General features: G+C 37.3%; 12 protein-coding genes across 13 annotated transcripts in view; 5 read left to right on the top strand and 7 right to left on the bottom strand.

The window, feature by feature from the left end:
- Window positions 1–2355: 2355 nt before the first annotated feature.
- Window positions 2356–4554, bottom strand: LOC130748397 (protein PLASTID TRANSCRIPTIONALLY ACTIVE 14-like). Of its 2 annotated transcripts, none has more exons than XM_057601621.1 (6): window positions 4422–4554; window positions 4051–4176; window positions 3729–3857; window positions 3438–3564; window positions 2814–2903; window positions 2356–2720 (listed from the first exon to the last, which is right to left on the bottom strand). In XM_057601621.1, the coding sequence occupies exons 1-4, from the start codon at window positions 4470–4472 to the stop codon at window positions 3442–3444; spliced, it is 429 nt and encodes a 142-aa protein (XP_057457604.1). In that variant the 5' UTR covers window positions 4473–4554; the 3' UTR covers window positions 2356–2720; window positions 2814–2903; window positions 3438–3441. The 2 variants fall into 2 exon arrangements, with proteins under 2 accessions (XP_057457604.1, XP_057457605.1); XM_057601622.1 differs by having other exon boundaries at window positions 3441–3564.
- Window positions 4555–5553: 999 nt separating this feature from the next.
- LOC130742728 (protein FAR1-RELATED SEQUENCE 5-like) lies at window positions 5554–8503 on the top strand. Its single transcript, XM_057594828.1, has 2 exons — window positions 5554–5965; window positions 6126–8503. The coding sequence occupies exon 2, from the start codon at window positions 6137–6139 to the stop codon at window positions 8501–8503; it is 2367 nt and encodes a 788-aa protein (XP_057450811.1). The 5' UTR covers window positions 5554–5965; window positions 6126–6136.
- A 7029-nt stretch (window positions 8504–15532) lies between these two features.
- On the top strand, window positions 15533–17632 carry LOC130742724 (uncharacterized). The gene is made up of 9 exons (XM_057594825.1): window positions 15533–15565; window positions 15661–16116; window positions 16227–16333; window positions 16445–16628; window positions 16718–16807; window positions 16894–17031; window positions 17131–17255; window positions 17338–17404; window positions 17495–17632. The coding sequence occupies exons 1-9, from the start codon at window positions 15533–15535 to the stop codon at window positions 17630–17632; spliced, it is 1338 nt and encodes a 445-aa protein (XP_057450808.1).
- A 4832-nt stretch (window positions 17633–22464) lies between these two features.
- On the top strand, window positions 22465–22803 carry LOC130742716 (VQ motif-containing protein 10-like). Its single transcript, XM_057594820.1, has one exon. The coding sequence runs from the start codon at window positions 22465–22467 to the stop codon at window positions 22801–22803; it is 339 nt and encodes a 112-aa protein (XP_057450803.1).
- Window positions 22804–25987: 3184 nt separating this feature from the next.
- LOC130742710 (agamous-like MADS-box protein AGL29) lies at window positions 25988–26536 on the bottom strand. Its single transcript, XM_057594810.1, has one exon. The coding sequence runs from the start codon at window positions 26534–26536 to the stop codon at window positions 25988–25990; it is 549 nt and encodes a 182-aa protein (XP_057450793.1).
- A 3549-nt stretch (window positions 26537–30085) lies between these two features.
- On the bottom strand, window positions 30086–36435 carry LOC130747862 (polyadenylate-binding protein-interacting protein 9-like). The gene is made up of 10 exons (XM_057600912.1): window positions 35700–36435; window positions 34790–34900; window positions 34633–34677; window positions 33866–33938; window positions 33627–33739; window positions 33450–33509; window positions 32818–32865; window positions 32286–32354; window positions 30505–30566; window positions 30086–30420 (listed from the first exon to the last, which is right to left on the bottom strand). The coding sequence occupies exons 1-10, from the start codon at window positions 35997–35999 to the stop codon at window positions 30360–30362; spliced, it is 942 nt and encodes a 313-aa protein (XP_057456895.1). The 5' UTR covers window positions 36000–36435; the 3' UTR covers window positions 30086–30359.
- A 1937-nt stretch (window positions 36436–38372) lies between these two features.
- On the bottom strand, window positions 38373–40230 carry LOC130749281 (uncharacterized). The gene is made up of 6 exons (XM_057602610.1): window positions 40033–40230; window positions 39869–39953; window positions 39724–39777; window positions 38835–38915; window positions 38699–38736; window positions 38373–38572 (listed from the first exon to the last, which is right to left on the bottom strand). Exons 1-4 carry the CDS (start codon window positions 40194–40196, stop codon window positions 38835–38837), a joined length of 384 nt encoding a protein of 127 aa, XP_057458593.1. The 5' UTR covers window positions 40197–40230; the 3' UTR covers window positions 38373–38572; window positions 38699–38736.
- A 759-nt stretch (window positions 40231–40989) lies between these two features.
- LOC130742709 (cell division control protein 2 homolog 1-like) lies at window positions 40990–41972 on the bottom strand. The gene is made up of 5 exons (XM_057594809.1): window positions 41932–41972; window positions 41537–41800; window positions 41328–41454; window positions 41067–41240; window positions 40990–41001 (listed from the first exon to the last, which is right to left on the bottom strand). Exons 1-5 carry the CDS (start codon window positions 41970–41972, stop codon window positions 40990–40992), a joined length of 618 nt encoding a protein of 205 aa, XP_057450792.1.
- Window positions 41973–43711: 1739 nt separating this feature from the next.
- On the bottom strand, window positions 43712–48068 carry LOC130742706 (cell division control protein 2 homolog). Its single transcript, XM_057594807.1, has 8 exons — window positions 48028–48068; window positions 47624–47884; window positions 47402–47525; window positions 47143–47313; window positions 46182–46345; window positions 46011–46095; window positions 45848–45901; window positions 43712–43786 (listed from the first exon to the last, which is right to left on the bottom strand). Exons 1-8 carry the CDS (start codon window positions 48066–48068, stop codon window positions 43712–43714), a joined length of 975 nt encoding a protein of 324 aa, XP_057450790.1.
- LOC130749646 (uncharacterized) lies at window positions 44422–45397 on the top strand. Its single transcript, XM_057603017.1, has 2 exons — window positions 44422–44580; window positions 44684–45397. The coding sequence occupies exons 1-2, from the start codon at window positions 44466–44468 to the stop codon at window positions 45256–45258; spliced, it is 690 nt and encodes a 229-aa protein (XP_057459000.1). The 5' UTR covers window positions 44422–44465; the 3' UTR covers window positions 45259–45397.
- Window positions 48069–49730: 1662 nt separating the features above from the next.
- On the bottom strand, window positions 49731–53581 carry LOC130748241 (cold-responsive protein kinase 1-like). The gene is made up of 7 exons (XM_057601422.1): window positions 53424–53581; window positions 52449–52601; window positions 52227–52339; window positions 51896–52106; window positions 51508–51745; window positions 50745–50895; window positions 49731–50322 (listed from the first exon to the last, which is right to left on the bottom strand). The coding sequence occupies exons 2-7, from the start codon at window positions 52519–52521 to the stop codon at window positions 49939–49941; spliced, it is 1170 nt and encodes a 389-aa protein (XP_057457405.1). The 5' UTR covers window positions 52522–52601; window positions 53424–53581; the 3' UTR covers window positions 49731–49938.
- A 6735-nt stretch (window positions 53582–60316) lies between these two features.
- Window positions 60317–68493, top strand: part of LOC130745456 (DNA repair protein recA homolog 1, chloroplastic) — a 15978-nt gene continuing 7801 nt past the window's right edge. Inside the window, exons 1-9 of the mRNA XM_057597732.1 lie at window positions 60317–60633; window positions 61883–61974; window positions 62131–62206; window positions 62784–62846; window positions 62965–63094; window positions 63212–63297; window positions 63390–63515; window positions 63683–63787; window positions 63983–64039. Coding sequence (XP_057453715.1) covers window positions 60367–60633; window positions 61883–61974; window positions 62131–62206; window positions 62784–62846; window positions 62965–63094; window positions 63212–63297; window positions 63390–63515; window positions 63683–63787; window positions 63983–64039 — 1002 coding nt within the window. The 5' untranslated portion in view covers window positions 60317–60366. The remainder of the gene's footprint in view (window positions 60634–61882; window positions 61975–62130; window positions 62207–62783; window positions 62847–62964; window positions 63095–63211; window positions 63298–63389; window positions 63516–63682; window positions 63788–63982; window positions 64040–68493) is intronic.

The raw sequence follows: 68493 nt of genomic DNA, 5'->3' as shown, positions 1-68493 counted from the left end.
TTTATTTATTTTGAGCATTCTTTCTTTCACATATTTTTGGATTTTCAATCTCAACTTTAAAAACAAATAATACTATGCACTACATAAAATTGTTGTCAAACAAACAACTTTTTCAGAATTTAAACTTGTGTCTTCTTTACGATGAGATTTTAAGTTCTAAAGTAGTTCGGAACTTTAACTTCCAAATTAAGTAGTAAAAAACATGAGGTGTTAATTCTAGTAACAATGACTTCGGAACTTTAACTTTCAAAATACTTAGGAAAAGGGCAATTATGTATTTGCCCACTTTAAAGTGGGGTGGCAAATTCAACCCCATAATGAGTGCTACTAAGTACATAGGGGTTATCATTGGTTGTCTCTAAATGATTCTCTTGTGATGTTAGAGACCTAGTCTTTGGATTGGAAGCTAAAACTCCCGAAGATTTTTTTTTTTTTATCAACAAAAGATGTATATAATAGAATAGGAGTACTAGGTGTACCTCCAAACCAAATATAATAAGTACAAAAAGATAAACAACTAGACTGTGAAAAGCACAAAATGTAGGAACTGAAAGTTTTGCAAGCACATGCCTACTCTCACATATCCTTACAAAAAAGAAGCCTACACAGGATAGTCAAAATTGAGTTTTTTGTTTGGGAAATTTGGGATGATTCCTTGGCTATAGGGGTTGTATAATGTATTGGCTGGTCGCAATGTTCTTCCTTCCAGTGTTTGCAAGATTTGAGGTGAGCAGGTTGAAAGGGTGCTTAGAGATTGTAGTGTTTCCAGAAGATCATCATTGTTGGTTCCCATAGTTAGAGTAGATCATTTGTTGGTACTCTGGGTCTGGGTCATGCTGGGTGTGGTGGTTTAGTCTGAGTTATTGGGTGTTTCTGGTCACTTGCATGGGTCATACAAATATCCTGAAGCAAAAACTGTTTTCTATTTGGGCTGGGCTGTCCTTTGTTTGTGTTCGGATGTGGGTTACTAGGTGAATATTATAACATGTATGTTAAAAATCAAATATACAAAAATTAGTGCGCATATTTGATATTGTTTCTTACTAAAACCGAAGAAATTAATGTGTATGCATCGTCAGTGTAACATTGTTTATACAATCACCAAATAGAATTCCGACAAATCAAAAAATATATTATGGTTTTAATTAAAACTTGAACTAAATTAATTATTCCACTTATGAAACATGCTATAATGTGTTATAATGTGTTATGGATCAATTTTTTTTGGTACATCGGAAAGATAAATTGCACCCGCCAAGAATCAATCCTTGTTGAAATCCACATAATCTGCTAAATTAAAATTTCAACTAATTTGAACTAAATTAAATAACCCAACACAACATGCTTTTTTGGGATCAAATAAATTGAAATCTCATCTCAATTACATATAGTAAAATCTTAAAATAAAAGAGTCCATCAAATTGCGATGGTGTAGTTCAGTACAACTAAAACAAAGGTCAAATGGCCAAATAACTTAACCACATAATCTGCTAATAGTTAAAGCATTCACTTTTTTCAATTTAGACATTCTTAAAATGAGAAAAACCTTTGGTTCTGTTATCATTTTAGCCCATGTAGAAATTTCTGCGGCAGTGACATCACTCTTAGTCATGGAAAGACCAAGGCAACCATGAGAACAATCAGAGGTATCCTCCTTCCAAAAAAAAAAGTGTACACCTACACGCCATAGTATAGAATAAACTAAGAAACAAACAATTCAATACAAAGATTGATCGCTACAAAGAAGGTTTAACCTTTACTTACTAAAAAAGACTGTGTTTTGCTCACACAATCAGCACAACTAAGATTAGGAAAATCTAATCTAAAGTAAAATGTCCTGGCTCCCACTAAAAGTGCTAAGTGCTAAATGCTAACGAAAGCAACACAAATACACCACAAGTTACAGTTATCTAACTTGCAAAAGCACAAACACACGGGGAGGGTGGCAGGACATCCCTCCATCATTTATCATTTTCATGATTTATATTCCACTGTGATCTATAATTTAACCCTATTTCATTAGACAAGCATTTTACTTGAAATAGTTCAACATAACTCAACATCTTTAAGCACAAGGTTTTTATGCTCACTTCAATTATCGTAATCCGAGTACCCACAAGCCACTTTGCCACTACAAAAATTCAATTAATTAGTATTTATGAACTTAAAATGCAGAAATTTATTTTAAAAATAGATATTCAGCTTGGCCTTGGAGTGACCCAGTATAGATGCCATGTTCTAGTTTCTAACGTCAATCATTCAAGTTTCATTCACTACTGTCAAAAATAAAATTAATAGAACATATATTCTATACACAACCTAATGAAAAACACCATTCCCACAAATTGAAAGCAATTTCACACACAAAACAATTGAACAACTTTATCCTATCAAAAGTTTCCCAAAAAGTAAATTGTACTGCAAATTCATCCATTAACTTTTCACTGACCAGGTAAGCAACAAAAAGAAAATCAACACGATAAAACCCAAAAAAGTTTACAAACCTACATGAGACCAACCAAAAGATAAGAAAAAGCAACCTTAATTTGCCCTTACGGTGGACCTTGATCACATGGGGTAAAACCCTTGGATGAATAGTATCATTGGAGATAACCTTTGCAGTAGTTATAGATACATCGTGATTGTGCAATACCTACTGCCCAAATGAACCTCTGAGGATCACAAGCAAGACGCTTTCTTTTAAGGGGTGCACCACTAGGCTGACAAGATTAACACAATTTGTTAGTAACACAAAATAAGGTATTTTCATAATGGAAAGCTAACAAATTCAACAAGAACACTTTGATTTTTACCCAGTTTTTCTCCCAGAATTCTAAGGCTCGTTGTTGGTGACTTCTCAAAGTAGAAGCAAAATTAGGATCCTGCAGCTCCAAAAGTTCCTCCTGGATATACAAATCAACACCATATGTCACAAAGTTTTTTTTTTTTTGAAAAGGCAATCACAATAGATATAATAGAAGATTCTTGGCAACAACGCTCTCCCAAGTAAGCATAACACGAGTTAAAACAGCAAAACAAATAGAGTCAAAGAAGTAGCCACGAGACTCACAACAAGCAACACATACACAAGATGACAACAAAAAGAAAGCTAAAGAAAGCTAAAAGAGTAACAAAAACAGAAGACAACAATCATCAGACAACAAAGATGTGATCCAAGCCAGGCACAAATCTTCAAGTAGGCAACACGCATCAGCCCCTCAAAGCCAGCAACATTTATCCACTTCCACAGACATCAAAGTCATCAAAGTGCAAGACAAATTCTGCATAATTAAACCAGAACACAACCAAGGTTCTTGCATCTCATGACATATACCATATCTCTCAGTTAACCATAGATTAAGAATTCTTGAAGAGGTCAGCAGCAAGGAATTTTCAAAAGTGAAATAAGCAAAGAGTTATTAGTCAGATTTACTAACCACCTCAGACTACAGAATTATAGCGCCACACGCACCAAACCTTCAAAGATAATAGCCAGTACCAACCCTTGGTGTTCATACTCAAAGAAGGACTAAAATCACAGCCTTGTGATTGCTGTAGAAGCACCTGAATCAGCAGAAAAAGACCAGATGTCACAAAGTTTATTCCAAAAAATTACAGTAATTGCAAAAAGGATTGCATAATGCCCTTCCTTAATATTACAAAGGATTCCAAGCCAACTTAAGAGAGCTCATATGAATTTTGCGGCTCAACTGGAAATTATTACGCACCTCTGTAGCTATAAATAAGCTAGTGCTCTCATCTGCGCTCAGTAAGAAGTCACCATATAACTGCCAAAAGTTTTCCTGGCAGTCAAATGCATATAAGAGGAGGCATGCTAACCTTAAGTCCAAATTTGTCTGCCACAAAGATTAACACAATTACATTAGGCAGATGACTATAAAAAGGTTGTTTACTTTTTTAGTACATACTATTGTTACAAAAAGGGGTGACAATTTGATAACTTGTGTACTTATCATGAAAAAAAAAAAAATAAGCATATCAATTATATCTTATTATGAACTAATGGCTTTAGAGGAGAATTCCAATTACCTCTGGATTTGCCGGGTTGATAATATCAAATATTGGATGACCAATGGGAATTATATCAGGGAAAAACATCCACGGTAGCTTCTTGCTTATGGTTAGCATCAATTCAAGAGGAATTTCCATTATAACCTGTCCAAGTACATCATTAGGATAAAAAACCATCAACAGAAGGGCGTGCTGTTGTGCAAAAGAAGGGTTTCACCTTCCAAGTTCCAACACAACTCATATCTGATGACAAGTAACAAAATTGCAGCAAAAAGGCCTTCCTTTACACTATACATCTAACACTAATTCTAGCCGTTTTAATTGAAAACAAAATATCATGTTCTTCGTGGGAAAAAAAGTTGTGCTTGGAGTGAGGTAAGAAAAAGAACCTCAATGATTGGAGTATCAAGAACCCTCTCAGGGACATACTTCTCCAACATACCCTTGGTTATCTAAAATGAAAGACGAAAGCAGATTAACAGATAATAGTAAATCAAATTTTGAAATTCACAGCTAGCAAAGAAATAGCACCAACAATTGGAAATATTCACAATTTATTAGGGAACACTTGGTATGTCTCTCTTTGATGTCTTTTATTTATTATTATAGATTCTTTTTTTTTTGGTTATTCATTTTGTTTTTATTACACATTTTCATTTGTATTTTTGTGCATCGAGGACTATGCACATGTTAAGAGTGGGGTGGGTTCATTGTATTCCTCATTATATCTCCAACACTTAAGCACTTTAACTACATATGTAATCTCTTGAATACTATCATTCTTAAGTTGATGAAATTGAATTGATTCCTGAAAATCTTATGCTTTTGTGTGCATGTTGTTAACAATAGTGATACAAAGAAAGAAAGGAGAGGGGGAAAGAGAGAACGTGAAACGACTAGGGTTACATTGTGAATATTCAGGTTACAATAGATAGCAACATAACAACTATAATTATGGAGAAGTCATATTGTGTCACGTAGGGGAATCCAGTGAAGCAATGACACGTGGTGGGAAGGGACCGAGAATCATTCTAGAAGTAGAACGCTTATGTGATTCCATAGCAGAAAAGTTTTGAGAAGTATTTTGAATTATAATCCATATATAGATACTCATTGAGTAAGTGTACAAATACATAAAATATTTTTCATTCAAATATAAGAACGATTATGAATATTTTTAATTGTGCATATGAAAGCGAAGGTCTATGAACCGGCATCGCTAAAGATATTTAATTATAAGCTCATAAGGTCAACGCCAATTTACCAATTATGCAACGAAATTCATGAACAATTAATCAGTTCATACGCCAATTATTTCTTCACATACCTCAGCGTATTATACTTTCATATCTATAAAAAAAAGTAAGACCACGTTCAAAGCCACTACACCACAAACACAAATATAATCCTCATGTGCTAAGTCAAGGATGTTTCCTTTGAAATGAACAAGAAGGAAATGTTCCAATGATACAAAAGGGCGGATTCTACCATACCCCCAATGTATGGTACACAACTGACGAGTTATGACGTGTACCAATGGGGGATCGACACCTGGTACCGTATTTAAATATTTGTTTCAATTTTTAACATTTTCCAAAAATATAAGAAAAAGACATATTTATTATTCATTATTATTATATCCAAGTTGAGTTAAGGTTAGTGAACCCATGTGGGTCCCCCTGTGGTTAACACATTTCGAGGCTTTGAATTTCTGAGAGGGAAATTGAAGTGGGTTGTCACCTTTGGAGGGAGCAGAACAAAGAGTGCACGGCGGTGAAGGCGATTATGGCAGTGAAGGCGACAACGGCGGCGAAGGCTCCACTGTAAGCAGCGAAGGCTTGTTGGTTAGCTCCTGAAGCTATTTGAAGTGTTTGTTTGTGAGTTTCTTTCGGAATTCGACATTTAGGGTTCTAAGCTCTTGTTTTGTGTTACTGTAAGTCCTTCTCCTCTTTATTTAGTTTTTGTGTGTGTTTCTTTCGATTTATGGGTTTTTCAAGTTTAGGCCTTTCTCAAATGGTGAATTTAGGTTGTGTTTGTTGTGTTGATTTAGTATAGCTTCGATTTTTTGGATCTGAAAATGTACCATTCTGAAGTTGGTTAGGTAATGGAAAGTAATGTACAATCCGGTGAAAATGGAGAGGAAGAAGCCCATGTCAGTTTAGGTAACAATGGGCATGAATTATCTGAGGAAAATGGTGGTTCTACTGGAGTGGAGGATGAGGACGATGATGGTGCTGTGTATGAGAAGAGCATATTAGATTTGACAGAAGATGATATAATGGGTATGGAATTTGATTCTGAAGAGGATGCGATTAAGTTCTACGAAAGATATGGTCAGTGTTATGGTTTTGGTGTAAGGAAAGACAATGTCTATCGTTCTGCTAAGGGTTACATTGTTACTCGTCAACTGGTATGCAGCAAAGAGGGGGTGAGGCATAGAAAATACGTGCAGCGGAGGGACCGGGTTAGAGTTTCAAAGGGAATTACCAGGGTGTCATGTCCAGCTCGCTTCCGTGTTCGCTTTGAAAGCAACTCAGGTAAGTGGAAAGTTGCTTACTTTGTCAAGAATCACAACCATGTTCTGGCACCTGTGGATAAAGTCCACTTGATTTCTTCCTTTCGGCACCTCAATGATTCTGACAAGGCTCAGATTAATAGCCTTAAGCTACATGGGGTGAGGACTTGCAACATAATGGGCTTGATGCTGGGGCAGAAAGGTAGTCATGAGGCATTGGGTTTTACGAAGAAGGATCTGTTCAATCACATTGATAAGGAGAAGCGGATAAGGGTAGGAAACGGAGATGCAGTTGCTGCTTTGTCATATTTTCAGGCTAAGGCTGAGGGTGATCCAATGTTTTTCTCCAAGTATACTAAAACTGAAGATGAAAATCTCAAAGACTTATTTTGGAGTGATGGAGTGAGCAGAGTGGATTACCATGCTTTTGGCGATGTAATTGCCTTTGACAGCACCTATAAGAGGAACAAGTATAATAAGCCTCTTGTGATTTTCTGTGGCTACAATCATCATGGGCAGACAACAGTTTTTGCTTGTGCTTTGGTTACGGATGAGTCGATCGAGACTTATAAGTGGGTTTTGGAGACATTTGCTGAGTGTATGTTTCAGAAGCACCCGAAAGGTGTTGTTACAGATGGTGATTTAGCAATGAAAGAAGCAATAAGTTGTGTCTTTCCTAATGCCCGTCACAGGTTGTGTGGTTGGCATATTCAACAAAAAGCGCTACAGAAACTTAAGAATTCAGACTTTTTGGATGATTTTAAAGTTCTGATTTATGGCAACTTCAATCCGGATAGATTTGACCAAGTTTGGGCTAAGGTTATGGAGAAGTATGGATTTGGTGATGATGAGTGGTTGACAATAATGTATGGGATGAAAGAAATGTGGGCAACTGCATTTATGAGGGACAAATTCTTTGCAGGCATAAGAACCACGTCAATGTGTGAAGGGATCAATTCATTCATCAAGAGCTATGTTCAATGTAAAAACAGTTTGATTGATTTCATTCATAATTTTGAGAGGGCTGTGAAGGAGTACCGACACAATGAGTTAGTTGCTGATTTTAACACAATGTATACAGAACCTTTGCCCACTACTTCCCTTGGTTATATTGAGCGAGGTTTCTCCCATAAATTGACAAGGAGCATGTTCAATGAAGTTAAAACTCAGATTCAATATGTGGGTGGCTTAAATATTATCCAAAGGACTGAGGTCAATGATGTGGTGATGGTGAAGATGAACAAGGCTTTGTATGAAAGGCGTGAGTATGTGGTGTTATATGACAAGAATTCTTCAAAGTTTGTGTGTGATTGTGGTCACTTTGAGTATTATGGAATTCCTTGTTCTCACATGATATGTGCAATGAGAAATGAGAGACTGGCTGAAGTTCCTGATAGTCTTATTTGTAAACGGTGGTCAAGGACGGCTAAGGTGGACTACATGAATCAGATTAATGACACTGTTACTGGCAATGATTCAAAGAAATTGGCGATGTTAAGGAGGGGTGTGCTTTCTGCTGCTTGCAACATACTAAGTGAAATAGCTTGTGAGAATGTGAATGATTTCTCTCAAGTCTTGCAGGACATATATAAGTTGGCTGACAGTGTTCAAAGGCGTAGGGTGGGAAACAAAACCATCCGCACTGGACCATTCTTGATTGGTGATCCCGCTGTGGTGATCACAAAGGGGCGCAAGAAGAAAGGTGGGAAAAAGACAAGGTTATGCTCAAGATGCAGAATGCCTGGTCATACAATTCGCACATGCCCGGAAATGCGTGTAGGTCAAGGAGTTGGTTCCCACGACACTGCTATGAGTGATTCATCTGTGGAGCTTGATGATGTTAGTATACATTTGGAGTTCTTAAACTATAATATTTTATTCTACTTGTTTCAGTTTAGTAGTGATTTAAAATTAATTTGTGTGTGTAGGTTGATGAGGTATTGCCATATAATGTAACTATGCATGGAGTCTCCTCACTTGAAGTTGCTGGAAAAGGCAAAGGCAAGGTATTATCCTTGTGGGCCATCTTTGTGTCATTCATTTTTGATCAGTACATGTCCATGAGCATTTTAGATTTAACTTTGTTTTACAGGATCAGGGTGTTAACGAAGCTTGTTCTCAAGATTTGAATTATCCTTTTATGACTCCTTTGACCCAGGAGTATTTTCATCCTGGAATGAACATCATGGATGGGTTCACTTTGCCATCATACCCTGGGATTCGCATATGTGAACCTGGATCTTCTACACAAGTCCCAACTGTAAGTGTGAATGTGTTCTTGAAAGGGATTAAATTTTGTCTGCCAAGATTATGTTTTCAGATTTTGTAACCAATGTTGGCAAAATCTATAGCAAAATCGCAAAATCCTAAGATTTTACGATTTTGCAGCACTGTTCCGATTCAAATTGCATGCAAAATCTTTTTTTGGTGGAATCCCGTAGAATCTTAGATTTTAATCGTAAAATCGTAAAATCCTATTGAATCTTACGATTCTAGTATTTTTTTAATTTTTGAAGCTGATTCCTAAAATTGGGGAAACTAGAGAGTTTTTTTACTTTGTGGAAAAAACAACCCACCACCCAGCATTTAGGGGATTTCAAAATTGAAGCTCTAATTGATTGTAGTTGCCAAATTTGAATGGTTAATTGACAAGAATTAATAACTGATTGTATATTTTGAAAAATCAACTCATGTGACCGTTTTCATGCCTCTAATTGCCTATTTAATTCACTCATAGTAGAGTGAATTGAATCACGCATTCATGCTCTGTTTTCTGTAGTCTCTATCTAGGTCTCTTCTTCTTATGTTTTCTCTTCATTCTTCAACATCTTTGTTTTCCTTCATTCTTAGTACTCTTATGATTTTGGATTGAGATTATGACTTATATGGATGTTAATCTAATGAATTTTTATTCCAATTTTTGTTAAATGATGTGACTTACAAGATATCAATGCTATTTTTTTGTTTTTCTATTCATGGTAGAATCTTACGATTCAATTTACGATTATACGATTATCCGATTTTGAACCCCCTCTCCGATTCTACGTAGAATCTAGTTTTTCACAACATTGTTTGTAACTAAACTATTGTTGTGACACAGTTTGTGGGTTGCTTAAATGAAGTTGAGCGGAAGGCCAAGGCTGCACCCATTTATGTTAGCGATAGCAGTGGAGAAAATTGATGTTGTTGGGGATGATGATGCGGAGGAGTAGATGGTGAAGACACTTTGATTGACTGTAGTTTAGGTTGTGGTAGTTTTTGGATTGATTAATGGAAATGTTGATACCTAATAGCATACACTTTAATTAATTTGCACTGTGTTCTGTTGGTGCCAGCCACATGTGTTGTTATTCAATGCATTTAACTTAGGTGCCTTTAACTTAACTTATACTTATTAACTACGCTATTAACTGGAATAAAAATTTATTTGAAAAAAAAATACACACAATGACTCAATGGGATTCGAACCCGGGTCATGGGACTTAAAAGACATTGCATTTACCACCAGGGCCAGCCACATTTGTTGCTATTCAATGCATTTAAATTATACTTATTAACTTAGCAATTAACTGGAATAAAAACTGATTTGAAAAAAAAATACACACAATGACTCAATGGGATTCGAACCCATGACTTAAAAGACATTGCATTTACCACCAGGGCCAGCCACATTTGTCGTTATACAATGCATTTAAATTAATACTTATTAACTTAGCAATTAACTGGAATAAAAATTGATTTGAAAACAAAATACACACAATGACTCAATGGGATTCGAACCCATGTCATGAGACTTAAAAGACATTGCATTTACCACTAGGGCCAGCCACATTTATCGTTATACAATGCATTTAAATTAATACTTATTAACTTAGCAATTAACTGGAATAAGAATCGAGTGTGCATCCGTGAGTTCTTATACTTAGGTCAAGAGCGGCGTGCATCCCTAATCTCACTCTCTTAGGGCTACCTTCCACCAAGGCTAACCTTTAGTGACTGATTAGGGTACCCGATGGGGTAGGTGGACCGAATCGAGTGTGCATCCGTGAGTTCTTATACTTAGGTCAAGAGCGGCGTGCATCCCTAATCTCACTCTCTTAGGGCTACCTTCCACCAAGGCTAACCTTTAGTGACTGATTAGGGTACCCGATGGGGTAGGTGGACCGAATCTAGTGTGCATCCGTGAGTTCTTATACTTAGGTCAAGAGCGGCGTGCATCCCTAATCTCACTCTCTTAGGGCTACCTTCCACCAAGGCTAACCTTTAGTGACTGATTAGGGTTCCCGATGGGGTAGGTGGACCGAATCGAGTGTGCATCTGTGAGTTCTTATACTTAGGTCAAGAGCGGCGTGCATCCCTAATCTCACTCTCTTAGGGCTACCTTCCACCAAGGCTAACCTTTAGTGACTGATTAGGGTACCCGATGGGGTAGGTGGACCGAATCGAGTGTGCATCCGTGAGTTCTTATACTTAGGTCAAGAGCGGCGTGCATCCCTAATCTCACTCTCTTAGGGCTACCTTCCACCAAGGCTAACCTTTAGTGACTGATTAGGGTTCCCGATGGCGTAGGTGGACCGAATCGAGTGTGCATCCGTGAGTTCTTATACTTAGGTCAAGAGCGGCGTGCATCCCTAATCTCACTCTCTTAGGGCTACCTTCCACCAAGGCTAACCTTTAGTGACTGATTAGGGTACCCGATGGCGTAGGTGGACCGAATCGAGTGTGCATCCGTGAGTTCTTATACGTAGGTCAAGAGCGGCGTGCATCCCTAATCTCACTCTCTTAGGGCTAACCTTTAGTGACTGATTAGGGTACCCGATGGCGTAGGTGGACCGAATCGAGTGTGCATCCGTGAGTTCTTATACTTAGGTCAAGAGCGGCGTGCATCCCTAATCTCACTCTCTTAGGGCTACCTTCCACCAAGGCTAACCTTTAGTGACTGATTAGGGTTCCCGATGGGGTAGGTGGACCGAATCGAGTGTGCATCCGTGAGTTCTTATACTTAGGTCAAGAGCGGCGTGCATCCCTAATCTCACTCTCTTAGGGCTACCTTCCACCAAGGCTAACCTTTAGTGACTGATTAGGGTTCCCGATGGCGTAGGTGGACCGAATCGAGTGTGCATCCGTGAGTTCTTATACTTAGGTCGAGAGGGGCGTGCATCCCTAATCTCACTCTCTTAGGGCTACCTTCCACCAAGGCTAACCTTTAGTGACTGATTAGGGTTCCCGATGGCGTAGGTGGACCGAATCGAGTGTGCATCCGTGAGTTCTTATACTTAGGTCAAGAGCGGCGTGCATCCCTAATCTCACTCTCTTAGGGCTACCTTCCACCAAGGCTAACCTTTAGTGACTGATTAGGGTTCCCGATGGCGTAGGTGGACCGAATCGAGTGTGCATCCGTGAGTTCTTATACTTAGGTCGAGAGGGGCGTGCATCCCCAATCTCACTCTCTTAGGGCTACCTTCCACCAAGGCTAACCTTTAGTGACTGATTAGGGTTCCCGATGGCGTAGGTGGACCGAATCGAGTGTGCATCCGTGAGTTCTTATACTTAGGTCAAGAGCGGCGTGCATCCCTAATCTCACTCTCTTAGGGCTACCTTCCACCAAGGCTAACCTTTAGTGACTGATTAGGGTTCCCGATGGCGTAGGTGGACCGAATCGAGTGTGCATCCGTGAGTTCTTATACTTAGGTCGAGAGGGGCGTGCATCCCTAATCTCACTCTCTTAGGGCTACCTTCCACCAAGGCTAACCTTTAGTGACTGATTAGGGTACCCGATGGCGTAGGTGGACCGAATCGAGTGTGCATCCGTGAGTTCTTATACTTAGGTCAAGAGCGGCGTGCATCCCTAATCTCACTCTCTTAGGGCTAACCTTTAGTGACTGATTAGGGTACCCGATGGCGTAGGTGGACCGAATCGAGTGTGCATCCGTGAGTTCTTATACTTAGGTCAAGAGCGGCGTGCATCCCTAATCTCACTCTCTTAGGGCTACCTTCCACCAAGGCTAACCTTTAGTGACTGATTAGGGTTCCCGATGGGGTAGGTGGACCGAATCGAGTGTGCATCCGTGAGTTCTTATACTTAGGTCAAGAGCGGCGTGCATCCCTAATCTCACTCTCTTAGGGCTACCTTCCACCAAGGCTAACCTTTAGTGACTGATTAGGGTTCCCGATGGCGTAGGTGGACCGAATCGAGTGTGCATCCGTGAGTTCTTATACTTAGGTCGAGAGGGGCGTGCATCCCTAATCTCACTCTCTTAGGGCTACCTTCCACCAAGGCTAACCTTTAGTGACTGATTAGGGTTCCCGATGGCGTAGGTGGACCGAATAGAGTGTGCATCCGTGAGTTCTTATACTTAGGTCAAGAGCGGCGTGCATCCCTAATCTCACTCTCTTAGGGCTACCTTCCACCAAGGCTAACCTTTAGTGACTGATTAGGGTTCCCGATGGCGTAGGTGGACCGAATCGAGTGTGCATCCGTGAGTTCTTATACTTAGGTCGAGAGGGGCGTGCATCCCTAATCTCACTCTCTTAGGGCTACCTTCCACCAAGGCTAACCTTTAGTGACTGATTAGGGTTCCCGATGGCGTAGGTGGACCGAATCGAGTGTGCATCCGTGAGTTCTTATACTTAGGTCAAGAGCGGCGTGCATCCCTAATCTCACTCTCTTAGGGCTACCTTCCACCAAGGCTAACCTTTAGTGACTGATTAGGGTTCCCGATGGCGTAGGTGGACCGAATCGAGTGTGCATCTGTGAGTTCTTATACTTAGGTCGAGAGGGGCGTGCATCCCTAATCTCACTCTCTTAGGGCTACCTTCCACCAAGGCTAACCTTTAGTGACTGATTAGGGTACCCGATGGCGTAGGTGGACCGAATCGAGTGTGCATCCGTGAGTTCTTATACTTAGGTCAAGAGCGGCGTGCATCCCTAATCTCACTCTCTTAGGGCTACCTTCCACCAAGGCTAACCTTTAGTGACTGATTAGGGTTCCCGATGGCGTAGGTGGACCGAATCGAGTGTGCATTCATTTATTTTTTTAAAATTTGAACTAATTTACATATTCAATTCATTTATTTTATGGGTATTGAAAATTCAGTGCATTAATATTTTACTAGTTTACAAATTTTGTATTTTTTTTATTTTTAAAAATCAAAAGTTGTATTTACGTTTTATGCATTATACTTTCAAAATACTCTTTAGTATTTAGTATTAATATCGAAATTTTTTAATATATTTAAGTGGGTTTTTAAATCAAATAATTGAGGCAGAGATTTTTTATATAATCAAGTGGGATTTTAAACCATTTAAGTGATGCACAGATTTTGCAGCCCTAATTAAGTGGGTTTTTAAATCAATTTTGGAAGAAATCACATTTTGAAGACAAAAATTATTTAAAAAAGAAAAGTGTAAAGGTCATGATGAGCTGTTCAAACGTGACCCTCGAATCACGAGTATACCCCTATTATTTCACGCAGGTGGGCGATTTCGCCCCTATTAAATGGCCTATTATAACGAGTATGCCCCTACTTTTTTGTCCCAGAATATCCATTATGCCCCTATATCAACACCGGAAATGACCAGTTTGCCCCTACTTTTGGCTAAAAATGTCAGATTCAATGTGTTGGAACGCGGGAAGTCATGAGTGCAACAGGCGGCATAGGGTACAATCAAATCAATCAGAAGAAGAAGTGGAAAGGTTTGTGGAGTTGGAGTTTATTTTCAATTTTCAATAGCAATTTACACTTGACCCACTTCATTTTAGTGAGAAATCATCAGCGAAGCCGTCGTTTGGCCTCAACCATGCCAGCTAGCGTGATGAGGCTATATAAAGCTTCTCTAGACTCGAGTCTAGACGTTTTGACACCCAATCCTCACCGCAAAACCCACCGGAAAACCCACCACCACAAAACCCATCATCGCCGGCGAAGACATGACTGGAAGAGGAAAAACCCCTCGGAGAATGACCACGAGGAAGAGAAGGACTCGAGATGTTGACTCGATCACCTCTCCTTTGAAGTCTCGCACCCACCCAACCCTTTCCATCCATTCTGTCAGGCCAAGGAAGATACCGTCCATCATCACCATATCTTCCAGGTTTGTTCGCTACTAAGGTGGTTTTGTTTTCTTTGAAATACATCGTCATGTGATAGTGGATTCTAACTTGTATTTTTTTTTTCTTTTTGCATGACATGGTTCGTGAAGCCGTCATGAGGTGAAAGGAAAAGGTATCGACCATGATGAACACCCACTGCTTAGGCCTGAGGTCTGTACAGGGAAGGAAAGCCCCAATGAAAAGGTATGTTCAAGTTTAGATTTGTAGGATTTCTGTTGTTATGGTTTTTTAGGGTTTCGGTTGAGGTTTTTGGCACAAATATTTTCCTTATTTCTGATTCTGATTTTGTCATAAACCAACAAATCTACGACAAATCTGCCATATCTTTTCATTATCTTCTTCCACTGAAGTTGACAAATGTATTTTACTATTAAGTCAAATGCGAAGTCAAAATGGTTTTTTTTTTATTCAAGGTCAAAAGGGGGGTTTATTTAGGGTTTTGAAAGTGATTGTTGGTATAGAAGGAAACTCCCATGTGAAAGTGATTTTGTAGGGTTTCGGGTTTGTTTGTTTGTTTTTTCCTATAAAGTGATTGTTGGTATAAAAGGAAAAGGAAAAGGAAGGCCTAAAAGGAAACTCCCATGTGTGTGCAGTATCTGACTTTGGTTTAAAAGGACCCTACCTGGCTTATTTGTTCTTTATCATGTGATGTGTCTTGTTTGTCATTTACTTGTGAAGAAGATTCTTCTTCCTGACTTTTCTGTCTTCGCATTTTTTGTCATATACAAATGACTTCCTTTTCACAGTACTTGGAAACCTTTATGGCACCAACCTCTATTACCTTACCATGTGTTTAGTGTTTAATTTAATTATTTGTCCTTTGCTGACAACTTCAAAAAAACCTTCTGTGATAAAGAGTGAGTGAGAGAGAATGAAAGTGGTGGCATTTCTTTCTCATAATGATGTCTGACTGTGACTCTCATTTCAATTTTAACTTTTCTCATTATTTATGCCCACCTTGCAATAACTTTTCTCATTATTTCTGACAACCCTGTGCAGGATGTTCTAAATACAGTGACTGGATTGAAGGAAGATGTCAACAAGCTCATGCATGCTGTTGGGTTCTTAGCAAATGCTTGGTGCAGCCAAAACACCATAAGTTCTCATACAGCCACACCAGAGAAACCAATTTCAGTAGGAACTGAATATGTTATCACCCCAAAGTACTCTCTCCGAACTGCAGCTACTGAAGAAATCCTTCACAAATTCTTGAAGACCAACCCAACAAATGAGAAAGCTAAACCCACAGATGTAAGTGGACTGGTGAAGAAGCTGTTCTCTCCATCTGAGTTTCAAACCATACACCCTGTTCCACTGGGCACCAAGACAGCTACCCCTTCCTTTAAGCCAAATGACATGGATCCCACCAAGACAGCAACTCCTTCATCAAAACCAAATGACAACACTCCTTTGTGCACTCCAGTCCCTCCAATTGATCCATTATATATTCCCTCTGTAAGTTCTTTATGACTCTCTCCATATGTGAATGACTATTATTTATTTTAATTTTAGCATTTTAGCAGACATTGACTACTTTATTTGTAATTTATTTGTGTTTGAATCAGTGGCTGCTTAGCTTGTTTGGACCTGCTGTGACAGAGTCCCTAAGCTACATGGAGGCTGCTGTGGCTTGCTATATCTTTAAGAGGTGTACTGCTGGAAGTGCAGACAGGTAGATAGTAGATTAGTTTAATAATTTTTCTTATACAATATATATCTACAATATATATCTTTTAGTATTTTATTTTTAATAATTATTAATCTTTATTATTGTTAAACACAGCAAGGAGACAATCATCAAACCAATCCTGAATAATGTTGATGGTACTCGCCGCATTATGCAATTCCTGAAGCCCAAAAAGAGTGTTGACCAAGAAATCATAAACTTGACTGCCTGCATGTTGACATACACTGAAAGAGCCTTCAACAAGAATCAAACCACTTGGTTCTTGCCTACTTACTTCTCAGTAAGTTTTCCCTCTGTAGTAGAAATATGTTAGTTAGTTAATGTTATATTATTCCATGCATTAATTGTCTGCCTTTTCTTATTTGACAGCAATACATCCTTGGTTGGACAACCCATCCCCGGAGCATGACTATCCATCAGCAAAGAAGCTTCATGGGAAAGATAGAAGTCTTGACAAAAGTTTGTTACCTATGACTTCTATCTACCTATGTCAATGTAAATAAAACTCTAACTATCAATGTATGCATTTTTTGACATTATGTTAGGTGTTTGTGCCGATGAATGACAACAACGAGCACTGGTACTTGATTGTGTTTGACTTTGAGAATCAAGAAGTAGTCCTATTAGACTCGTTCCCTCAATCTGATAGGCTACAGTATAGGATAACAGATGCAAAGCTAGTTGTAAGTCTTCACATCTATTTTTTTTTTGTCTTATCCGCTGTGGTTCAGCTACATGTGTTTATCATTAAAGCTACACTAATTCACTCTGCATTCATTCAGGAACTCTACATGGAGGTCATGCTCAGGGACAGCACATTCTACCAGCTTGAAACAACTCCAAGGCCACGTTGCTCCCAGTTTAGGGTTGTCATACCCCAGGGATTACCAGCGCAAAGAGCTAATTCGTAAGTGCCTCTCACTTCTAACTTTTTGTTTCATTTTAACCACTTCTAACTTTTTGTATCACTTTCATGATGAATTTTGTAGAAATGATTGTGGCATTTGGGTCGCATCTTGGATGAAGGACAGTAGAAGATGTGGTTACAATCTTCAGGTTTCTTACTTTTCTGAAACTTTAACAATTGTGCTCTGAGACTTTATGAACTGGGTACAGAACTGTGATCAATGTATGTATTTTTTGCAGGTTAACAATGGGACTCGTTTGACACTGGCATTGCAGCTTGCTCTCCACCCGTTCAACGAAATGCAGGATGTGTTGATAAGGAAGTCCTTTGACAATTATGGGACCCTGGTGAAGTCCATGTTCACTAGGAAGAATTGAACCTGCCTTTGCAAAGCTTAGCATGTTTTGAGGATGGGGAGAAAGCTGCGGTTTAGCTTTTGTGCATGTTGTTTGGAATTCTGTCTAAAATGCCCGCCCCCATGATTTTGTGCATGTTTAATTATTAATCTTGCTCTTGGACAACGTTGGCCTGTGTGCCATTATTTTCTGATCTGATCTTTGCTTGGATGTTGGAATCCTTTAACTTTATTTTCGGACAAATCTGATCTTGATCTTGCCATTTGGTTTTGGTGTCTATTTGATTTTACTTAATTAGATGCATTAATCCACTAATGATCTCGCAATGAGTTGTTTTTGGCTCATGCATATACATTTCATTCGTATACATTTCATGTTTCATGTTTCCATACTAAACTTCATGATAGAATAATCATGCGTATACATAATCATACTTACTTCACTTCTTTTTTCAAAAAAAAAAACATAACATTTCATGTTTCATGTTTCCATACTAAACTTCATGATAGCATAAATTATGGTTCTGGGCCAAATGTAGATCATTACATAAAGACATATAAGCTACGTAGAAACATGGAACCAAAAGCTATTGCAACAAAACATATAAGTTTCAAGTCTTAAATACGTACTACATTTCAGACACTTAAACTTAACCCATTTTGCTTGCAAAAGCTATTGCAACAATCACAAGCACAATACAAACCAAAACAAACACCCAAGTGCCCCTAATAACCTGCTCATAAGCTTCCTCCCTCCTCCTTGCATCAGCTAGCAAAACTTTAAAAGTGGCTTCCTCAATCTGAGCAGCAGTGGTCTCCTTGTTACTTTGTGAATTACTCACAGTAGAATGGTTCATTTGAGGTACTTCATCCACAGCTTGAGTAGGACCTTCAGCCCAATCAAAATAATTGCACCCCTACACATTGAACTTAAACTAAGATCAAGAATTAGGAATAACACAGTATATTTCACACCAATTAGTTTAGGTTTAGTTTATTTACCCCAGTAGGGCATTGATAAAAAGTGCGCCCATAGTTGAACTTAGTCCATGACGTCTTAAGGGTCGGATAAACACCACACTTGCAACGTCTTCCATCATTAACAAAATTTCCAGATCTAGGGGAAGTAAATGATTGGGAGGCCATTTCTTAAACTACAAAACAAATACTAAGCATAAGCATAAGCAGTAAAATATAAAACTTATTTTAAGCGCAGTGCAATAGAAAACATCATTTGTCCTCAACATGAAATCATGGCCACACAACTACTAATCTAATTGCCATTGGCACCATTGCCATTATGGCGCTCAATCCTAACATGCAGAATGTTATTGGACCCATTAACAGTTCTGAAAAACAGCCGGTCGTGTTCGGCTAAAGAGTTGTCAGTGACAAACTTGTAAAACCCATCGCCAAGATGGCAATCAGTAATTCTTCCATTCCTCTTCCTCCAACAGAGCTTGCAAATGTACCACTCTTCATCCCCTTCATTCTTCAATAAAACAGATTGCCAGTTCTCTCTAAGGTGGCCACGGACATATGACCGTGGCAATGCCTGAAAAAAATAAAGTAAAAAGTTGCATTAGAGAGACATATACATATACTACAAGCATCTATCTAAAAAATACAAACATCGATGCTTACCACAGTCTGACCACCACCAGCAAGAGAACTAGTCACATTCTTCTCAAAGGTCTGAATTCCATTTTGAGGTTGGCCAGGTGCAGCAACTTCTTCCGCAGCCACAACCTCTTCAGCAGCCACAACCTCTTCCTCAGCCATAACCTCCTCCTCATGAACAAGCTCTTCCTCAGCCACAACCACATCCTCTTCATCATTGTCAGAACTCAAGTATATAACCTCTGGGGTTGGGGGTTTTGGAGAAGGGGAATGGGTTGGTGTTTTGTTCTTCCCTTTTTCACTATGATTTGGATACGGGAAATGCTTTTTATTTTCATCATAAATTTCAACTTTGAACCTATTCCCCCCTTCATGTATGAAAACCATATCATGATCTTTTTGAAGACCATAAAATGAAACCAATATAGGAATAGCCTCAAAAAGAATCCCTCCAGACGGCCCCACCAAAACTTTCAACTTCAAACAGTTTCCCATAGGATCAGTCAGCTGCACCTCATTCTTAATTTCGTTTTTCTTACTTTCATAAAAAACCTTTGGCAATCTCATGTTAAAATCTCCCAGAATTATAGGGATTGAAAACTTTGGGGCATTTCTACGAGAGGAAGAACCACAGGGATCCATTGCTTCACAATAAAAAAATTTAGGTAGATTAAATCACCTAAAAAATTATGAATCAAAAAATTATCCACAAGCATATGTCATACACATTACCATTGAGCCACATATGTCATAACTGTAAACAACATCTACAACAGAGAAAAACCTCAACCAAAAAACAACAGAGAAAACTCAAAGAGATTACCAACCACAAACCCTATCCCAGATCAAACCCCATATCAACAAAGATTGGATTAACCCAATAATCGAAAAACAAAACCTCAAACACTAAACCCATGGCCAAACACCGCAACAATATCAACATGCAACACAAAATCCCTAAAATCCCTAACATCAACACTCAGAACACAGAAAATAACTAACCTTGTGACAGTCGTCAGATAATGAAAGAGAAGCGACAAAAGGATCGTGCTTTACCACCCTTCACGAACAAGACACGAACACGCACCAAAGCATGTAAACAAAACAAAAAACCAAACGATTAAAACGACAAGTAAATGGAAACCGACATCAGAGACAAAACGGAAAACTTAAACTGAAACTGAAAAACGTAACGACAAAGGAGGAAGAGAGGGGAAAGGGAAAGAGTGAGACAAAACACTAAGCGGTACCTTGAAGTTCAGAGGAGAAAGGACCGGCGGAGTTGCACTGAGCTTGGTCTTTGTTTGGGAATAGTAAAGCTTCTCCGGGAAGATAAAGCTGATGCAAGGGAAGATAATTTTGGGAAGGTGAAAAGTGGAGTAGTCATTCAACTCTGACTACCTGCCACCTTGGGTTAACTTCGGTTAACTAAGGTTAACTTTAATTTCTTTTTCCCTTTTTCGGTTATTAAAAATTGAAATAACTTAAAATAAATTCCTTGCCACCTGCACCTTTCTAATTGGTCCACGTCATACCCTAACTTATTTCTGTATCATACCTGAGTAAACGTTGAGGTATCCTAGTATGCACCATACAAAAGTGATAGCGAACTAAGTCAATGCTGGTACCCACAAGCAATAAATAAAGCTGAAATTTGGAGGTTATGAAATATCTAACCGGGTAAATTCTGTGGTGCCCTGAAATTCTTTTGGATACGGTACCCCAACTAAATGAAATTGTGAAATTGAAGGGCAAAGAAAGAGAGAAGATTAGACATTTTAACTTTTGTTGGAATCTTAGACATCATGTCCGTTGTTCCAGCTCTTTTTAAGTCAGAATTTAGTGGTGGAAGTGGAAATGTATGCGATGTAAGAACAAGAGAGTTATTAATCATAATAAGGGTGAGATATGGAAATTGGTGTCTGGCGAACAACAAGATAATGAAATAATCTACTAAAATGCTCATGAATGATGGGGCTAGAGGCTTTTAGAAGTTAAAAAAATTGGAGATAAAGTGGTTTTACATCATTTAAGGTACCGTACTCTCATTTAAATTAAGGTACCACAGCAAGCACCATCTAACCGTATGAAATCGAGTCGTTAAATGTATCCAAAATCGATCTTAATTACTTTGACAAAATTGCTTGTCCTTTTGATGCAGGTGTTTTATCTAGTCCTATGGCATCCAAAAGCTACTAGTCCTATGGCATCCAGAAGCTAGCAGGCTTTGATTTCAAGTATATATATATATATAAGATTAACTATTAGTCATGACACAAACTATTGATTTTAAAAAGAAAAATAAATGTTTGTTGGACATTCGGCAACAATTCACCACCGAGTGACAAATGCGGATTCTCAAGAACCAAAAAAAATAAATATAACTATTGATATATAATGACCAAATCTGTAACTCGATCTCGATGGTTCATTCTATAAAACCCTCAAAATACAGAAGGGGCTAATAATTAACACTCACTTTATCATTATATTTTTAACATCTCTTCTTGGTAAGTGAATAAATAACACATGGTTCTTAAAGGTTGGGACCAAAAACTGGATTATTCCTAACTATTATAAATCACTAGAAGATGAAGATGAAAGATGAATTACCTTTTTGGGTTTGGTTGTTAGAGGATTAAGGTGATAATGAAAAAAAGAAAGATTTTTAGTAGGGTTGATTGTGTTTTAATTTATTTTTTTAAATTAAAAAAATTCACCGAGACTCATTAATTGACGTGGCAAGGTCACATCAGCTCCCGGAGCTCTGATGTTAACCCAATCGGTCGGGAGGAAAAATTGGGAACCAATCTCCATTTATGCAGACGAGAAACTAAAGTCATATTTATGACAAAGGTCAGGGGTCAAAAACTGGATTAAGCAAAAAGAAAAAACTCTGTCTCTAACACTACATTTGAATTTTCCTTACACACTGTGCACTAAAGGGTTAACTTGACCGCATCTTAATCTTAGTTTCCGTTACATTCGGACTCATTCCCCTCCATTCACACATAGAAACAGCAACGGTCAACTCAAGTCATCTATATACGTACTCTACCAATCAATCACCTTTTTCAAACTTCAAACCCAACATGCACCACCACTTGACACATCCACGCATATAAATAAATGGAAAAAATGGCAACAAAAATAACCACAAAGTAAGCTTCTAATTCTCTCTCACGTGATTCAGCTTCTTCTCTAGCTTAATTTTGCATTGAAGTGAACATTACGATGGCGAGTTGTACTGGTGGCGGTTACAGCAGCAGGAAGCCTGTGAGGATTGTGATTATCAGCACACAGTATGTGGAAACTGATGCGACGAGTTTTAAGTCGGTGGTGCAGAAACTTACTGGTAGGGATTCTGATTCTGATTCTGATTCTGATGATCATCAAGTTCATGTGGGTCATGCTGCTATGGAAGCTCGAAAAGCTAAGAGGAAATGGGATGATAGTCAAAGTGGACACAACAGAAGCTCCTTTTTGATAAGAGATTCTTCGTTCAAGGAGTTTGACAGGTTGCTTGGAGAGATGCAACAACTAATTACCGATGACGTACATTTGGTGATATGATTAACTTATCTTGTACTATGTTTTATGACATGCTCTTGCATTTAATTTTATTAGTCTAGTTTCAGGGTATATGCACCTAATACATGGATTATTATTTGAGTGATTATACATGGACATACACATTTCTGATGATTAGCTAGCTTCGGTCACTTTTTTTACCGTCACATAACTCTGTGTGTAAACGTCGTCGTCAGAAATGATATGTTCACTGATTATTTTCCTTATTAATTATTTGTTTGCATACGAACCTAGTTCCTACTATATACTTTTTAACTAAGAGCTCGTTTGGTACACCGTATTAAACATTATAATAAAAAATTATACAACACACTATATATGGACTTTTCCATTGTTTGATGGTCTATAACTGTCAATACGGGTCAGCCCGACCCCTATAGGTTGTCATGTCACGGGTTGGGTTAGGCCAACTCGTATTTTGACGAGTTATAAAAATATGAACCTGACCCGACTAGTTGCGGGCTAGCTCGCGGGTTGGGTGGAATAAATAAATTAAAAAAATTAATAAATGGTAAAATTGGATTTAAAAATTTGAAAATGTTATAAGAATATCCTTATAAAAATCGGTATTAACATATATAGGCAAGATGCTTGTAACTATTGCATGTCATGAAACATGTTTACAATTTTTATCAATAGTAGGTTTGAGTTAGCAATTCAAGAGACTTATTCTAAAACATTGTGCATTTATCAAATCCACTAGTCCAAGATCATAAAAATATTGCATCATTCATTTTGGGCATATCTAAATTAAGTTCAAACTCAAAATCTAACATAGTTTGACAAATCCACATCCAAATGTTGCAAAAAAAGTATTTTAAAAAAATCTAACCCGTGGGTTGATTCGCTTAACCCACGGGTTAAACGAGCCCGGTTATACTAACCCGAGGTCTCTACGTCATGAAATTTAACCAACCCAACCTGCCTACAAGCCGAGTTGGGTAGGCGGGTTGGATTGGGCTAGCCTGCAGGTTGCAACTCATATTGACAATTATAGGTGGTAACATTGTATGTATAAGCTTATTCATCAATCCACTCTTATGTATTAAAACAATAGATTATTTAATCTACCCTATAGATGATGGATAAGACATGATAAGATGTGATGTATAAGCTTCCTGAAAATATTTAATCAACCAATGCCACCGTCGCCCCCACTGTGTCGCTTCTAGAGCCACCATCGTCGCTGCTGCTATTGTTACCGCCATTGTTTTCACGATCACCACTGCTTCCACCACCCGAACTACCACTGCCACGACTGACAACACCGCCACCACAATACTATCTACCTATGCGAGCTCCATTCTTCACCTCCACCACCCTCTACAGTCATTAGAGATGGCAGGAAAACCCACACCTGCGGGGCCCGACCCGAACCCAAACCGAAATTTCAGGCGAAACCCGATTTCTTCGGGTTTGGGTTTGGGTTTGGATTTCACCCGAATTTTAAAACATGTTTGGGTTCGAGTGTGGGATTGATTAAACTCGCACCCGCACTCAAACTCAAACCCAAAGCCTTATGCATGTATCAGCCCTTATATATATTATTAAAGTTACTAAGTAGGGTTTTTTTTAACATAAAAAATTCATGAATTATGTTGTTTATCAGCTTATGTTCATGAATTATATTTTTTCCTTTGTATTGGAAAGATGATGAGGTTTAATCAGCTCATGTTCATGTTGTTCTTTTATGTACTTGTTGTTTCCGGGTTGAGATTTCAGGTTTTTTTTGCGGGTTCGGTACTCACATCGGGTTTTGGGTTTGAGTTTAAGTTTTGCACCCAAATTGGGTTTGGGTTCGGGTGTTAAGTTCTGGTGTGGGAATGGTCAAACCCGTACCCACGGGGCTCATTGCCAACCCTGACTATCATCGCCACCACCACTACCACTACCTACCGCAACAACCAACCATCTTCGTCACCACTACCACTACTGCAACAACCACATCCCTCCATCGCCACTACCACTCAACATCGCCACTGCCACCTCTACATCCACCGCCACGACTCCCACCGTCCATCATTATTATTGTCGTCGTCACCACCACCCCCCATCTTCACCATCTTCACCACCCATTTATCCCATCATCATTTTTATACTATCTATTATTATTCAATATTTTACGAAACATTAGATAATATTAACTTAAATGATATGATAAGTTATACAGTGTATGACCAAACATTGTATAATATTAAATTTTTATCAAGTCTAATCCTATCTCGCGTAATACATTTTGACATTATACTATACATCATACCAAACAGACCCTAATATTTATTTATTGATACAAAATAGAAGTTAATTATATGGAATTTTCTTTGTTTCAATCAACGATGCTATGAAAATTATTTTGTTCACATTTCTCCCTCGTGAGTTATCACGTGATGATAACCCGATCAATTGGAAGAACCCATCTTTTAAGACCATTAAACGCCCACACTTAAGGGCTTGGAGGGCGTCTCTCCCTTCTTTTTAAAACATTCATTTTTTTAAAACACATGTATCCTCTTTGAGTTAATCATGTTGGATCTGTTTGAGGTGAAGGCTTAAGGTCTCTTAAGGAGTGCGTCTTCAAAGAATTGAACTCTCGACCTTGGAGATTCAAATCACTTTAACCACTGCGACCGACACCCTTTGGGTAAAGTTATAGTGAGATCGAGGATGATACCCAGTCCAAGGCAGGGAAAAAGCTGGTGGGCTCAATGAGCATGCACTTATAAAAGACTTACATTATTTACCTCACCCTAAGAGGATTAGGAGGGCTGCAGGGGGTTTACTTGTTATTTTTCTTCACAATCAACATAATTTGTAATTAACATTAGCTAACTCAATTAATTGAATTCGTGTTCAAAAAAAAAATTATTTGAATTCAATCGGTTTTAATTTTCAAAATTTTAAATGCTAAAAGATTATCAAAGAAGAAAATTGTTAAGTTGTTAAAGATATGTAGTGAGAGTCTCCAACATAAACGTCAGTACTGCAAATTTTCTTGTCCCAGATAAAAAAAAATGTTAGTTTGTTTAACATTAACATGTATTATATGAAATATCAAAATAATTTTATTTCTTCTTAAACGTCAGAAATTTCACATTACAAAACACATAATTCACCACTGACTATTTTCTCTCCCATATATCATGTAGTACAAACATCAATTCTTACTCTATTTCTTCTTTTCATCTTTGTTTTCCACAGTCATTCCTTCCACTTTTCCTTCCGAAAGAAGGACCATAAGTTCTGCTATCTCAAACTCAGTGAGACGCTTTTCCACCATACCTTGGAGCTCTCCATAACAATCATTCAAGTCTTGATACTCAGAGCGTATAGTCACTTGCTGTTCTTTCAGGGTCTCAGCAAGCACCTTAGCCTTCTTTTCTTCCTCACGAATCTGGGCCATCACATCAGCAAGTTCTAGATTCTGTTGGTCCATGTCAAAAACGTCAGCAGAGGGGTTGCTAGTGCTACCACCTTGGGCATCATCATCAGAATTGGGCTCTATTTGAAGATACTTGGCCGCAACAGCATCCACACTTGGGTGCCCATAGGAGTAAGGCTTGTTCCCGGGGGAGAATACAACAACAGCAATTTCTGTTCCACACATGATGGATAACTCATTTGTTTTCTTGAATAAGCCGGTTCGACGCTTGGAGAATGTGACCTGCCTCGTGTTGGGGTCTTTCACAAGCTCCATCTTAATCTTCTTTCGACCCATGGTACCTTCACCTGATAACAAAAGATCAAAAGATTAGAAAAGAAGGGTTTATTGTAAAATGAACTCAGATCAACTCATAGGTGGTATGTGTTATCCTCAAACCCCTATTTATAGCTAAAGAGATTCATTGTTTCTTACACATGCTATTGCTTTCCTTTAAGGATATGGATGACTGATATGAAAGGATAAGATAAAACTAACTTTTACTAATTATTAATGGACATATTATTTAAACATTAATGATGGTTTTACTAATTAATTACACATACTAACTTTTACTTTATTTATATTGTACTCATGTTGAGAGGGGATATTTCTCAACTTTTATATATATATATATATATATATATATATATATATATATATTTCATTTTCGAATTTTTTTATCCATATCCAAAAAAATTATTTAATATATGTATATAGATATATAGCTAAAGAGATTCATTGTTTTGCTTTCTTTAATGGATATGGATGATTGATATGAAAGAATTAGATAAAACTAACTTTTACTAATTATTAATGGACATTTATTTAAATATTAATGATGGTTTTACTAATTAATTGCACATACTAACTTTTACTTTATATATACTTTTTAATTAAATATTAATGAGGGGTTATATTATTTAATAAATTACTATATTATTTCACTATATAATACTAGTTGATATAATAAATTAAACAATATAACCCATCATTAATATTTAATTAATATATTAGTGACAATACAAATTAATCATTAATGTCTATTTATATTATTAATTGTATTGTAACCAAAAAAAAATTATTAATTGTATTAAATATTAATTTTGAATCTATTATACATATAATTAAATATTAAAGTCAGCTATAAATTAACCATCAATTAGAAAAAAAACATACATTAATGACAATACCAATTTATTATAAATGTCTCTTTATATTATTAATTATAATAAATATTAATTATAAAACCTCTCATGCATATAGTTAAAATATTAATTATTAAAACTATATAAAATGTTAATTATCAATAAATATTATTTATATATAAAAACTATACTAAGTACTAAAATTGAAATAGTTAATAACACAATGTTATTTTTTTTTTTGTTACAAGGAGGGAAAAACCCCAAAAACAATAAAGCCTAACTAGCCAGCATCAAAGCTAGAGCTCGAACCAATGTCTCTAGCAAAGAATAGAGTGGCATTCACCAAATGGGAAACTATCGTTATACAATTATATTTTCTTTAATTATATTTTATAATGAAGCTTTATTATTTATTAGTCTATTTTTTAATTATAATAATTGATATTAATTGAAAAAATATAGTTATAAAGTATTATAAAAAATCTTAAACGCACCGGTATTATATGCAAGTAAAATTCATTAGAGCCCTATCTTATTAAAAATAGTAATATTTTATCGATAAATATTTTATGTTATTAGTCGCATTAAATATTAGTTATCAATATTTCAATTTCTTATAAAAATAAATATATGTCACATTTTAGATATTATAAAAATCGTACAATACACGGGTATTATATTAGAGTATAATGAAATTCATTAGAGATTTGTGTTGATAGAAATAGTAATAATTATTTTATAACTGTTTTATATTATTAATTGTATTGAAATTCATTAGGCTTGAAGTTGAATTCTCAGAAATTGGTGACAATTGGTGTAAATGTCCCTCTTGAATTGAAAGTGCGGGCAGCAGAGATTTTGAATTTTAGTAGGGGAAGCTTGCCCACTGTTTATTTGGGGATGCCTCTTGGTGGTTGTCCACAAAAATCTTCTTTTTGGAATCCAGTTGTGGAAAAATGGCCATGAAGTTGCGATCCTGGAATTCAAAATACTTATCCCTGAGTGGCCAGTTAGTTTTAATAAAATCAGTTTTGAATGAATCCCATTGTATCATACGATAGTTTTCAAGGCACCAAAAGGTGTAGTAAAGGATATGGAGAGGGTGATGAGGAGTTTTTTGTGGGGCGTGGCTGGGTCACGGAAGATTGCATGGGTTGCTTGGGAGGATATTTGTAAGGGTATACGGTTTGGAGATTTAGGTCTAGGATCCTTGGAATGGAAAAACAAAGCTCTATTGCTTCTATTGCTCAAGTGGTTTTGGAGGTTCGGAAGGGAGAAGGAAGCGCTATGGAATGTGGCGTTTAGAAGAAAATTCTTTGATTGGGAGATGCAGGCAGCTATTTCAGAGTTTTTCACGGCTGATTGAGCCTTTGATTCCAAACAATCAGCCCGACGTATTGTACTAGAAGGGGGATGTGGCACGGTATTATATCGTGAAGGGGAGGATGCCCTTATAGTATGGTTCAGTTTGCTTTGGGTTACTAGTTTATAAAGTTTCCAAGAGTAGTGAATGTAAGGCATGTGCAATGTTGGTTGTTGACGAGTCAGTAGTAGGGAACCCAAGTAGGAGTGGAATTTGAGGTATTTTGAGGAATCATAAGAGGGAGGTGCTGGGATTTTTTGCAAAGGCATCAAGGGTTTTATGGGCTTACAAAGCGGAGATACATACAATATTACAGGCCCTTCTTTTCTGCAAACAATATGGCTTTAGCACGGTTGTTGTTGAGAGCGATTCTTGGGATGGGTAAACAACGTGGAGCAGAGGCCTTGGAAATTGTATCAAATTCTACATCAAATTGATATACTAATTTCTCAGGTTAATTGTTTGGGGGTGAGACATATTTGCGAGAGGGAAATGTGGAAGCCTATTATTTGGCAAAGTTGGGGAGAGACAGTTCTGTGGAGGTGTGTAGTGTTGTTGAAGGTGGGATTTAAGGGAAGGTCATGTGTGCAATGGGAGAGGGGATTTCATTTGGTTTGGTTTTAAAGTTGGTTTTCTTTGGCAAAACAGAAGATTGATGACATGTGATGCGTTTGGTAGGTGTTGTTTGCTGTGTGAATTTTCATGAGATAACTAACAAAATGACCTACAAATTTTATCAAGATAAAAAAACCAGAAAAATTGTATCTGTGAAGGCAATGAAAGGTGGAATATGAGGATAAGCTAGTGTTTGACAAAGGAGCATTTCTTACTTGCTACTGCAAGCTCGACAAAATCATATTGTAGATCAAAGAATGGAAATCAAGGATATGGCAAGGGGACCTCCCCACTATATAAATCAGTAAAAAAAATCTTAATCTTATTAGCCAACTTTAACAGCCCTATTCCCAACATGCCCGCTACTAACCAAATTCTTAATCCAAAAAAATCGGACAACCAGCGCGTACTGCCTAAGAACCAAAATGAGCTTCTGAACTACAAGGTATGGGGTTGGTCCCCTAAACCTAGCAAACTCTGTTTAGAGAAATTTCCTTCCCTAAACACGAGTGTTCAGTACTACAGTAGTACCGAAGATTTGCTCACTCTTTACCAAGACAACCTAAACAGGTACTATTCCAATGACTAGACATTTTGATTCTACCCTTGCCATTTCTATTAAACGATAGCTAGCTGAAGCATTTAACTCCACTAAATTCCTCTTGACTTCCCCGCTACACACACCTTTTCCAGCCCTAAAATTCAAACATAGAGGCATACTGAATTTCAAAGTTTAAAACTAATTAAAGTATGATCAGTGCTTGATCATAACCATAAAATACTTTAAACTGGCCTAATAAATCTTTCGATGGAGACTGGTGCATAGAAAGTTTAACTTAGAGCAGATAACACATGCTCTTCGAATAAAAAGTAACTGCGGGGAATGAAAATATCAAAATGTTGAAACAAAGGGAAGTTTCACCACCCTTCCAGAAAAGTCACAACTGGAAAGTTGAGCAAATCGCCAGTGCAAGTCTTGGATCACATTGATCAGCTAATGTGCTGTTGTTGGGCGAGGAACCCTTGGCCTCACAGGTGTCTTTGAAGGGCTAACCCTACAGGACAAAAAAAAAATTCATTAACGTTAATTTAGTTGAAATTTGCATAGCAAAAATAATCCTCCACCGAAGGGGCCAAACCTGACTGGCTGGGTTCCCAAGAGCATCCCACTGCAACTTAGGGCAATAATGGCACTTTCTGCCTGTTCAAGAAAAAAGAAATAACCAGTCAAGATAATGGTTTGCTCTTATGATAGTTAACATAACAATGCTAGCACTAGCAACATCACAATCTTTCTTGGGGCTTTATGTAATCATTCTTGAGTCTGACCAAAACAAAAGAGCACAAAAACAAACTACTGATGATTACATATGGCAATCAAAGTTTCGTCTATCTAAGAAAATAACTGAGCTTGATTAATTCATCCTTATTCTTAGGAAGAAATGTCACAAATATTTGTTGATATAATTAACAACTGCAATTTTCATTCGACTAACAAGCCCAGGAAAGGTCATAAATCGTTATAACCTATCTGCACCACACATAAAGTAGTACTCCCTTGGTTTTCACCCTAGTCATTATCTACTTTTATTTCCGGAATCAGCTGACCCCGCGACCACCTAGAAGAATTAGTTTTGACTTGCATCAATCTCACCAGATCAAGTACTAAAGGTTGTCTCTTCTGCCCATGGATTTAGAAAAAGTTCGAAAGGTTGACCTATTCATCAACCCAGATAATTCGTCAAGACACTCATTAGTTTTCCTTTTTCTAAAGGGTATATTTGTAACAATAATTTGTCAAGACGCTCATTAGGCTGAGGGGGAGAGTTAGAAATGAAGAAGATATCTTATAATATCTTGATCATATCTAATTAAGGTAATTTAGATTATTCATTAAACTGGTTACTTTATTTTCTTATTTATATTGCTTTGCTTCCTTATTTAATTAGCACTAGGAGTCTTAATTAGTTTCCTTAATTAACTAGAACTAGGAGTCTACCCATTACTATAAATATGAGCAAGATTACAACCAATAATATTATAACAAAATTCAATGTGTTCCTTTTTCCTATTTCAATATTTAAAAGACTAAATCCTATAATTTCATGAACAATCTCTCACGCCCAGGACTGGCATCTAGAACATGAAGTTTGCAGGATTGGACATTTGTGGGGTAATCCAATTATGAGTTGCTCTAATAAATGGATCTAGGATAGGCTCTAACACCATCTCAACATTTGGACATTTGAGTTGCTCTACGATATACAAGAACTTACTTGGTCATTCTCAAGTAAATGAGACCTTAACAAACACCCTTCACACCCAAAACTGGATATTTGGAGCGGAAAGTTTGCAGGACTAGACATCCGTGGTTGGTCCAAGAAACAGATCCAAGATAAGCTCTAATACCATCTTATAATTTGAGATAGCTTAAGAGCTTAACTCTACCCCAAAACCCTTTATAAAAACTATTTTAGACATATCTCTATTCAATGTGGGACCTTAACACACCCGGTGTCAGACATCTGGAATGTGAAGATTATAGAACTGGACATCTGTGGGTGACCAAATAAACGTATCTAGAATAGACTCTGATACAATCTTAAAATTTGGGCTAAGCCTAACTTTACCTCATAGCTAGCTCGTAAGTTGAGGATTGCCAAAGCCTTTATAAGCTCAACTTTGGCCATATATCTAATCAATGTAAGATCTAAACAAGTAAAACAATAAACATCAAGGCAAGAAACCCAAACTGATAGAGGAAACATAAGTTACACTAATTAAGGACAAATAGAGGCCCATGTAATGTGTAACTAATATAGGTGGAGCTCATTGAACAAGTACAGTTATTCTTATTAATTAAAAAACCTAATTGCAGCAAACTATGGAAGCATTGCATGTTGTTATAATCAAGACTTACTATTGCAAATTCCACGAAAGCAATTCGAGTTGAATGCACATGATCTCCCAAGAGCCGTATGCGAGTAACCTGTAAAATAGGAAGTTAATGTAAACCACCTTTGCTTTTTTGGTACTAGATACTGATACAGCTTAAGCGAGGCCACACCACAAATTAAGCACAAGGTTAATAGGTACTTGTTCAGAAAATAGGCTAGAATTGATATAAATGACAAAAATTCATAGTGTATCAATATGAATCTTGAGAGTATCTCTCGAGTCTCGACCAAAGAATTTTCAGAGTCCTGGTTCTCCCTCGAAACTTATCTCAGCAACCTAAATTTATTCCAATCTTCCCTCTCACAAAGGTAGCACGCCTAGGAGGCCAGGGAGTGGGACTAGGAAAGGAATGTTCAATCACGGGGGGGTTCAATACCCATCCCTGATATTTGTAAGTAAACTCCTATCCAAGTGAGTTACAGTACATGCCAGCCACCATTTAGCATCTCAAATAAATATGTTCTAGGGTTTTGTAACAATCAATTTGGTCTTACCTCACCACAAGATATTTCAAAAAAATTCTTCACTTCAGCCTGAGAAACCTGCACTCACATATTTGAGAAAAGTAACATGTTAAGACATTCAACTTGGACACCCATCTATGCAAACTAAAGACGCAGCACGCGAAAAGGGATAAAATAAAATCACCAATTCATGGGGCTCCTTGAGGAGTAGTTATCTTTGGTTTGGGTTGTTTTTTATTGTCATTGTTAGTTTCGTTGTTATTTTCCTTCTTAGGAGTGTGCAGAGGCGTTCTAGGGTTGCCTCTCCTGGTTTTTTTTTTCGTGCTTTGGTTCGTGCATGACTTGATGTAACGTTTACCATATGAGAGGGTTGGTCTCCTATCTATTATCTTCATTAAACAAAAGCTGTGCTTTCAAAAAAAAAAGTTCAGTCATCAATTATTCCTAAAAAAGAAATATATCCTGAAATGTTTCCTATTTGTGATTTACTATAAAATGATGAAATGTCTTTTTATCAATATTTGTACAGTGTCATATCTATCATCTTCATTAAATAAAAGTTGCGCTTTCAAAAAAAATAGTTCAGTCATCAATTATTCCCAAGAAAGAAATGTTTCCTGAAATGATTCCTTTTTGTGATTTCCTATAAAATGATGAAATACCTTTTTATCAATATTTGTACAGTAGACAGTCCTGGAACACATTTCACGCTCATCATCTGACTGCATAATGCAAAATATAGAGAACAGTTTAATAGATTGAAAAGATTTTGAACCATAACTTCTTGCATTACCCAAATAGGCAAATACACATTTGAAAGGAATAGAAAGTATTCGTACCCTAGGAAGGAATGTAGGATTCACAGGAAGAATAGCAGTTTTTGAAGGAAGCACCCTGACTGGATAGTATCCAAGGACAGTGCCACTGAGATTTAAAGCTGCCCTTGCACCATCTGTTGACACAAATTTCCGTCAAAATGCATAATAACAGTTGAAGAAATTCAAGTCTCCGGTGCGTGTGTGCCACATGTCTTCAGGGCTAAGTCAAGGATAGTTGGATTAGCACAACAAAAACTTACACTCATCTGCGAACTCCACAAATGCAAAACGGAGAACTGAATGTGGATCACCACAAATTCGACAATCAATTACCTTCAACAAATCAAGTGATTTAATAAGATGTCATAATTTAGGTGATTATTCGGAATAAATAATCAACTTTAAATCCTAGATATGCCCTGAAAGGAAGTTATACGAGAAACATAAAAGTGCATCAGATAATAGGTTGACAAAATGACTCAAACCAATCAAGAAAAATATATTTGGAGCTCAGTTCAGAAGGTCAGCAAAAGCAATAAATAATTCAGATTCGGATGAACAGATTCACAGTGAGCACTCAAGCAACAATCTTAGTTAGATAATATATTAAATTTCAGATTCAAATATCTGTGAAGTTTACTACAGTTGACTTCGTACCAGTCCCATAATGCTTCTATATCAGGGTCAGGATAATTAAACAAGTTTAAGGAATATAAACATATAATTACCAGCATACAAACACTCACAAAATGGAAGGCAATGTCCATTTTCAAGTCACTGAACCAGGTCGCATGATATTTCATAATGCATCCACAGGATAATAGTGAAAAGCATAAAACATTGTTCCAGAACGGAAAAAAATTAAGACATTGCAATCGAACACCCTAGTTTACATTTATCCAAGCATTGTACTAATTTCCCCTCACTTAGTGGGATAAGGATTTTGTCGTTGTTGTATTAATTTCTACATCATTACAAACTTATAAAGAAATGGCTAACTAAGGTACTAATCAAGCACAAGACTTACTGATCCACAAGTGGTGAATAAGGCAGCAAGCCGCTCCTCAGTTACCTACACCAAGGCAAGAGACTGTTCAAATAATGCCGTTTTTCAATAATGGGAATGGAACTCAAAACAATCAACATCCTCTTCAACAGAAATCATTCAACCCATTCTCACTTACATGCTGATCAATATCAGAAACATAAACCGTTCTTCTAACGCTGTCTTCTCTCTGAGCCTTAAGTACTCTTCCAGTAAATCTCCTTCCCCCTTGGTTAAAATTGTTTCTTCTCTGCAAGATGACAAAAGTATAAAAGTTTCATTAAACACAAAGAATTATGGCAACAACATTCATGATTAACCTCCACATGAAAATGCTATTTCAAAGATATCACCGTTACTCTTCAACAGAAACCACACTCCTCGCTTACTGTATAAAATCTCACAGATAACCTACACCATCTAGTTAATTCAAAGGATATATGAAAACTAACAAAATTGATTCAACAATGACAACCAAAGAACTACCAACCATGCACATCAAAGAGGAAAACCACAAAAATTTTAGATAAAAAAACTGTCACAGGGTTAAGTTTTCCATGAAGTGATATCATTGATCACAATCAAAATGCATCAAAAATAACATATATCAGCAAAGTAAATAGACACAGCATCACTATATTCAGCTATCATGCATACTAAGTACAATAACAAACCCCCCATTTTCCAGCTGCACAGACACAAGCACAATCAAACAATGAGAACTGACAATGAAAACAAAAGAACTACAAATCATGCACATAAGAAATGCAAAAATAAAACATCAAAGAGGAATACCACACAAATTTTAACCCTAGATAAAAAAACTGTCACAGGGTCAAATTTTCCATGAAGCGATATCATTGATCACAATCAAAATGCATCACAAATCAAATATATCAGCAAAGTAAATAAACACAGGATCACTATATTCAGCTATCATGCATACTAAGTACAATAACAAAAACCCTATTTTCCAGCTGCACAGACACAAGCAAAATCAAACAATGAGAATTGACAATTCGATCGAACGAAAGACAAACAAACCATACCCTTCGATTGTTCGCGTTCGGGTACTGATCATCAGCTAAGGGCTTGTTGTTGTTGTTGTTGACCAGAAATGGGTTAGGTGACCACTGATTAAAGCCCTGATGAAGGTGATCACGGTGGGCAGCAGCAGCATAGGATGAAGGGATAAACTCCTCAGCCAAAGGATTCAACTTGGTGAAAATGTCAACAAGTTTCTGCATGTTGAATTCAGAATCCAGGTTTGGTTTTGAGTCCAATTTGCTGCCAGTAGCAGCAGCAGCAGCAGCATCAGCAGAGGAAGGAATCTCAGTAGCCGCAGCCATGGTGGAATCTCAACCAAACACAACAAAACCCCAACAACAATTTTACAATATATAGCCTCAGAAAAAGGGAAAGATTTATTTTTTTTCACAAAAATGGAAAATTGTTCAGATTCCCAAATTCATCAGAAACAAAGAAAATTGGGGGAAAGAAACCAAAAAAAAAAAGATTTGATTTTTACATCAAATTAGGGTCCCCTTTAACGGGGAATAAGGGAAACGCGATGAATGCAATTCGTTGGAGGATGATGATGAAGAAAAAAATAGTAGATCACAAAAAGGGAGAAAATTAGGGTTTTGGAAAGGGGTGATCAGACAGGATGGGCCACGAGTGTGGTGAGTTATACGAGTGAGTGAGTGCGTGAAGATAGTGACTGAAAGAGGAGAGTGGAGAGAGATGATCTTTGAAATTGCAATCAAGACAACCCTCACTCTCTTGAAAGTTAAAACCCCACATTAATTGTAGTGAATACCACCTCCGTTTTGTTTGTTGAGTTAAAGTTTTTTTTAAAAGGTATCTCACACCCGAAAATACCTCCAGACATTTGGGCAGGACATTAGTGACATGTTGGGGAGGCTAGTAGATCGCCTACTCCTAGTAGGAGCGATGATGATCTCCCCGAAGAACTGTGACACTCGGGGCCGATGAGGGAGGAGAGTGACCGACTAGGCGAAGGAAAACATGACTGAACTAATGTCGCACATCAAAAAATATATTTCGAGACTGTATAGGTATGAGACTATACAGTTAAGAAGGGCATATAAGTTTTGTTTTGTACTACTCATAACAAGAAACATCTTCTTTTTTGGAGTTCAATTCATAAGAACGACCCGTGAGTTATCGTGAGGCTAATTGTGGGATCTGAATGTTACAGAAAAATTGCCCACCAACTAAGTTTTTACCAGGATGTGAGAGTTAAAAACTCCAAACCTAAAAACAAAATTGTGTCAGCTCTCATGTTGCCTCCTTATAATTTTATGTATCGTGTTCAAGTTTGCATTAGGACAAGAGTTTTACCTGAAGTTAGTCCTTTTTCAAGGACTGATTTGATGATAAAAAAATTATATTTATTCAAACTTATTTAGTGTAAAGATTGACATGAAAAGGTTTGATATTAGGATTGAAAATGACACCTTCCATTGTCATATTTAAAGTAAAAAACACGTATCCACTTTTTGTTTCTTTTTTACTTTGGTGAATATATATATATATATATATATATATATATATATATATATATATGGCACGAAAGAAGACAACAGAGTTATGCTTTGTTTGGTTAGGATAGAAAAAATTAGAAAATAAAGTAAATCTTATAAATTTTTTGGTATCATAGAAAAAGAAGAGAAAGTGAACAGAACAAATAATACAGAAAAAAAAGAGAAAAAATTACTTGTTTGTATTAAAAGAATTTTGGCAAGCAAAACTAATTCTAACAGTTTAGACTGCAAGTAAAGTGGTGGTCGTGAAAAAAAACACTTATTATTGAATTAATTAATTAAAATTTATTTAAAATAAGTAGTGTAAAATTACACCTAAAATGGTGCATATTAAAAAGAGTCTAATTATAAGAGCCAAGCCTTAGGCTAAATAAACTTCCTCTCTAGTCACCTCCGGCCCAACTCAATTCTCTTATGATAATGAATAGTAGGAAACAAAGCTTTGAAACATACTTGGACTTTCCCTTTAAGAGTAGCATCATCTCTACGACTCTACACCATGACGGCATGACCCATTTGGAAGGTTAATGAGGTGAATATGATTGTGGATATATTAAATTTGGTAGTATGCAACATAGTTTCTCTATCTGGAAAATATGAACACAACATTTAGTCCTTTACCTTCTTTCTATCTATTTTGTTTAACTCATCCTCAACTTCGATAGCCTATTTCTTATAAGGTTAATTATGATAAAATCGAGCTAAGAGTGCAATGATTTATGTTTATTTTAGACACGTTTATGAAAAAGTAACTTTTTAGGCTAATTTTGTAAAATCCAGTTGTAAAAGCGCATTAATTTTATGTCCATAATCGAAGTTAGAATTTATAGCTTCAATCTCAATTGATTTTGAAGTTAGAACTAATTGTAAATGAAAACATTATTTAAACTCACAAAAACTCATCCTGGCCATCATCAATACTCTTACTCAACTCAATACATGTACGAAAACTTTAAAATGGCCCATAAAAAAGAACAAAATATATTTTGCACAGTTTTTCAAAAACAATCGTTGAATGTTTTTATCACGTATTGACCCTGTTAAGCAAGAATCCAAAACGTTTTCCAAAACTCTGGACCCAAGAAGTGAAAACAACCAACAAAACTTGTATGCAAATTAAATCTCAAGCTTAGAATTCTCACGATTCTACCACATTCAAGCAATGTCATTATTATTATGTAAGCAAGGAAAGTAGCATCAGGGTAACTTTATCTGTATATCGGCCCTTGAAGTAATGAATGTTGAAAATGAACATATAGTACTGATAACAAAAGAATCAAAATTGAGCACTTGAGAAGGGAAATGAATTTCTCCAGTTGTTCAGCTAACCAAAACCTCACTTCTCCTTTGGTAACCTGAATGAAAATAGTAAAAGATTAGTCGATTCAAAGAAATCAAAACCAGCAAACCCCAAACATTTTCAATAACTCTGCTACTTCTTTTTTAATGGCTTTTATCAATGTTATAGATATGGCCTTTACCATTGCATTTGGTCTTCAATACACTTCTATTCGGTGGACTGAAAGCACAGACAGTGATGTAAGTAAAGGCATAGCAGGATTAGCAGCAATAAACAGGTAAATAAATTGAGAGAGAACCATAAGAGTAAAGAGATACCTAGTCCAAACCATTAAAGTAAGCATGTCCCAGAGCAGCCTCAGCAGAAATCCGAGTATCTGGGTCCAGGGTAAGCATCCTCTGCAAAGCAAAAGAAACTGGGCATTAAAGAGAGAATTTAAAATATTATGGGCAAGGCATAACAGTTTTCTTTCAACCTTTTTAATACAAATTATGACTCACATAATGACATAATCTATAACTTACTTTCCCTGCTTGAAAAATACTAGCAATTATAATTTAAGATTTGCAAAATCATTTGTTTACAACCAGGATAAAATATGCAGAAGCTTGAAGAAAGGAAATGAATTCAATTGATAATTGTGAATGTGTGATACAAAGTTATTTATATAGTTGAATTCAATTGATAATTGTGAACTAGTCTATAGAGTAACTAACAACCGCAACTCAACTGAAGTTAGTTTCGCATTAACTGAACTAATTAAACTAACATCACTAACTCTCTGATTATTACATGGTGTTAACCAGAAAGCCCTTAAAAGAGTAGGAGAAAAAGATAATCATAAACAAGAGAAAATTAACAAAGGAACTGTTTTGTAAGAACTACAAATGTAATTCATGCTAGTCTTTAAATATAGGGACTCTAATGTATCCTATGCATTAATGGCTAATTTAACTTACAGAGTCCATGACTAATGTATCCTATGCATATATGATTCTTGTTGCATAAAACATGAACTACAGAGTCCATGGTGGAAGTTTTGCATTCCCCTGAACTACTGTGTTCATTATAAAATAGTTCTGGATAAATTTTTCCACAAGCACTTAAAACAAAAAAGAAAACATAATATAATAATAACCATCTGCACAAGTTGAAATGAAACACTATATCTTTACTTTTTCAAACGAGGAAGCAAATGAAACTTACAGTAAGAAGATCAAGGCCATCTGGGCCAACAGCTTCAAAAATCATTGGCAGGTTCTGCACATAGCAGGGAGATACGTAAGCTTTCATAGCAGCCCAGGATTCTATAACAGGAAAATATAATTAGTGAAGTGAAAAAATTTAGTACCATTGTATCATATTTGCCATATTTTGGATAGTCAATAAATCTAGAGACTCCTGGCCAGGTTGCCTCTGTAGGGGTACCTAACACTCTTTGATCGTAAGAAAATATTTGTTAGTTCTATTGCAAACAAAGAGAGCTAATAATTGGTTTATATCTCAACTTAATACCTGAATATCGCCTCTAATTCATTTTGGCAAGCATAAAGAGTTTCAAATATTGGATTTCCAATAATCATCTCACCAAATATGCAGCCCACAGACCACAAATCAGCTGGGGTTGAATATGGACCGTCAAACAAGATTTCAGGTGCCGTATAAAAGCGAGTTCCCATCTGACAAAAATAAGAGACCTTTGTGAAGTGTACAATACCAACAAGCGTTATCGTTTTTACTAGAGCTTTTATATGAAAATTGTCAAATAACATAAAAGTAAACATGTATAATTGACACAGGGAAAAGGATTCATGGACATCTCCATAAAGTGTAAAAAAGATACGGAAGACAAGTGATTAAATAATGGATAATATAATATATATATATGATGTGATATAATAAGAATATAAATTAAATATAGAGAGGTTGGTTTTGACTATATCCTTAAATCTCATTTTCGGTTTCAGCAATGAGATTGTGTTATTATTAATTAAAAATCACTCAATTTATTCATATATTTTTTAATTGACATATCATAATTTTATTGGTTGGACAGGAAATGAGACACAATTCGACGATTGAGTATCTCAATCCGAATTCTAAGTATCTAATCCCATGATCTATTGTGATTCACTCACATCTAACTTTTTCTTTGATCTCATTTCTATTTATTCACACACATTTTATTGCATCTCATTTTTATTTCTTTTTTTTCTATCGAATTTCTCATTTTTCTCTCGACCTATAATTCATTCACACCCCCACTTCATTTTTTATCTATTTTATCTTCTCTTTCAATCATATTACTAACTACATCTCTTGCTTTCCCTCTCTTTTTTCCACTCAATTTTCAATTATAGTGAAGTGTGATTGAAACATTATTAACTTTCTATTAATATCTCTCTTGAAATGGTTAATTTAGAATGTGAATCATATAAAGGTTTCATTTAATAGTAGATACCCAAACAATTATTATTCTCTTTTCTGTTCACATGCATTTTCATTCACTTACACAAATTAAAATTTTGAAAAGTAATTAACCATCTTACTTTATCAGTATACTGGCCAGTTGGATCTCCAAATGGTCTGGCGAGGCCAAAATCAGCAAGCTTGATGATGTCCCTAGATTCATCGATCAGCAGATTCTTTGGTTTCAAATCTCTGTGGAGAATCTGATTCGCATGACAGTACGCCACTGCAGTGAGTATTTGGTGCAGAAATCTCTACACAAAATAAAAGAAATTCAAAAACTCATTCATCGTTGTGAAAGAAAGCAAATTACAGATCGAAACTCCTCCTTACTCCTCTACCTTTCTAAGCCATGGTTCCACAAACAAGCGACGGGACCTTCTAATGTACTGAAAAAGATCACAATCCAGAAGCTCAAAAACGAGATACACATATCTCCTATCCTCTGTTTGCACATGTCTCAGCAACCTAATTTTGAATGATTTCATCAAAGAATCAAAATCAAAATGATGATAATTAATACGAATGCATTGAAATTAATTTTCATCACCTCACAATGTTGTCGTGGTTGACTTGTTGAAGAAGCTCGATTTCTCTGTTAATTTTGATGGAAGCTCGATTTGTAATGTCAGCGGGAAGCTCGATTTGTTTGACGGCGACGATATCGCCGGTGCTCCGATCACGGCAGCGGAAAACTCTTCCAAAGCCGCCTTCAGCGATCTCATCAAGAATCTCCATGTCGTTGAATCCCTCTAAACGCTGCTGTGGCGGCGTAAAACAACTGAAGATCCTGCACTGAAACATGCGCACGATCCTGCGGAATCGATGACAAAATCAATTACTTCCATTAGTGAAAACTGATCGGGTTCAAGATTGAATTCAATTGGCAAGAATCAGAGTATCAAAACGTGATTTGAAGATTGAATTGGATTCAACGTAACTTACCAAGAATCAGAGGAACTTGAACCGCGTTCTTCCCTCGCCATGTTGAAATGGAAGCGAGAGGAAGAGAGAACTGAGAAGAGAGGGTTTGGGTTCAGAGGGAGAAAGTGCGTTGTTGAGAATGAACGATGAAAGAGAGTTCGAAAAGCGTGAAGCTCTTGATTTTATTTCGTCGATTGACATTTCCCGCCAAAACGAGTAACTAACTTCGGTTATCGAAATTAGAGCCATGCCACGTGGCACTTCCGCTAACTAACTCAATGCAATTCAGTTACTTGTGAGTAAACGGGGTATTTTTTCTTTTTTTTTGTAGTTTTTACTTTTTATACTAAATAAATATAATGTATTTGATTATTTTGTGTGCTTGATGTTATTTTGTGATGGCAAAACGGCGTTTACGGCAACGCAACGCACGTTTGGCCTCTCCAACGCCAATCCAAACAGGCCCTTAGTGTATGCTTAATGAATTAATGGATTATATTGACCTATCCATTATGACTCATGCAAATCTATCCAATCCATCCATTTATCACCCTTAATCATAATAGTGTGTTAAATAAAATAAATGATGACGTTAAACCTTAATCGGTGAATCCTTAGCTTTTATCGGCTTTATCATTTTAAATAATCAATTTTGGTGTACTTATTGGTCAAACCGATATGACGGGTCAGTCTCTTCCAATAATTTTCACAAACATAATTTTAGTAACTTTAGTTAGGGGCATTGCTCCGATACACTTGAAAATGAGTGGGTTTAGCACCCTTTAGTTTATTATTTAGATACACAGGATTGAATTGCAATTTTAAAAAAAATTGTGACAAAATAAATCATCACAGATTAAAGTAAAAATGTGTTGTGACAAAATAAATCATGACCGATTAAAGTAAAATGTAGGTTAAGCTTTTCCATTTTGAGAGAGTACCAAAGAAATTGTCTTTAGTTAGATTTTTTTTTTGAACGTCTTTAGTTAGATTAGTATATATTATATATTTTTCCACATTATTGATAAGATAACAAATTAAGTGACTTTTATTTTAAATTTAATGGTTACAAGATTATCTAATTGGATTATTTTTATAAATGTTTAAAACTTCAGTTCAAAATAGTAACCTCTGGAAGACCAAACTCACAAAGTGTGGCCTCCAAGAACCTCCAATCAAGATGATCGTAGGCCTTCTTCAAGTCAAGTTTGAACTCCAAATTCTCAAAAAAATTCAGAGTACTTTTGAAAATGAATAACCTCGTGAAGCACTGTGACATTATCATGCGTGTTACTATTAGGTATAAAACTACTTTGCACCGGGCTACTAATATCATGCAGTAAAGGTTATGCGATTAAAAAGAAGTGAAAACAGCCAACAAAACTTGTATGCAAATCTCAGCTTAGAATTTCTCATGATTCTACCACATTCAAGTAATGCTAGTACTATGTAAGCGACAGAGTAACTGTATCAGTATATCGGCCCTCGAAGTAATGAAAGGTGAAATGTTAATGAATGTAATTGATAACAAAAGAATCAAAATTGAGCACTTGAGGGAAGGGAAATGAATTTCTTCTGTTGTTCTGCTAACCAAGCTTCACTTCTCCTTTGATAACCTGAATGAAAATAACAAACATTTTCAATAAATCTGCTACCTTTTTCTATGCATTTATTAATGTTGTATATATAGCCTTCACCATTGCATTTGGTATTCAATACATAGACAGTGATGTGAGTAAAGGCATAACAGCAATAAGCAGGTAAATTGAGAGAGAACCATAAGAGTAAAGAGATACCAAGTTCAATCATTAAAGTAAGCATGTTCCAGAGCAGCCTCAGCAGAAATTCGTTTACTTGGGTCCAGGCAAAGCATACTCTGCAAAGCAGATCAATTGTTGTCAACCAGAAAGTACTTCTATGAAAAAAAGAGTAGGAGAAAAAGATAATCATAAACAAGACAATTAAATTGACAAAGGAACCGTTTTGTATGAACTACAAATGTAATTCATGTTAGCCTTTATAGTGACTAATGTATCCTATGCATAATGACTAATATAACTTACATTTATTATCCATACATGATTCTTGTTGCATAAAAAGTAAACTAACAGAGACATAATTTTTAATGTTGAAAATAGTTTGTGTCGGGTGTTCATCCAATTCCAGTTTGATCTATGTTTTTCGGAAAAAAAATCACAATTAGTGTGGCAAGTGTGTTTATTTGATAAATGTTTCATCTAACTCAAAAATCTATTTTCTATAATATACATTTTTGAAATCGTTTATATCTAACTTTAACTTATTTTAAAAAAAAAAAAACTTATTTTAAAAGCTATTCTTTTTTGAAAAGTAAAAGCTATATAGATTTGCAAGTTTTTTAATCTAAAATTATGTTTGATAAATGTGTTTTTAAAAACTACATATTGATAAGTGGGCTATTTTGTTTTTTTGTCAAAAACCAGTTTGGGCTCAACTGAGAAGGAATAGGATTTCAAGAAAAAGAAGCAAGCGTGGTAGTTGTTTCATTCCGTTCCATTCTTCCTCTCCTCTCCTCGATGCCTGGCGCCTCCGTTTCCAGCCCCTCCGCGTCTCTAATTCCAGACCACGATTCGAAGGATTTTGCTCCACCGGTAAAGAAATTGAAAGTTGAAGAAGACAACACTGATTCCGGTACAAACTCTCTCTTTCTTAATTTCATGTTTTCTAATTCTTGTTTGTTTTAGATTCCGATCCTAAAGTAAACCCTAAATCATATTCTTTCTTAATTCTGCAGCAATTGATTTAACCCCTAGAGAAGCTTTCGAAATCTGGTGCGATATATATGGAAAAAAATACCCTAACAAAGACGAGAAAGATCGGAGGTTCGAGAGTTTCCAGCAATCTCTTGATAGGACCATCCCCTCAACCTCAAGTCATGCTATCAATTTTCCGCTTCTTGCTGATCGAACCGCAGACGAATTTGATGCGTTCAGAACAAAATTTCCGAAGGATTGTTATTCTTCTGTATCCCGCAAACAACTCAAGGCTCCAATTCCAATTCCAGAAGATTCCGATCCTGAACTTGTTGCAGCTGCTGCGATGGATATAACCCCAGAAGAAGCTTTCAAATCCTGGCGCGAGGTGTGGGAGAAAGAATACGCTAACGAAAAGGAGGTAGAAGACAGGTTCAATGTGTTGAAGCAAAATCTTGTTTTAACCCTCCCCCCAAAGGGTGTGAGTTATCCGGGTTTTGCTGATATAACTGAAGAAGAATTTAAAACATTAGTTGACCGGCCTGGTTATTATAATCGTATAACCCTCCTAGATGTCAAATTGGGTGTTGTGTTGCTATCCAAATGGAGATGCTAAGGGTTCATGGGGGGCTTATGGAGGGTATCATGTAGATTTTTTCTGTTTGTGGTTGTTCTTAGCAGTCATGGAACATTTTATTTTACATATATGTTGTGAGACCATCATTTTATTTTACATATTTGATTTGATTCGTCTATTTCAGTGTGTGTGATTTTGTTTTATCATATATAACTAGCACACAACACATTTTGCTCTGTAAAAGTTGATTCATTTCTTGCCTCTTCAATTCGTTCTTCAATTCCATTAGCCTTCATGTTATCATTCTTTCTCCTATTCTTTTCCTCTAAACTATTGTGTTCCTTGTTAAGCTTCTCAAGACAAAACTGAGAGCTTGTTCACATTAAACAGTGGCTTTTTCAATTTTTCCCTCTATCAATTTGTTGGATTGGCCAATTTATGACCATTTATGGAAAGCAAACGAATATGTAAGCCAATTTGTTGGAGTGAATTTAACTTTTTTTTCCCTCTATCAACCCCTTTCTTGTAAGTTAGAATCAAATATTTATCTAACAGTGACTTTTTAGTCATCTCATGAGGTGTTAAGTTCCCTCCACATGCCAGGTAAAAAAAAGAAATCCAAACTTACAGTGAGAAGATCAAGGCCAGCTGTGCCAAGATCAGCAAAAATTGTCTCCAGGTCCTGCACATAGCAGGGAGATACATACACTTTTATAGTTGCCCAGATTCTATAACAGGAAAATACAATTGGTGAAGTAAAAACTCATTTGAGAAGTGAAAAAAATTAGTACCAATGGTTTATATTGGCGGATGTTCTGAAAGTCATTAAAGCTAGTAACTCCTGGCCAGGTTTCCTCTGTTGGGGTACCTAACACTCTTTGATCATAGAGAAAACAAATCAACTGTGAGTTCTGTTGCAAACAAAGAGAGCAAATAATTGGTTTATATCTCAACTTAGTTACCTGAATATCGCCTCTAATTCATCATCGACAAAATGAAGAGCTTTGAATATTGGATTTCCAATAACCATCTCACCAAATATACACCCCACAGACCACAAATCAACTGGGGTTGAATATGGAAGGCCAAACAAAAGTTCAGGAGCCCTATACCACCGAGTTCCCAACTGACAAAAAAGTAAGAATATTTCACTGGAGCTTTTATATGAAATTTATCAAATTGTGTAATAACAAATCATAATTGGAAAATGGGATAACAAATAAAAATTAGCCAAAGTTGAAAAGTAAGTATGTATAACTGACAAATGGAAAATGATTCATGCAAATCTCCATAGTGTAGACCCCAAAACTGAGAAAAGATCGGAAGAAAGGTAATTGATGTGATATTATAAGAAGATAAATATGAAGAGAAAAATGGGATGAGGTGGGATCATTTTATTCAAAAATTGTGTCTCATTTTTATTATTACCCGTGAGATTATACTCAAGTAAGGTTATAAATGTAATATTTACATATTTTTAATTGACATGCCATAATTTTATTTGTTAGGATAATAAATGAGACATCATTTAGAGACCGAGGGATTCTAAGTAAATTATTTGGTCATCTATTTTAATTCATCCATTTTAACTTAATCTTTCGATCTCATTTTGACACATTCACTCATATTTTCTCATATATCCTATTTCCATTCACTTTCTCTTTTTTATCATATCTTCCATTTTTCACCACTTTCTTGCTATCACCATTACTTGGATTGTCAACTAAACTTTTTCTGTGTCACCAAAATATATTTGGTCTATCATATATGTATTCTCTGTTCCTATACACTCTCTGTTCACTGATGAAGCACAAATTAAAATTTTAAAAAATAACCATCATACATTAGCTAGTTTGATTATGTTCCTAGATAGCAGTATACTGATGAAAGCACAAATTAAATTTTCAAAAATAACCATCATACATTTTGACTATGCTGAGCAGGATCTCCCAATGCTCTAGCCAGGCCAAAATCAGCTAGCTTGATTATGTTCTTAGATCGATCCATCAGCAGATTCTTTAGCTTCAAATCTCTGTGGAGAATCTGATTCGCATGACAGTACGCCACTCCAGTGAGTATTTGACGCAGAAAATTCTACAATAACATTAAACACAAAATTCAAAAACTCATTACACCGGAAATTAAACAAATCATATAAAACTTCTCAGTTTTTCACTCCTACCTTTCTAATCGCTGGATCTACAGTGTGACTATGTTCTCTAATGTACTGATGAAGATCACAGTCCAGATGCTCAAACACGAGATACAAATATTTCTTATCCTCGGTAACCACATGATACAGCAACCTAATCCCATGGATTGAAAATTTTGAACTCAGCGAAGCAATTCTAGTGTGAAAAATTGATTTCAAATACAAGCGATAATCATAATGATAATTTGTCACCTCACAATGTTGTCATGATCGAGTACTTTCTTTAGAAGATCCATTTCTCTGGTCATTTTGATGGAACGCGTGATCATAGTAAGGCCTGGCGGAATCTCGATTTGTTTCACGGCGACGAGGCGGCCAGTTTTCCGATCGCGGCAGCGGAAGACTTTTCCGAACGCGCCTTGGCCGAGCTTCGCAAGAATCTCCATGTCGTTGAATCCTTCTAAACGCTGGCGCGTCGAACTACAGATCCTGCACTGCAACATGCGCACGATCCTGCGGAATCCAGAACAAAATCAACTACTTCCATTAGAGAAAACTGATCGGCTTCAAGATTGAATTCAATTTGCAAGAACAACATACAGAGAATGATCGGAGGATGTGAACGTGATTTGAAGATTGAATTGGATTGAACTTACCAAGAATCAGAGGAACTTGAACCGTGTTCTTCCACTGCCATGTTGAATGGAAGCGAAGCGAAGAGAAGAGAGAAGAGAGGGTTTGAGTTCAGAGGGAGATAGTGCGTTGAGGAATGAGATTGAGAATGAACCATGGAAGAGTGTTCGAAAAGCGTGAAGTGAAGCTGATTTTATTCGTGTTAACGTTTCCCGCCAAAACGAATAACTAACTTCTGTTTGTAAATTAGAGCCATGCCACGTGGCTGTTCCGCTAACTAACTCGATGCAATTCACTGTGACATGTGAGTAGTTAATGGTGTAAAATTATAGTAGTAGTTTATGAAACTATTTAACAAAATTCATTACATATTTAATTATTTTGTGTGCTCAGCATTAAACTGTTAATTGCACAAATTAAATTGAAGTATTTTATGTTGTGGTCAGTATCAAATTAAGAAGAGTTTAATTGATGTTTAGTGTCGGTGTTGTTCCGATATAGAACTCAAACTTGAGAGGTTAGAGAGAGAATCAAGAAGAAAACAATATCGGGTAAAAAGTGAGAACTCCTACCGCTTGAGCATGTGTCTTATATTTATATCTTGGTTTTGACCCGTTTGGAGTCTTGGACCGCCCGACCCACTTATTTGTATGTACAATGCTTAATCCCTAGACACTTATAGAATTAATGCACCCTTCTATTAGACAAGCCTATATCAGTACAGTGTAAAGAAGTTTTACATTGTCATCTAATTATCATATGCCACGTGCGATAAATATTTATATTCTTCATTTATTTTTATTAAATTATAATTATATAGTCTTTGATGTAGTAGAAAATAATTGAATATCTGTGTAAAAAAAAAAATTACATTGACAATATATCTTCTAGAGAGAAAATAAGAATGGGTGGCTAAAATTTCTTGTTACATAATTCTGGCTCCCCCCTAAATCTTAGTTTTTTTTTTAACTACAAGTATTATCTTTGACGTAATCTTATCTCATTCAGGTATGATAAATGTCAAATGTCTCCTTAAAAGTGTAAGCTTCACATGCCAGATTCAAACATAGGACATATTAGTATTTGGAGATATTCCAAACCAACAAACTACTAGAGAACCGACTTCTCCTCAAAAGTGTGTAGTTTCTAAAAATTGAACTCTTAACCTTAAATATATATTTTTTGAAAGTGAACCTTAAATATTAAAACAAGAGATAAGTTATGTAATGAAAAAAATACTTATCCTTATCTGAACCGAACAAGGAGAGATTACTTCCTCCATTTCCCAGTTTGAACCAAAACTAGTATGAGTATCATGAATCTGTGGGAGTTTCCTTTTATTTGTTTTTTTTTTAAATATTTTAAAATTTTGACCAGTCAACCCATGAAGGTACTGATCTTTCTCTTTCTAACATGACCCTTGCCATTTATTTTGGTTTTGAAATCAACCCTGAAGTAGCCAAGTAGGTGCTTACACCCTGTCGTTACGTAAAAGCGTCGTCCTCTTATAGAAGAGAATTGCAGTCCCGTATCTTGACCTGCACCTACATGTCGCTCGTAAGAAAGTTTTCAGGCTACACTTCATGTTTTGAAAAGAAGGCCAAAATGTAGCATATAATATAAGTATGTGACAGGTTTCAGATAAAGTTCTGGATTCAGGGTTAAGCATATTTTGATGAAGCCTAGCCTTATTTCCACCCTAGAGACAAGATAAAAGAAAAAGGCCTTCAAACTACAAACTATTATTTGCTCATAACCATGGTCCAAATTTACAAGATGGTTCATAATTTCCCAAAACTTCCTAGTGCCATCGGGAAAAAAAAATTAAATTAGAACAGATATGGAACCGTCAGCAAATTTACATGAGATAACACTCATTCAAAAAAATGAAATAAAAAAAATTAAATAAAAAGTAAATCATTAAGGAATGATGTTTACATGCTTTTATCATATTTTACAGTGAAGGTAGATGCAGCACTTGAAGCAGCTAATGACTTCATAGTGCCCTGGCTGTCTGATGCAGAGGAACTATTGAATGAAGATGAAGTCTTGGTATCTTTATTACCCTTCGGTTGTCTAATTTTAAGGTCCATAACATCTGAAATCAAGCCTGGTTTTGTTATCTTACTTTCATCAACATCCATTTCTCCGGCGAGCATCTTGACCACAGAAGGCATGGATGGCCGGAGTTTCGGATTATCCTGAGTGCAAAGTAGCGCAATTTTCAGAATTCGGCAAGCCTCCTCAGGATCGAATGCCCCGTTTAGTGATATGTCTACTAGCATTACCAATTCGTTTTGCTGATAAAGATCCCAGGCCTGCAAGCACAAAGCTGAAATTAGAGCTAGACTAAAGGAAACTATCACAAGACTCACAACACTGACACTGCTAGGTTTGGTTCAAACCAGGGATGGAAGGGGAGCTATCTCTCCTTGTCTAGTTCACTGAGGGGAGGGAGAATTCCAAAATATCATTTTAGGTTTTAAAATAGGAGTAAGTATTTTTTTAATCACATAATTTATCTCCTTTCAACTTGAAGCATAGAAAAGAAGGCTATGTTATTAAGTCACAACATTAGCAGTGAAAACAACTTAACATTAATTGAATGTAAAATGCTCAAAGAACTTTGCAGCTTGCTTATTAAAGCACAGGAACCTATTTTATCTTTTCCCTAATACTATGTGTTCTCCACATGTGAAAGATATGCCAACATAACAGGGAACATAGAAAAGGTGTGTACCTTTTCTAGAATATATTGATCTCCTATTGGTAATAGTGAATTTGTGTTGCATCTCCCACTGACTATCTCCACAAGGAGGACACCAAAACTGTAAATATCTGCTTTACGTGTCAGCTGCCCCCTTACTGCATACTCTGGTGCCAAATAACCTCTACAATAACACATGCAGCAATGAGTTAATGATATAAGTAATTGGTAACACAAGGGAGATAAGTAGATAACAGCGCAAATAGTAAAATCTAGGCTTTCAACTTTCTCATTATGTAACGTTCAGGTCAATAACACCCTCAAAGAAACAAACATTCACGTTTCCATTAACAACAAATAAGTGCGGTTTAGCAGTACCATCAATGATCTCATGGTTTTAGTTGACAAATCAATTTTGTACCAGCCAGACTAAGTTTATTTGTGTTGCATTTATTGGAAAAAAAATCTATGCAGAGCACTGGCTCAACCAAATGAACCTCTTATGTCATCATTAAAACACAGTATAACAGCTGACCTAAAATAATGAGTCTTCCCTTTCATGGTTGGGGGAAGCACTCCCTTATCTGAACTTGGCGGGCTTTCTTTGCAGCCTTATTTAAATGGGGGTGGGTTTGGTTTGTTTCAATATAGGATAGGATACGCTCAAACATGATTTGTAGATCCTAGCTATGTTACAAGTTCAATATGAAATCTGGAAGGATACCCTGCTCTTTCAACTGCTAAGACAAAATAAATGCTTCAATATTATGTACTGACTGTAACTTAAAATACTTACATTGTTCCTGCTACACGTGTGCTGACATGAGTCATATATGCTGGAATAAGTTTTGCAAGACCAAAATCTGAAATCTTAGGAGTAAGGTCCTTGTCAAGGAGGATATTGCTGGCTTTTATATCTCTGTGAACAATATGCGGTCGTACTTCCTCATGAAGAAAGGAAAGTCCACGTGCAACCCCAATGCATATCCTAGATCGCGTTCGCCAATCGAAGTGGATATTACTGTGACCTCCACCTGCAAGTGAAGAAAGAATTATTATTCAAAGAGAATTTGGATAAGGTTGAGAGTCGAAGACCAATTAACATAACAAGTCCTTAAAATTCTAAATAATGCAAAAAAAGGTCTTTGCCTGCAAACATTACCAAAAAATTTAGATGCATTTACCTAGAAGCGTTTGTGCAAGGCTATTGTTCTCATGGTAATTGTAGACTAATATTCGGTGATTTCCTTCCACACAACAACCATATAGTTGAACCAAATTTTCATGCTCTATTTCTGATATCACATTAATCTCTGTCATGAATTCCTTCACCCCTTGCTTTGATTCAGCTGAAAGAACTTTTATAGCACCTACTTTCCCATCCTTTAGCACTCCCTGATCATCCACCATAATATTTGTTCAGATTTCATTGGTAATGAAGGAAGGAAAACAATAATGTTCAAGACAACTGATGTTGTGATGCAAGCAATTAATACATGGAAGTTCTTTGGTTACCTTATAGACAGGACCAAAACCACCCTCACCGATTTTATTAACCGGGCTGAAATTGTCAGTGGCAATTTTTAGTTCTTTGTAGGTGAACACTCTTACATGGATGCCCGAAATTTCTGTTCAAAAGCACATTCAATTAAAATCAACCACTGTAATGAGTTCATATAATATATCATAAGTATCTTAATACAATAGTACAACTACAACCATATTCCTTAAAGCTACCTTTATCAATGTCAGGATTTGTACTTGCTAGAGGAGGCACTTTCCTACTACGTAAGAAAGAAAAACAGGTCATGATTTTACGCACTGTCGGAATGCGGCTGCTTTTAATGTCAAATGCAATCAGTATCTTCAAAAGAACCCAGTTTCAAGCACCTGACAGAACCATACACAATTGTCAATGGTCTTGAAGAAAAGTAGTAAATTGAAGCAATGATGCAAAAACTTCAAGTCTTACAAAAGCATACTAACTACATTCATAGTATTCTATATCAAATGAGACACAGACAAAATGGTAACTGATAACATAGCTCCAACATTTTCACCAATGTCAAATTATAACAGAAGAGGATTTTGTATAAAAGAGATTTACACAAAAGAAAGCCTAGCCTAAAGTCTAAACTAAACTACACCGATAAACAAACATCAGAATTCAGAATCATCGCCAACATGGGTCGGCACAACTAGCCACAGGTTCCGGGTTTAACTCGCACCTCCCACAGGTCGAGCGTTCAAATTCCCCTGCGCCAACTAAAATCCTAGTTGGTGGGCAACTCTGCTCAGAGAGATCCCTGGTGCTCCTGCTAGGAGTGGGCCTCTGCTGGCCTCGCCAGCATGTCACAGGCGCCCTGCCGGCAGGCAGTCTGGAGGTGTTTTTTCTCCGTTCCACCATTTTTGTCACCAAATAAGAATTCAGAATCATCTTGCTGTTTACACAATGCGAATTAAACTTGCTAGATCAATACTTTCTATACAAGGAGAATCTGGCGTTGACCCAGAAATGAATATAATTATGATTGTTAAATTAGCAAAACTAAAACTAAAACTAAAAATAAAAAACACCAAATCAAAAAACTACTCATAGATACAGAAGAATGCAATCAGAAGTCAACGTCTATAACAGAAACCAAATACAAATTTTCAAAAAGAGAAAGAAAACAGAAGCCATGAAAATACAAAGGTTGTGGTGAAACAAACCTTTAGGAAGTGGAAGCGAGAATGAAACAAGAGTGATGAGTAAACCGTTCTGAGAGGGACAAGGAGAAGAAGAAGAAGAAGAAGAAGAAGAAGGGAGAAGGTTGAGATTTGAGATGATAACAGGGGAAGATGATGATTGGGTGTGCTCAAATATAATATCCACTGTGCTGGTGGTCTTAGCGAGTGTAAGGACGCGTGCGTTGGCGTGTGTGTGAGTGAGTCTACTATGCTTCCATTGACTAGACTTGTTTTCACTTGTTTGTATAAATCGAAATGCAACATTGCTAGTGGTTGAATAAATTAATTAATTAAGCTTAAAGACCACTGACCTTCCTGAAGTACTACGTAAGTACGTAGTATGATTTTTCACTTCTTTGATTTTATAATTTGCACGTTTTTAAAAAGATTAATACTATAATCATGGATATTTTTACTATTATTACACAGTGGTTTTTGAAGCTGTTTCGCTGGAGGTTCCTTCATGTTTCTAGCGTAGAAAAGAATTTGAAATTTAATTTGGAGAGTGGAATGGGGTTTAGGAGTTTTAAAACTTTTAATGATGCCTTGTGGCTTGTAGGCTAAGCAAGGTTGGAGGATTTCCCAATTTCCGAACTCAGTCATGGCTCAAGTCCTTAAAGTGCGACATATACTGAGAGCTCATTTTCTTTAGGCTACGGAGAGGTATACTTGGATGGGGAATTCAACAAGAAAGTTGGGTGATTGAAGGGGTTGTTTTTTGAGGGTGGACAACGATTGCAATATTCGTATATGGAAGGATAATTGGTTGTCGAACCCGAATGGTTTCAAAATTTGGTCCCCAAATCAAAATGAGATTGATGCGAACTTTTGTTTTTGATCTTATTGGTAAGAACCTCATGACTTGGCGTGCGCCTTTAGTTCATGAGTTGTTTTTTATCTTATTGGTAGGATGTTTTGGTTTGGAATGTGAGTCCCAATGGTATCTTCAACGAAGCTTATTAATGGTTGGATCTCAGAATGAAAGCTTCCAAGGATTCTCACCCACCAGAATACCAAGATAATTAAACTGGATCAACATCTGGTTGCAATGTAGCATGGATGCAAAGCTGATCAAATGGCTACTATCAACACAAACTTCCACTAATTTTCTCTTTGAAAAATTGACTTTCGCTCAGTAGTTAGTTCGAAACAGTGTAACACATTTCACAGTAAATATGTTATGCTTAGATGCCTCCCCCATAAAAAGGGTGTCATCGGCAAACTGCAAAAGGGACACCTCAACTCCTTTGTAAACTCTAAACTTGAATCGTATGAATTTCCCTTTTAATGCATGACTCATCTTACGTTTCTAAGCTACTCAAAACTTTTTTCTTCCATTATGTGACTTTTCAAAAAGTTGTTCTGCTACAATTAAGCTTTGGTGGATGATTAATTTTTTTGGAACAGCTCATAAAAAAAGGAACCGTTCAACCTTGGGCTAAGGCCTTAAAGAGGTAATATCCAAAGCGTCAGTTCAAGATAATTGAATTAGTTTATATATATTGGTGGATTTTTTATTCTACTGGTGGGTGTATTATCTTCATAATAAGCTTGAGAGTTTGTTCTCATAATTTCTTTTTTGAATAAATTCTTGACTCTCAATAAAATGCATAAATTATATATTTTAGATGTTATAATAATAGGTATAATTTAATTTTTATGCACTTTCCATGTAATTTTTTCTTAAACGGACATCCAATAATTCTCTTCTACATAAAGCCATATTTTAGAAGCGGCTACATTATTTTTTATTTAAATTAAACTAATAATTTATTTTCAATCTGATGTTACAAAAAATAGTTGAATAAATCATTGTCCCACCTGCAGCAGGCTCGTCAATATTTTACACCAACAAGTTGGATGATGAGAATTGTGAAACGTGGGTCTTCCTTCCTTCTTTGTACAATCTATACTATTGCATGGTTTCATTCAACTGTGAATGAAAACCATGGAAAATAATGTGAAAACTTAGAAACCACGTAGGCACGTACCATAAATATCGAAATATAATTCTTCTTACGAAAATCAAATCAAAAGTATATAATTCACACGAAAAGGTTGCTTTGGGAATAATTTAATATCTCACGAATATATGAATTATGAACATCAATTACGTGTGGTTCGATTTAAACCCCAAAAAATTCCTTTGACTGCGATGGATGATTTAAAGATCCGTGTGAATTAAGTTCGTCAGACTTAGGGTCTTTTAATCCAGTTTTTGGTCCCCAACCTTTGTCATAAATATGATTTTAGTCCATCACCGGAGTAAAGGTGGGAATTGGTCCCCAGTTTTTAGTAAAATGATTGGCTTTGGTCCTTCTGGCCGGTTGGGCCAACGCCGGAACTCCGGGAAGCCCATGTGGCATTGCCACGTCATTTAATGAGTCCACTTGGATTTTTTCCTTTTTCATTTAAAAAAAATTAAAACACTAATTATTAAATTAGTTAACAACATCATCTTCATTCAATGCATCTTCTTCATCATTAACAACATCATCTTCAACCCATCATCATCATAAAAAAAACCCAACCCAGACTTACAAAGAAAAACCCAAATCTGGTCTACAACCCATCATCTTCAACCCAATCCAGATTTATGTCTCTTCTCTTTATATTCTATTGCTTTCTTTCCTTTCTTTAATTCTTTGTTACCCCGAGCAAAATCCAGAAATTTCACACTTCCAAATTGATATGGTTCAAAGTTCAAAGACCAAAAAGAGAGATTGCATGGAGCAGTTGCCACTTGAATTGGTATCAAACAACCTCTCACGGTTGCCTGCAAAAGACTTGGTGAAATGCAAGTCCCGGTTCAATGCTTCAATCTCATAAATTATGCTAACCACCCTTCCCTTTCACTCTTCTCCATGTTTTCCACGGTACCCAATTCCACAATCTGAGCCAAACCGAAACCCCAACCCTCCACTCCCCATCCCCACCCTCAACCTTAACCTCAATCCAACCCCAAACTAGCACTAGAAAGAAAGAAACAACACATGTTATAATTTGAGTGCAGATCTAAAAATCTGAGTTTGGATCTGAAAATCTGGGTGCAGATCTGAGTTCATGGAAGAAGGACAAGGAGAAGGAGAAGGAGAAGAGGGTTTCTCACGATCTGAACTCGCCAGGGAAGCGTGGACGAACATGGAGAGGTCCGGGTGGTGGCAGCGTCAAGAAGAGAGGCAGCGATTTGGTGTTTTAGAGGGTCATCCATCAGTTCCGACGAGCCCCCGCCATACCGCAGCCAAGGTGGCTAGGGTTTCAGAGAATAAAAAAAGAAGAAGGAGAGAAACAGTAACAAAAACAGAGGGAGAGAGAGCGTGAAAAAAGAAAGAAAGATAGGGAAAATGGGGTTCGGGGTGGTGGTTTCTCAGTGGTGAAGATTGGGTTGGGCTTGTTAGGATTGGGATGAAGTGTCTGTAAATTTATGGGCTTGGGAGTGTAAAGGAGATGAGGATGAGGAAGGGTGATGGTGGTGTTTATGATGATGAAGAAATCTGGGTGAGGATTTTAATTAATTAAAAAAGAGGTTAATTAGTGAGAGTTAATTAATGTTTTCATTTTTGTTTGTCTTTATTTTATTTTAATTTAATGAAAAAAGAAAAAAAATCCAGCGAGGCTCATTAATTGACGTGGCAAGAGCCACATCAGCCGGCGGAGCTCCGGCGTTGACCAAACCGGCCGGAATGACTAAAACCAATCATTTTGTCAAAAACTGAGGACTAATCCCCACATTTACTCCGACGAGGGACTAAAGCCATATTTATGACAAAGGCTAGGGACCAAAAATTGGATTAAGCCTATTTATTTTGGTGAAGTACTAATGATAAAAAGTGTGGAACTGCGCGCGGCAGTTGAATAATTCTAAATTCTTTTAATCTCTTGATATATATTATATATATATATATTACTAGTATTTTTTTATAAAATAATAAAAGAGTTTTTAATTGAATGTATATGTTATAAACTTTGGAGGAGTCACCTTTCAAATCACATCCCAGATCGATACTTAGACACTTTCTTAGGTTAGGAGTGTGTGTGTGTGTTATGGTTGTTGCTTGGCCTTTGAGTTTTGGGGTGGTGGCGGTTCGGGGTTTTAATTTTTTATTCTAGAGGTTTTTGTTTGGCTTTGCCGCTTTGGGGTTTTCACTCGTTGGGTTGGGTTGTTTTTTGTTTTTGCTAATATTTTGATTCTCTTTGGAAGAGTGTTGTATATCTTTAACAATATTATTCTCATTAATACAATATTTTACTTTCGGAAAGAAAAAAATGATGTTATAAACTTATAATAGTACTTGTTTAGTTTGTTGAAGCTAGAGTCTCAGTTTTGTATGATGTATAATATAAGAAATGATAGTATAATGTCTGATAGTATTAGATCTGATAGGATAAGATCTAATATAAATTTAAAACTATATAACGTTTGATCATACATCGTATAACTTATTATATCATTTAAATCAATATAATCACATGCTTTGTAAAATATGAATAGTGATAGATAGTATAAGAATGATGATAGTGTTAGTGGGTGGGGAAGATTGTGTGGCGGGAACAATAGTGGTGGAGGCAATGGTAGTGGTGGTCGTGATGGAGGGTGGTGGTTTTGGCGGTGCCAGTGACAGTAGAGGTTGCAATGGCGATGCTCAATGATGGTTGAGGTGGAGGGAAGTGGTTGTGGCGCGGTAGTAGCAGTGGTGGTCATAGCGGTAGGCAATGGTGGTGGTGGCGATGACAATGGATATGAGAGGTTGGTGGAAGCCGTGGTAATAATGGTGGTGGATGGTATCGGTGGAGAGTATTCATGTAAGATCTATTAGTATACAAGTTATTTTTAAATTTTCTTGTAAGAAATATTACATCCTTATAAAATACTTGAAATGTAAACAAGTTTTTTTTTCTACAAAGGAAAATAAAATGTAGACAAGTTTGAAAAAGAGAAACTGAATTTGTTGATTAAAGAATTATTATAAAGCATTTCAGTTTAAAAAGAAAGGTAGATCTACTTAGTTGTATACAACTACAAGACGAAATGGAAAATATAAAATGAAAATAAAGATGACAAGTTGGCCTCTGGAACAGGCTAGTTCCTATTCCTATCACAGGCATGGACTTAATTTCCTTTCTTGTCCATGATGCATAACGTTCCTTCATGAGAAACTCGGTCCATCGAGTTTAAGTTCAAGGTTAAGAAAACTTATTTGAATGAGGTGAATTTCAAATTCCTATAAGCTACCTTGAATAACATCCCCTTTAAGCCGTTGGATCTCGACATTTGTCAAGTTTTCAGCTTTCAAAGTCTTTTCCCGCTTTTCAACTTGTTGAAAGAAGAGGAGAAGATGAAGAAAAGAAGGAAGAGGATGAGGAGGTTGTTGAACATCCATGTGAAGTCTTCTCGTGTACCAAAAATGTCCCAAGTCCCAACGTATCCAGCACCTCATCATCAAAATACCTGGTGTTGACAATCTCTCTTACCAAGTTTGTTCTATCGGAACTCTAATCATTGCATGTAACACTCTAAATTTTGAGGGTCGCTCGAAACTAAAAACCCAATAAACTTTCACAAAAAATAACACATTATAAATGAAATTCATTGATGAAAAAAACCATTCAAAAACCTAGGCCAAACCAACCCATTATTTAAAGTGCAAAAATAAGTAACTCAAAAGATAAACTTGCTCCGTGTGCCACCATGTAGGCACCACTCTAGAGACTTATTCCAAAAACTATGAAAAATAAATAAACAGGACTCAAAAGCAGACTAGCTGATTGATCACTAACCAAACACACTAAGCAGTCGGTGCCACCTTAGGCGCACCCCTCATAGACAACACAACATCGATGTAACGCGTCCTTCAGAACAGTATTCCTCTCGTCAAGTGCACACTCTACATACTCTTCCTCGGGATCCTCCTCCAGCTTGCTCTCATGCTCCACTATCGTAGCATCAGGAGAAACATCACGTGTAGGAGTCGGTGAAGACTTAGGTGTCGTCCAATGTATTAGAGAGTATGGAGGTGTAACCTCATTCCTTACTGGCGTTCTAGCTTCAAGTAGCTCCCAAGACGTCAAATCAAAATGGAGTAGTCATCAGATATAGCGTCTCGATCTCAGCTCATCCGCATCATAATGAGTCTCGCAGTAGTGACCACAGTAGTTGCTTGTTGTGTGATACGGTCAATCGTCTACACCAACGGTGAGTCCCGTTAAAGGAGCTCGTAGCCCGCGCTCGTCGCGTTCCGGGTCTCGTTCCACATCACGATTACTACGGTCTAGCGTTAAGCGCCCACACAACACACCAAACAAACATAGATGGTCAACTTCTATATATTGATTCAAGTGAAGAAGAAGAAACCCCTCATTCAGCTCCAAGACGACATTCTCTTTGAATTTTAAGAGGTGTTTGACTCCGAGATTTTGCAAGTTCAACCACCAAATTCTTATTTTACGAGAAAGTTTATTTTGCGGCGGTCATCCATCTCAAAATTTGCAAGTCTAATCGCGAGTAACATTTATTTTTATATTGGGTGACTTGGATGATAAAGCATCAGCAACCATGTCACTTACAACTTCAGTTCATAGTTACATATGACAACACTAACATGAAACTTCATTAGTCACGTTCTTTTATTTATAACGAAAATAAACGACTGAGACTAAACTCACCATATTTTAAAAAAGAATAAAAATTTGATGTTTTAAAATGCATAAGCTAAAACCAAAAATCATTATATGTACTAGAAATATATTTGAACCATAAATTTATCAACTTTTTTCCCTACCATTTTCCTTTATTTCTAATTTTTTCCTTCTATTTTCCATGTAACCAAACAAAGTATCTAACTTGTGTTACCCTATTTAAGATGAACAAGAACAACACAACCCAAATGTTGAAGATTTTTGTCCCCATAGATTCTTGTCCTTTTTCATGTACTACAGTCTCTGTCACCAAACACAAAATCTAAGCATGAGTTCTTTTTCTTACTCTGCAATGGATTTGGTGTTCCCTCTGAAACCCCACACACTGATTCTCAATGCACCCTCTTCATCCCTCTTCCTCCCTCGCCGTCTTCCTGTAAAGTTCCGCTCTTTAAGCCCCCTCTGTGCTTCCAAGCATGTCAAGATTCAATGCGAGCTTGAAGGGAAGATCAATGGTGCCCTTTCTGGTGACTTGGACCCTCGCTTCATCGACAGGGTACTATAGCGTTTTTCTTTCACTATTATGATGTTATTCTCATGTTTTGATTGTGAACTGTTTTGCTTTTCCAAGCTTTTGTTCAATTTCATTCAAAAAGGTGTCACTTTTCTTTAGTTTTTCTTTTCTAAAGTGAATGAATGGTTGCATTTGAAGTTTGAACACATGTTGGCACTTTGTTGGTAGGTTGATTGTTCATTTCTCTTTGGAAAAAGTTACTTCCCTGTGAACCCTATTGTGGTTTTATTGTCTGTATGTAACTACTCCAAAAGAGAGTTGTTTTTTGTTCTTTTATGTTGCTGACCTTAACTTGTAGTGTTTGCTTCAACCTTCAATCACTTGTAGTTGTTTGAAGTGAGTATTGAGGGGGAACTGATAAGAGGCTAGGTCCTGCTGTAAGTTTCATTAGGAAGTGTTGTTATGATCCCATCCCATGTAAAGGGGTTTTGTGAATTTGGTATGCTGTTGGTTGGGTTATATTGTTCTGAAGTCACTGACTTGGCATATAGCCATGTAGGCGGTGGAGAAGTGTTGAGGAAAAGTATTGTTTGCGTTTTGCGGCATCCTCTATTGAACATACTGAAACTGTTAGGAATTTGGAGGCATAATTAGCCTTGACAGCTTAAGAAAGAGGCATGGTTTTATTTTTACATTCTGTTGTTGATATGTTTTGTTTTGTTTTGTGAAGAGAAGGGGGGAGGACTGTGCATCAGTAAACTTCACATCCTCACAAAGAAAACATGCTAACTTGTGAAATTTGCAGTCAATTCTTATCCCTTAATTTGGTCCATAACCTTTCTTTCTTTGATTTGGTCCCTTGAGTGATGAATTGTTTTTCCCCATTTGGCCCCATAACCTTTCTTTCTTCTATTTCGTCCCTTGAATTGTCAATCGGTGTTGTACTCCGTCACTGTTATGCCTCCAATGTTGGTAGGACAATTTTTTGCTTCTATGTTATCATCTATTCTATTTACCTTTTCTGTTTCCTGAATCTTAGTATCTGTGGAAGTATACTGTTTTGTATTGGACTATTGGACTCAATCAGCATGCTGGTTTTTAGGATATATTGTTCCATATTTGTTATATACTTGGTTTTAGATCATTGTTCTGATGAAAATATGATGTGAGCATGGCACGTTAAAATAGTAGTTTATTATACTAATAGTAATAGGGTTTAGCTCAATGATTAGTACATTTTTTAAGAGATGAGATATGCTATTAATATACTGACAATGAAATTCTACTCTAGCAAAAAGCACTGGAAGCAGCGATGAATGATATAAACAACTCTTTTGGAAAGGGTAGTGTAACAAGATTGGGCAGTGCCGGTGGAGCTTTGGTGTATGTAGCTTCTTTTCATTCTATGTCATCTGTATTCCTTTTGTTCCCAACCCAACTATTTTAAATTTTAAAAAATAACAAATTGTGCTCTGTCACTATTTTGTGATTTAGATTTTGTAACATATGACAGGTTTTCAATTATCTTGAATGTTGCAGTGAAACATTTCCCAGTGGCTGTTTGACTTTAGACTGTGCTTTAGGTGGCGGTCTTCCTAAAGGAAGAATTGTAGAGGTATTTACTGTATGCTTTGTGCTGTCATTCATTTGCTTTGGTAATCTTATTTCCGTTCTGTGTGTTTTTGACGGAGTATGGAATACGATCTATATTGGGGTATGGACTAGGAAGAATAAAGTATATTTGTACAGATTGGGATTTTATGTAAATTTGAGTATTTATTAAATAGTTTTGCTGGTTTGTTTTAGGCCTTAGGGTATCCTTAACTAAAAAAGGTTACAGATTTTACAGATTTTATTTACATTCTGTGGGTTCTTGATGGAGTGTGGAATACAAACTATAATGGGAATGGATTAGGAAGAATGAGTTATATTTTTAAGCATTGGAATTTTGTTTAAATTTGGGTATACATTAAATGATTTTGATGTTTAACGGGTACCTTTGTTTGGAGACTTACACTTAAAAGCAATCATCTGAGCAAAAATTTTTAAACATTAAGATGTCCTAATTCTTCCGTACTTTATTTTTGACCATGTGAAAGAATTGTTGTTTCGTCTATTGTGTTTTTTGTTGTCTCTTTACTCATTTGTTCTGTCATGTGCAACGTGACTTTATCTCCTTCATCTATTTCCAGATATTTGGACCAGAAAGCAGTGGGAAGACCACCCTGGCACTTCATGCTATTGCGGAAGTGCAGGTAATTCGTTTATCTGGACCTTTCCCAATAATTAATTCCTAATCATGATGATCTATTTTGTTTTTACCCTAAACAAATGTTTTTGGGATCAATGTGCAATTTTGTTTATGATAAGCAGAAACTAGGAGGCAATGCTATGCTTGTTGATGCAGAGCATGCTTTTGATCCAGCATATTCTAAAGCGTTAGGAGTGGATGTGGAAAATTTGATTGTGTGCCAACCGGATAATGGAGAGATGGCTCTTGAGAGTAATAACTTTTCCTTTAATGTGATTGTATTGGCATGGATAAGATAAATTTTACAGTGTCTATATTGCATTAGCAGGTCTCTGTATCTACGAATTGATTGAACTTTCCACATTATAGTCGCAGATCGTATGTGTAGATCTGGTGCTGTAGATCTCATTTGTGTGGACTCAGTCTCTGCCCTCACTCCCCGTGCAGAAATTGAGGTAAACATCGGCTTTCTTGATTTTAGGTATTTTTGTTTCATAGTTTAGCGGATTGCTTTTCTGTCTAACAATATTTTCATATAAATGCATAGGGTGAGATTGGAATGCAGCAAATGGGATTGCAGGCTCGTCTTATGAGTCAAGCTTTGCGTAAGATGTCTGGAAATGCCTCTAAAGCTGGTTGCACTCTTATATTTTTGAATCAAATAAGATACAAGGTACTTGTTATTGATCACTCTAACTTCCATTTTGGGAAACTGCACACATTTAATTATAAGTAATGTATATTTGCAACTGCTGAATCAGTTGAGTTCATTGATAAATTTCAAGATGTTAAATCTCTAGCTTTTATTGATATGATTTATATTTTTGCTTACTTCTGTAGATTGGTGTCTATTATGGAAATCCAGAAGTGACAAGTGGTGGAATTGCATTGAAGTTCTTCGCATCAGTTCGGCTAGAAGTTCGTTCTACAGGGAAGATAAAGTCTGTAAGCACAGAGACTCTGTCATGACATTGTATTATATATCATCTTAAACCTTGTTGTTGCCGATTGGCCTTTCTACTCCAATCATGAGCAGATTTTACATTAAAATAATTACCTGTAACTAATCTGATATATTGACTATAATATCAAAATCGTTTAATGTGAAGCACTACTGTGTGCGTTTTCATTTTGCTTTAGGCTAAAGGAGATGAAGAAATTGGTGTTAAAGTTCGTGTAAGAGTGCAAAAGAGCAAGGTAACCACAGTATTTCTATATTTGAAAATTTTCCTTTTAAGAAATTTCTCTTCATTTTAATTATGTTGCTTTACACGACTTGAAACTTGACAGTTTTAATTACTTTCAGAAGTTTTCAATTTGAGTCTTAATTCCTGTTGATTATCAGTCTCTTACTGTTTAAATACCTTTGCTGAAATTATTCTAGTTTGGTGTAAAGTGAAAACGGGAGATCAAAGTTACACATTGAACATATATGATAAATTGATAATTTAAATTTCATATCACCATATCAAGAATTTTCTGGGGCTAGAATTTCAAGAAGTTTTTTGTTTCTGGCTATATCCATTTGTTTATGTTCACCTACATTCGGATGACATAATTACTCCTTTTTGAAAAAAAATTAGCATTGAGGCGAATCAGCAAAGTTTGGGCTCATAGATTCATTCAACCATGAAGCAAGTTGTTAGGCCAGATAATACAATTGGGCCGTTAGTGCACAAAGGGAGTGGGCCTAAGGTTTGGCACGTATATTCTAGAAGGGGGAAAGGAATCTCCAAGGAGCCACCTGTGATACATTCCCAACAGATTGGGGAGTGAGAGAATGAGACGGTTAGTGAGCTGTTAGTGATTGTAAGAGAAGATGTATAAGAAGGCTAGGAGAGAGGTTGAGGGGTATCTTTTGATCATTGAATTCTGTGAGATGGATAGGAAGCTCTGAGCTTCCTATAAGGAGCATTGCTCTTGTCAGATTAGGGACCTTTCCCACTCTGTGTAAAAGCCAATTTCAATTCAATAAACAATCACATTTCTTTTCCTTTCACTGCAAATTACTTACTGTTTCATTGCTAGGAAATAGATTCCTAACAATTTGGTCCGACCTGCCGGATCATCTTCACGGGGATACCTGTGGATGCCACCCAGGAAAACCACCAAGGTTGCAGTCACCCAAATGGAGGCGAAGATCGACGCGTTGGAAACGGAACTCGCAGCGATGCGAACTTCTCTATCGGCGGTCACATCGGCGGTGAAGGATCTGCCGGCTACTCTGGTAGCAATGGTGGAGAAGGCAGTAGGGAAGAAACCAGCGGAGGAAGAAAACCCTGGAGAAGAGTCCATTGGTAGATCCAGTGGCAAGACTCCGGAACCAATGGGAGGCATGATGGGAGAGTTGCGTCAGACTTCTCTCCGTGGCGATGCGTTGGAGGAATTCCGACGATCGGTGAAGAAGGTAGAGCTGCCCCCTTTTGATGGAAAGGATCCTGCTGGGTGGATCTCAAGAGCGGAGGTGTACTTCCGCGTCCAGGAAACTTCATCGGAAGTGAAGGTGGGTCTCGCGCAATTGAGTATGGAAGGAGGTACAATCCATTTTTTCAACTCGCTCTTGGAAGCGGACGAGGTGCTGACATGGGAACGCTTGCGCGAAGCGTTGCTGGAGCGTTACGGCGGCAACGGCGACGGTGACGTGTACGAGCAGCTCACCGAGCTCCGTCAAAGGGGTTCCGTCGAGGACTATATTACAGATTTTGAGTTCTTGACTGCGCAGATCCCGAAACTTCCTGACAAACAGTACCAGGGCTATTTTTTGCACGGATTGAAGGAAGAAATCAGAGGCAAGGTTAGAAGCCTCATCGCCATGGGAGGAATGAGTCGAGCACGTTTGTTGCTGGTAACGCGTGCAGTGGAGAAGGAGGTAAAGGGGGAGTTTGGAGCGGGTCAGGCACGGAGCAATAGAATTGGACCATCGGGTTCGCGACCCGGAGGAACGAACCAGGGGAACGCCGGAAACACTGATTGGGTATGGGTCAGAGGAGGAAAGGACACGGGTCAGGAAAAAAGGCCCATTACTAACATGGCACGAGGGGAGCAAACAAAAACGGCCCAGGAAGGGAAGCGAGTTGGGTCACGAGACCGGGGTTTCAACCATTTGACCTATCCTCAGTTATTGGAGCGGAGGCAAAAAGGCCTGTGTTTTAAGTGTGGTGGACCCTTCCACCCGAACCACCAATGCCCTGATAGGCATCTACGCGTGCTGATTGTAGAAGATGAGGATGACGACTCCGGCGAAGGGAATATCCTGGCAATGGAAGTCAATGAGGAGGAAGAAGACAACGTGGGAGAGCTGAGTTTGTTGAGTTTGGGGAGCATGGGAGCAAGGCCAGAAGAGGCTCCTCAAACCATGAAGATTCTGGGTTCCGTGAACGGCGTGCCGGTGGTGATTCTGATCGACAGTGGGGCTACCCACAATTTCGTGGACGGCCAACTGGTGCGAAAGATGGGATGGGAGGTTCTTGAGACTCCCCGCATGACGGTCAAGCTGGGAGATGGGTTCCGATCGCTGGCCCAAGGGCGCTGCAAGAGTTTAACGATACAGATGCAGGGATACCAGCTTGAGTGCTCTCTGCAGTTGTTTGAATTAGGTGGACCCGACATTGTGCTCGGAGTTGAGTGGCTCCAAACTCTGGGTGACACACTTGTTAATTGGCAAGCTCTGACGATGAATTTCTGGAATGGTCTTGAATGGATCAAGCTTCAAGGAGAACGAGCAGGGAAGGACAACTTGGGATCCTTGCAAGGCATTCTTCGTTCAGGAATTGGCAAAGAACAGGGGCTCCTAGGACCTCTGGGAATGCACACACAAACTAAACCACTGCCACCGGGGCTCACACCAAGCCAGCAAGAGCAACTGAACACCGTGCTCCTCCGTTTCGAAGGGGTCTTTCAGAGCAAACCAGGCCTTCCTCCAGGAAGGGGAAGAGAACATAGTATCACCATCAAAGAGGGACAGGGGCCAGTCAATGTGCGGCCATATCGCTATCCCCACCACCAGAAGAATGAAATTGAGAAGCAAGTGCGTGAAATGCTGGCTGAAGGAATCATAAGACAGAGCAACAGTGCATACTCCAGCCCTGTGATATTAGTGAAGAAGAAGGACAATTCCTGGCGGATGTGTGTGGATTACCGAGCACTTAATCGTGTCACGGTACCGGACAAATTCCCAATACCGGTGATTGAGGAGTTGTTAGATGAATTACATGGGGCACGATTCTTCTCCAAACTTGATCTGAAATCCTGTTACCATCAAGTCAGGGTGCGAGCTTCTGATGTTCACAAAACCGCTTTTCGCACTCACGAGGGACATTACGAGTTCCTCGTAATGCCTTTCGGTCTCATGAACGCTCCTTCAACGTTTCAGAGTTTAATGAATGAGATTTTTCGTTCTATGCTGCGACAAGGGGTCTTAGTATTCTTTGACGATATATTGGTATACAGTGAGACCTGGGAGGAGCATTTGGGCCACTTAGAGAAGGTGCTCCAGATTCTGCAGGTCCAATGCCTTACAGCAAACCGCAAGAAGTGCCAATTTGCCACAAAAACTGTGGATTATTTAGGTCACTTAATCTCAGAGGAGGGTGTCGCGGTAGATCCGGGTAAGATTGAGAGTGTGTTGACTTGGCCTGTTCCTAAAAATGTGAAAGGGGTACGGGGATTCCTGGGTTTGACCGGGTATTATCGAAAATTCATCAAAGATTATGGCAAGGTAGCAAAACCTTTGACTGATTTGACAAAGAAAAACGCTTTTCAGTGGAATAGCGCGGCACAACAAGCGTTTGATGACCTCAAGGTCAGGCTCACCACTGCTCCTGTACTGGCCCTTCCTGATTTCAGTCAAGAGTTCCGTTTGGAGTGTGATGCTTCCGGAGTCGGGTTGGGAGCAATCCTTCTGCAGGGGAAGCACCCGATTGCGTATTTCAGTAAGGCACTCGGGCCCCGCAGCTTGGCCAAGTCAGCATACGAAAAGGAGTTGATGGCGGTGGCCCTCGCCATTCAGCATTGGCGGCCTTACTTACTTGGTCGCAAATTTGTAGTTTCAACTGATCAGAAGAGCTTGAAGGAGTTCTTGCACCAGAAAATAGTCACTGGAGACCAACAGAACTGGGCAGCGAAGTTATTGGGATATAACTTCGATATCGAGTACAAATCAGGTAAGTCCAATCGCGGCGCTGATGCTTTGTCGCGAGTGGAGGACACAGGGGAATTCAATACGTTGGTTTCTTATCCTTTCTGGGCAGAACAGAATTCGATTCAGGAGGAGGTACAAGGAGACGAACGCTTGATGAAGATCATCAAGGACCTGGAAAAAGACACCCAAGCTCATCCCGGTTACAAGGTAATCCAAAACACACTGTTTTACCATGAGCGTTTGGTTCTGTCCAGTTCATCTGCTTACATACCCAAAATGATCCAAGAATTTCATACTACGCCTCAAGGAGGTCATTCGGGGTTCCTACGCACATATAGACGTTTGGCAGCAAATCTGTATTGGTTGGGAATGAAGAACTCCATCCAAGAATTTGTCAGGAATTGCGATACTTGTCAACGACACAAGTATTTGGCAGCGTCTCCCGCGGGTCTCCTCCAACCTTTGCCCATTCCTAGCCAGATATGGGAAGATGTCTCGATGGACTTCATCA

This window comes from Lotus japonicus, chromosome 3 (assembly GCF_012489685.1).
Source record: "Lotus japonicus ecotype B-129 chromosome 3, LjGifu_v1.2".
Classification (NCBI taxonomy): domain Eukaryota; kingdom Viridiplantae; phylum Streptophyta; class Magnoliopsida; order Fabales; family Fabaceae; genus Lotus; species Lotus japonicus.
This window is presented reverse-complemented; position numbering and strand designations above follow the sequence as displayed.

Bases quoted from the DNA above. Each gene is read 5' to 3' on its own strand.
- LOC130748397 (XM_057601621.1), bottom strand. From the start codon at position 4,472: ATGTTGGAGAAGTATGTCCCTGAGAGGGTTCTTGATACTCCAATCATT. The intron at 3,858-4,050 runs GTAATTGGAATT...TCTTTGTGGCAG, and splicing joins TCAACCCGGCAAATCCAGAG to ACAAATTTGGACTTAAGGTT. The intron at 3,565-3,728 runs GTGCGTAATAAT...CTGCTGATTCAG, and splicing joins GCTTATTTATAGCTACAGAG to GTGCTTCTACAGCAATCACA.
- LOC130742716 (XM_057594820.1), top strand. From the start codon at position 22,465: ATGGCGAGTTGTACTGGTGGCGGTTACAGCAGCAGGAAGCCTGTGAGG.
- LOC130742724 (XM_057594825.1), top strand. From the start codon at position 15,533: ATGAAAGTGGTGGCATTTCTTTCTCATAATGAT. The intron at 16,334-16,444 runs GTAGATAGTAGA...TGTTAAACACAG, and splicing joins ACTGCTGGAAGTGCAGACAG to CAAGGAGACAATCATCAAAC. The intron at 16,808-16,893 runs GTTTGTTACCTA...ACATTATGTTAG, and splicing joins AGATAGAAGTCTTGACAAAA to GTGTTTGTGCCGATGAATGA.
- LOC130748241 (XM_057601422.1), bottom strand. From the start codon at position 52,521: ATGACCTGTTTTTCTTTCTTACGTAGTAGGAAAGTGCCTCCTCTAGCA. The intron at 52,340-52,448 runs GTAGCTTTAAGG...GCTTTTGAACAG, and splicing joins AAATCCTGACATTGATAAAG to AAATTTCGGGCATCCATGTA. The intron at 50,323-50,744 runs GTACACACCTTT...TTGTGCTTGCAG, and splicing joins ATCAATATATTCTAGAAAAG to GCCTGGGATCTTTATCAGCA.
- LOC130749281 (XM_057602610.1), bottom strand. From the start codon at position 40,196: ATGGGAACTCGCTTTTATACGGCACCTGAAATCTTGTTTGACGGTCCA. The intron at 39,954-40,032 runs GTATTAAGTTGA...TTACGATCAAAG, and splicing joins GAATTAGAGGCGATATTCAG to AGTGTTAGGTACCCCTACAG. The intron at 38,916-39,723 runs GTAAGTTTCATT...TTTGCTTTGCAG, and splicing joins ATGGCCTTGATCTTCTTACT to AGGATGCTTACCCTGGACCC.
- LOC130742706 (XM_057594807.1), bottom strand. From the start codon at position 48,068: ATGGCAGTGGAAGAACACGGTTCAAGTTCCTCTGATTCTTG. The intron at 47,314-47,401 runs GTAGGAGTGAAA...ATGTTATTGTAG, and splicing joins TAGATCCAGCGATTAGAAAG to AATTTTCTGCGTCAAATACT. The intron at 43,787-45,847 runs GTAAGTTTGGAT...TCTGCTTTGCAG, and splicing joins CTGGCCTTGATCTTCTCACT to AGTATGCTTTGCCTGGACCC.
- LOC130749646 (XM_057603017.1), top strand. From the start codon at position 44,466: ATGCCTGGCGCCTCCGTTTCCAGCCCCTCCGCGTCTCTAATTCCAGAC. The intron at 44,581-44,683 runs GTACAAACTCTC...TTAATTCTGCAG, and splicing joins AGAAGACAACACTGATTCCG to CAATTGATTTAACCCCTAGA.
- LOC130742710 (XM_057594810.1), bottom strand. From the start codon at position 26,536: ATGGGTCGAAAGAAGATTAAGATGGAGCTTGTGAAAGACCCCAACACG.
- LOC130742728 (XM_057594828.1), top strand. From the start codon at position 6,137: ATGGAAAGTAATGTACAATCCGGTGAAAATGGAGAGGAAGAAGCCCAT.
- LOC130747862 (XM_057600912.1), bottom strand. From the start codon at position 35,999: ATGGCTGCGGCTACTGAGATTCCTTCCTCTGCTGATGCTGCTGCTGCT. The intron at 34,901-35,699 runs GTATGGTTTGTT...GTCATCTTGCAG, and splicing joins CGAACGCGAACAATCGAAGG to AGAAGAAACAATTTTAACCA. The intron at 30,421-30,504 runs GTTTGGCCCCTT...TTTGTCCTGTAG, and splicing joins TTGGGAACCCAGCCAGTCAG to GGTTAGCCCTTCAAAGACAC.
- LOC130742709 (XM_057594809.1), bottom strand. From the start codon at position 41,972: ATGGCGAGGGAAGAACGCGGTTCAAGTTCCTCTGATTCTTG. The intron at 41,801-41,931 runs GTAAGTTACGTT...TCGATTCCGCAG, and splicing joins TCAAGTTCCTCTGATTCTTG to GATCGTGCGCATGTTTCAGT. The intron at 41,455-41,536 runs GTGATGAAAATT...ATTCAAAATTAG, and splicing joins AACCACGACAACATTGTGAG to GTTGCTGAGACATGTGCAAA.